At 43.8% G+C, this 72089-nt stretch overlaps 1 protein-coding gene across 1 annotated transcript; it reads left to right on the top strand.

The window, feature by feature from the left end:
* Nucleotides 1–34359: 34359 nt before the first annotated feature.
* LOC123449022 (telomere repeat-binding protein 5-like) lies at nt 34360–39629 on the top strand. Its single transcript, XM_045126085.1, has 10 exons — nt 34360–34644; nt 35571–35748; nt 35850–36693; nt 36801–36992; nt 37082–37141; nt 37213–37292; nt 37413–37657; nt 37760–38083; nt 38164–38227; nt 38868–39629. Exons 2-10 carry the CDS (start codon nt 35659–35661, stop codon nt 39042–39044), a joined length of 2076 nt encoding a protein of 691 aa, XP_044982020.1. The 5' UTR covers nt 34360–34644; nt 35571–35658; the 3' UTR covers nt 39045–39629.
* Nucleotides 39630–72089: the final 32460 nt, after the last annotated feature.

Here is a 72089-nt window from a genome sequence, read left to right as displayed (position 1 = left end):
ACATAATTCTAACAGACTTTTAGCATCGCTACGAGTGAGAAAGTCTCACCACAGTCAACTGTTTGATCATGTCGGAAACATCTTTGTGACAAGTTGAGCTTTTCTTAATAGTGACTTATCACCATCGTCGTCTGTCTTCCTTTTAAAGATCCATCTTTACTCAATAGTCCTACGACCATCAAGTAGTTCTTCCAAAGTCTACACTTTGTTTTCATACATGGATCCTCTCTCGGATTTCATGGCATCCAGCCATTTGTCGGAATCCGGGCCCACCATCGCTTCTCCACAGCTCGTAGGTTCATTATTGTTCAAGAACATGACCTCCAAGACAGGGTTACCATACCACTCTGTAGTAGTATGCAACCTTGTCGACCTATGAGGTTTGTAGTAACTTGATCCAAAGCTCAATGATCACCATCATCAGCTTCCACTTCAATCGGTGTAGGCGCCACAGGAACAACTTCCTATGCCCTGCTACACACTAGTCGAAATGATGGTTCAATAACCTCATCAAGTTCTATCACCCTCCCACTCAATTCTTTCGAGAGAAACCTTTCCTCAAGAAAGAACCCGTTTCTAGAAACAAACACTTTGCTTCCGGATCTGAGATAGGAGATGTATCCAACTGTTTTGGATATCTTATGAAGATGCATTTATCCTCTTTGGGTTCGAGCTTATCAGACTGAAACTTTTTCACATAAGCATCGCAGCTCCAAACTTTCAAGAAACGACAGCTTAGATTTCTCTAAACCTTAGTCTATACTGTGTCATCTCAACGGAAATACGCGGTGCCCTATTTTAAAGTGAATGTGGTTGTCTCTAATGCATAACCCATAAACGGTAGTGGTAATTCGATAAGAGACATCATAGCATGCACCATACCAAATAGTGTGTGGCTATGACGTTCAGACACATCATCACACTATGATGTTCCAGGTGGCATGAACTGCGAAACAATTTCCACATTGTCTTAACTGCGTACCGAGACTCGTAACTCAGATATTCATTTCTATGATCATATCGTAGACAATTTATCCTCTTGTTACGACGAACTTCACTCTGAAACAGAATTGAACTTTTCAATATTTCAGACTTGTGATTCATTAAGTAAATACTCTTGTATCTACTCAAATCGTCATTGATGTAAGAACATAATGATATCCACTACGTGCCTCAGCACCCATTGGATTGCATACATCAAAATGTATCACTTCCAACAAGTTACTATCTTGTTTCATCTCAATGAAAACAAGGCCTTGCTCATGTGGTATGATTTGCATGTCACTAGTGATTCAAAATCAAGTGAGTATAAAGATCCATCAGCATGGAGCCTCTTCATGCAATTTATACCAACATGACTCAAGCGGGAGTGCCACAAGTAAGTGGTACTATCATCATTACCTCGTATCCTTTTGGCACCAATATCGTGAACATGTGTAACACTACGATCGAGATTCAATAAACCATTGAAGGTGATTATTCAAGCAAATAGAGTAACCATTATTATATTTAAATGAATAATCCTATTGCAATAAACACGATCCAATCATGTTCATGCTTAACGCAAGCACCAAATAACAATTATTTAGGTTTAACACCAATCCCGATGGTAGAGGGGGTGTGCGACGTTTGATCATATCAACCTTGGAAACACTTCCAACACGTATGTCACCTTGCCTTTAGTTAGTCTCCGTTTATGTCGTAGCTTTCATTTCGTGTCACTAATCACTTAGCAACCGAACCGGTATCCAATACCCTCGTGCTACTAGGAGTACTAGTAAAGTACACATCAACATCATGTATATCAAATATACTTCTTTCGACTTTGCCAGCCTACTTATCTACCAAGCATCTAGGGTAGCTCCGCCTCAGTGACCGTTCCCCTCATAACAGAAGCACTTAGTCTCAGGTTTGGGTTTAGACTTGGGTCTCTTCATTAGTGCAGCAACTGTTTTGCTGTTTCACGAAGTATCCCTTCTAGCCCTTGCCTTTCATGAAACTTAGTGGTTTTACTAACCATCAACCATTGATGCTCCTTCTTGATTTCTACTTTCACAGTGTCATACACCACGAATCTCTCAAGGATCATTGTATCTATCCTTGATATGTTATAGTTCATCACGAAGTTCTCACAGCTTGGTGGCAGTGACTTTGGAGAACCATCACTATCTCATCTGGAAGATTAACTCCCACTTGATTCAAGTGATTGTCGTACTCAGACAATCTGAGCACACGCTCAACGATTGAGTTTTTCTCCTTTACTTCATGGACAAAGAATCTTGTCGGAGGTCTCATACCTCTTAACAAGGGCACAAGCATGAAATCACAATTTCATCTCTTTAGAACATCTCTTATGGTCCGTGACGTTTCAAAACGTCTTCGGCGCCTTGCTTCTAAGCCATTAAGTATTTTGTACTGAACTATCGTGTAGTCATCAGAAATGTGTACATCGGATGTTCACAACATCTACAGACGACGCTCGAGGTGCAGCACACCGAGTGGTGCATTAAGGACATAAGCCTTCTGCGCAGCAACGAGGACAATCCTCGGTTTTACAAACTCAGTCTGCAAAGTTTGCTACTATCAACTTTCAACTAAATTTTCTCTAGGAACATGTAAAAATAGTAGAGCTATAGCGCAAGCTACATAGTAATTCGCAAAGACCATTAGACTATGTTCATGACAATTAGTTCAATTAATCATATTACTTAAGAATTCCCACTCAAAAAGTACATCTCTCTAGTCATTTGAGTGGTACATGATCCAAATCCACTATCTCAAGTCCGATCATCACGTGAGTCGAGAATAGTTTCAGTGGTAAGCATCTCTATGCTAATCATATCAACTATATGATTCATGCTCGACCTTTCGGTCTCATGTGTTCCGAGGCCATGTCTACACATGCTAGGCTCGTCAAGCTTAACCCGAGTGTTCCGCGTGTGCAACTTTTTTGCACCCGTTGTATGTGAACGTTGAGTCTATCACACCCGATCATCACGTGGTGTCTCGAAACGAAGAACTGTCGCAACGGTGCACAGTCGGGGAGAACACAATTTTAGTGAGAGATCACCTCATAATGCTACCGTCGTTCTAAGCAAGATAAGGTGCATAAAGGATTAACATCACATGCAATTCATAAGTAACATGATATGGCCATCATCATGTGCTTCTTGATCTCCATCACCAAAGCACCGGCATGATCTTCTTGTCACCAGCGTCACACCATGATCTCCATCATCATGATCTCCATCAACGTGTCGCCATCGGGGTTGTCGTGCTACTCATGCTATTACTACTAAAGCTACGTCCTAGCAATATAGTAAACGCATCTGCAAGCACAAACGTTAGTTTAAAGACAACCCTATGGCTCCTGCCGATTGTCGTACCATCGACGTGCATGTCGATATTAACTATTACAACATGATCATCTCATACATCCAATATATCACATCACATCGTTGGCCATATCACATCACAAGCATACCCTGCAAAAACAAGTTAGACGTCCTCTAATTGTTGTTGCATGTTTTACGCGGTGACCATGGGTATCTAGTAGGATCGCATCTTACTTACGCAAACACCATAATGGAGATATATGAATTGCTATTTAACCTCATCCAAGGACCTCCTCGGTCAAATCCAATTCAACTAAAGTTGGAGAAACCGACACTCGCCGGTCATCTTTGAGCAACGGAGTTACTCGTAGCGATGAAACCAGTCTCTCGTAAGCGTACGAGTAATGTCGGTCCGAGCCGCTTCGATCCAACAATACCGCGGAATCAAGAAAAGACTAAGGAGGGCAGCAAAACGCACATCACCGCCCACAAAAACTTTTGTGTTCTACTCGAGAAGACATCTACGCATGAACCTAGCTCATGATGCCACTGTTGGGGAATGTAGCATGGGAAACAAAAAATTTCCTACGCGCACAAAGACCTATCATGGTGATGCCCATCTACGAGAGGGGATTTCCGATCTACGTACCCTTGTAGATCACACAGCAGAAGCGTTAAGAAACGCGGTTGATGTAGTGGAACGTCCTCACGTCCCTCGATCCGTCCCGCGAATCGTCCCACGAACCGTCCCGCGATCCGTCCCACGATCCGCTCCGATCTAGTGCCGAACGGACGGCACCTCCTCGTTCAGCACACGTACAGCTCGACGATGATCTCGGACTTCTTGATCAATCAAGAGAGACGGAGAGGTAGATTAGTTCTCCAGCAGCGTGACTGCGCTCCGAAGGTTGGTGGTGATCTAATCTCAGCAGGGCTCCGCCCGAGCTCCGCAGAAACGCGATCTAGAGGAAAAACCGTGGAGGTATGTGGTTGGGCTGCCGTGGCAAAAGTTGTCTCAAATCAGCTCTAATAGCTCCATATATATAGGAGGAGGGGAGGGGAGGCTTGCCTTGAGGCTCAAGGAGCCCCAAGGGCTGCGCCACCAAGGGAGGAGGAGCCCTCCTCCAATCCTAGTCCAACTAGGATTGGAAGGTGGAGTCCTTCTCTCCTTTCCCACCTCTTTTTTTTCTTTTCTCTTTGATTTTCTATCTATGGCGCATAGGGCCTTCTTGGGCTGTTCTACCAGCCCACCAAAGGCTGGTGCGCCACCCCCAAGGCCTATGGGCTTCCCCGGGGTGGGCTCCCCCCCCCCCCCCCCGGTGAACACCCGGAACCCATTCGTCATTCCCCGTAACTCCAAAAACCTTCCGGTAATCAAATGAGGTCATCCTATATATCAATCTTCATTTCCGGACCATTCCGGAAACCCTCGTGACGTCTGTGATCTCATCCGGGACTCCGAAGAACATTCGTTAACCAACCATATAACTCAAATATGCATAAAACAACGTCGAACCTTAAGTGTGCAGACCCTGCGGGTTCGAGAACTATGTAGACATGACCCGAGTGACTCGTTGGTCAATATACAATAGCGGGACCTGGATGCCCATATTGGATCCCACATATTCTACGAAGATCTTACCGTTTGAACCTCAGTGTCAAGGATTCATATAATCCCGTATGTCATTCCCTTTGTCCTTCGGTATGTTACTTGCCCGAGATTCGATCGTTAGTATCCGCATACCTATTTCAATCTCGTTTACCGACAAGTCTCTTTACTCCTTCCGTAATACAAAATCCCGCAACTTACACTAAGTCACATTGCTTGCAAGGCTTGTGTGTGATGTTGTATTACCGAGTGGGCCCCGAGATACCTCTCCGTCACACGGAGTGACAAATCCCAGTCTCGATCCATACTAACTCAACGAACACCTTCGGAGATACCTGTAGAGCATCTTTATAGTCACCCAGTTACGTTGCGACGTTTGATACACACAATGCATTCCTCCGGTGTCAGTGAGTTATATTCTCTCATGGTCATAGGAACAAATACTTGACACGCAGAAAACAGTAGCAACAAAATGACACGATCAACATGCTACATCTATTAGTTTGGGTCTAGTCCATCACATGATTCTCCAAATGATGTGATCCCGTTATCAAGTGAAAACACTTGCCTATGGTCAGGAAACCTTGACCATCTTTGATCAACGAGCTAGTAAACTAGAGGCTTACTAGGGACAGTGTTTTGTGTATGTATCCACACATGCACTGTGTTTCCAATCAATACAATTATAGCATGGATAATAAACGATTATCATGAACAAAGAAATATAATAATAACTAATTTATTATTGCCTCTAGGGCATATTTACAACAGTGGTTCCGGAATAGTCCAAGCATTATCGTTGATCAAGAGGTTATTCACTAGGGTCTCAGCTTGTTCTATAGTTCGTTCCCTAAAAACACAACCAGCACAACTATCTAGGTGGTCTCTAGAGGCATCGGTAAGTCCGTTATAGAGGATATCAAGTATCTCGTTCTTCTTAAGAGGTTGATCAGGCAAAGCATTCTGTAGCTGGACGAGCCTCCCCCAAGCTTGTGGAAGACTCTCTTCTTGGAGTTGAGCAAAGTTGTATATTTCCTGCAAGGCAGCTTGCTTCTTATGGGTAGGGAAATATTTCTCAGAGAAGTAATAGACCATCTCCTGGGGACTACGCACACATCCAGGAGCAAGAGAGGTGAACCAGGCTTTAGCGTCATCCTTTAGAGAGAAATGAAACAGCTTAAGGATATAGTAGTGGCGGATCTTCTCCTCATTAGTGAAAAGGTTGGCTATTTCGGATAGTTTGGCAAGATGGGCTATGACCGTCTTAGACTCATAACCGTGAAAAGGATCAGATTCGACTAAAGAGATTATCTCAGGATCGACAGAGAATTCATAATCCTTATCAGTGACAAAGATAGGCGAAGTGGCAAACTTCGGGTCATTTTTCATCCTAGCTTCCCGAGATTTTTCCTTCCACTTGAGAAGTAATTTCTCAGCGTCATAGGCATCCTTACAGGCAAGAAAATCCTCAGCTATCTCTCCCTCCATAACGTAACCCTCAGGTATATCAGGCAATTCATATCTAGGAGAGCTAGATCTAGTAGGAGCAAAAGCAGGTTCTATCTCAATAGTACCGGCAGTTTGAGAAGCATCACGAGCATTGGCAGTAACTCTAGCAATATGAGCATCAAGGAACACTCCTAGTGGAACATCAGGCAAAGGAGTATCTCTAGCAGTATCAAGCATAGCAACATCAGGCAAAATAGCATCTCTAGCATCATCAGGCAAAGCAGTATCAAGCATAGCATCTCTAGCAGTATCAAGCATAGCATCTCTAGCAGTATCAGGCATAGTATCAAGCATAGTATCATCAGGCATAGTATTAAGCATAGCATCTCTAGCATCATCAGGCATAGTATCAAGCATAGGCGACATATCAAGATTTCTAGCAGGAGGTGATGTCGCAAACTTACTTATAACTGAAGGTGAATCAAGTGCATAGCTAGATGGCAATTCCTTACCTCCCCTCGTAGTTGAGGGCAAGACTTTGGTCTTCGGATCCTTCAGATTCTTCATAGTGATCAGCAGATATAAATCCCAAGTGACTCAGAGAATATAGCAATACCTCCCCGGCAACGGTGCCAGAAAAATGTTGATTGCACTCTCTAGCGATGGCTAGACGAATGCTGATGACAACAAACCTTCCCCTGCAACGGCACCAGAAGAATGCTGCTAGCATTCCCCGGCAACGGAACTAGAAGAATTTTGTTGATGGCCCACGAGCGCGTGGGTTCGCAGCAGTTTTCGAGGGTAGAGTATTCGACCCAATTTGTTGGTTTACCATACAGGAGGTGAGGGAATACTCTCGAATATTAGCAGCTCAATTTGTAAGATTCAACCACACCTGAAAGATTAGTATCTGCAAGCAAAGTAGTAACAACAAATTAGCGAGTAACGGCAGTGTAACGAGCAGTAGCAGCGGCAAGGAAAAGCAGTAGTGACAGCAGTAGCAAGTAGCAACAGTAGCAAGCGACAGTAGTAGCAATAGTAGCAGCAGAGCAAGACAAGTAACAGTAGTAGCAACAGTAGTAGCAGCAGCAGAGCAAGACAAGTAACAGCAGTAGGACAAACTCATAGGCAATGGGTCGGTGATTTGTTTGGATGATATTCATCATGCAACAGCTATAACACGGAGAGATATGTGGCTAGCTCCCATTCGTCAATGTGATGTAGGCATGCATTCCGTGTGTCGTCATACGTGCTTAGGGAAAAGAACTTGCATGACATCTATTGTCCATCCACCCGTGGCAGCGGGGTCCAAAAGGAAACTACGGGATATTAAGGTTCTCCTTTTAATAAAGAACCGGACCAACGCATTAGCACTTGGTGAACACATGAACTCCTCAAACTATGGTCAGCATCGGGAGTGGTTCCGGTTATTGTCACTCCAGGGTTGCCGGATCATAACACATAGTAGGTAACTACAACTTGCAAGATCGGATCTAAAACACACATATATTGGTGACAACATAATAATTTCAGATCTGAAATCATGGCACTCGGGCCCTAGTGACAAACATTAAGAATGGCAAAGTAGTAGCAACATCAATCTCAGAACATAGTGGATACTAGGGATCAATCCCCATCAAAACTAACTCGATTACATGATAGATCTCATCCTACTCATCACCGCCCAGCGATCCTACGAATAGATTACTTACGAACGACGAAGAGCTTTATGGAATTGGAGAGGGAAGAAGGTTGATGATGACGATGGTGATGATTTCCCCTCTCCGGAGCCCAAGACGGACTCCAGATCTGCCCTCCAGATGAAGAACAGGTGGTGGCGGCGCCTTCGTATCGAAAACGCGACGAAAACTTCTCCTTTTATTTTTCTTATAGAGATGGAGTTGGGGGCGGCTGAGCCATGTGGGCCCCACAAGCCTGCCCACCGCCACCAGGGGGGTGTTGGCGGAGCCGGGGCTTGTGGCCCACTAGCCCACCCCCTGAGGTGGAACTTGGCGCAGATATTTTTCTTATTTTCCAAAACTGCTCCCCGTAAATTTTCAGGACGTTTGGAGAACTTTGATTTCTGCACAAAAATAACACCAAGGCAATTCTGCTGAAGACAACGTCAGTCCAGGTTAGTTCCATTCAAATCATGCAAATTAGAGTCCAAAACACGGGCAAAAGAGTTTGGAAAAGTAGATGCGATGGAGACGTATCAGGTACCTTAGAACCTTTTGCCATGAAGCAATAGGTGGGAGCAAAGTCGTCATCACAGTCATCAGTGTTGTTGACGTTGTCAATTTCTTCGAGGCTGAAGATGGACATCCTGACGAATGTGGTAGCAAGAGCTAAGATTGCCACACCAGACTCTGACTCCTTGTCAGAGCCTTCCTCCTCATCACATCCTTCAGATTCTTCCTCAGAATCCATTTCCTTGCCAATAAGTGTCTGAGCCTTTCTGAAGCTATTCTTCTTGTGCGATGAGGACTTTGAATATTTCTTCTTTTTCTTCGAGTCATCAAAACTGTCATCCTTGTATTTCTTCTTATTTGATTCCTTCACCTAGTGAGGACAGTCAGCAATATACTGACCAGATTTCTTGTGTTTATGGCAGGTTCTCTTCTTGTAGTCCTCATATGAAGATTCTAATTTTTTTCATATCTGTTCTTGAAGACTTTCCGAACTGGCCTCATCTTGAGAACTTCTGGAATTTCCTCACGATCATAGAAAGTTCCTAACCAAGTTCTTCAGGATACCAAATCTGCAATCAGAGTCTTCTTCTTGAGATGAGGACACTGCTTTTGCCTTCAGCGCACGAGGTATTCCACTGCTTGATCCATAAAGGTCTCTTTTCTCACCTTGTTGGAATTCATGAGTACTGAGTCTCTCAAGAATATCAGCAGGATCTAGTGACTTATGGTCTCTTCGATCTTGAATCATCACAATCAGTGTATCGAATGAAGAATTAAGAGATCTCAACAGTTTCTTCACCACCTCATGGTCAGTGATGTCTCTGGATCCAAGAGCTTATAGCTCATTGGAAATGTGAGTGAGGTGATTGAAGGTTTCTTAGTAGCTTCCATTATCAAGTCTCTTCAAGCGGTTGAAGAGATTATGAAGAACATCAACTCGAGAGTCATGTTGAGTGGAAACTCCTTCATTGACATTGGACAGCCTTCTCGAGATTTGCTTTGTACAGCCCAAAGCACTCACTCTGCCATACTGATCTTTGCTCAGATGGCCACAAATGATATTCTTCGCTTCAGAGTCGAGTAGCTTGAATCTCTTCACATCAGCAGCATTGATAGTTTCAGACACAGTGGGTACACCTCTTTCCACAATATACCAGAGATCGTTGTCAATTTCTTCAAGATGCATGCACATCTTGTTTTTCAAATAGGGGAAGTCCTTTCCTTCGAAGGTAGGACAACCCGCAGTAACCTTGAACATGCGGTCGACATAACAAAAATCCAAGTGGTTAAACCAAAATCACATAGAACAAGGGAGTACCTTGCTCTGATACCAATTGAAAGTGTGTTATATAGACTAGAGGGGGTGAATAGGCGATTTTTATAAATTCGTCACTAAGGAAATTCCATTTTAGGAAAGTCCTCACTCACGAAATGTGTACATCGAAATAAGTACTCAGGCAGGTGTACAAAACACCAATAGCATAGTCGTCATTGTGAAATGAAACATTCAGATTCCACAAGTAGCGTGATCAGGACATGCAGGTGAAGAATAAGTTAAGTGAAGAATTTGGGGTGAGGAAATTGAGAAAGTCTTCAGTCAAATTCTTCAAGCAGTAACGTCAAAGTCATCAACATGCAATTGAGGAAATGAAAGTGTTGAGGAATTGGAACCAGGTGCTCGATGAAGACAATGGTTTGATGATCTAATTCCAACTACTGTGATAGCCGTACGTCTCGATTGGAGCGGCTTGGTATTTAAACCAAAGGACACACTGTCCCAGGACACACAGTCCTTATCGTATTCTCCTTGAGATAAGGACACACAGTCCTCGTCCAACACTCGTGGTAAGTCATCATGGCAGACTTCCAAACCCTCACAAACTTGGTCACTCGACGATCCACAATTCTGTGTTGGATGCTCTAGATCATGACGTCTAACCGTCTAGAGGATGCACAATCCTCAAAGGTAACAAGCATCGGTTCCACACAGGAACAATCTCTTCAGTGATGCTCAATCACTTTGGGGGTTTGGGGTTTTGGTTTGGTGTTTGGGGTTTTTCCTCACTGATGATTTTCTCTCAAAGTATCCGAGGAATGGGTTGCTCTCAAATGACAAGTGGCAGTTTCTCTCGTGGCGAAGCCAACCAACTAGTCATTATGGGGGCAGCTATTTCTAGTCGGGGAGCAATCCCGACATGAATTGGCATAAATGCCCCAATGATATGACTATTATGTGGATAAGGTTAGGGACAGCTGGCACGCGGCGCAGCAACGGTTAGAATGCTTCAACTTTGAAAGCCGTCATGTCACTCATGTTCCTCACAGGTAGGTGATTCGCACTCGCGAAAACCTAACTCCTTAGCTAGAGAAAATTCCTCAGAGACTAGAAGATCTTCGTCTCTATCACTGAAGAACTTGACTAGACTATTGAAGATTTCCAAAGGCTTCACTCCAAGGGTTTGTATGTGTACGCTTTGAGATGAGCATCACTAGGAAACTTTTCCTTAGTTTTACCTCGACCCCCTTTAACAGTATGGTTGTCCTATGACACAGAACAGAAAATGAAACTATGAAATGAAAGTATTCATGCTTCAAAGTCCTCGTATCAATTTCTTTAAGGACACACCAATTTCCTCACTTTGAAAGTCTTCGAGGAAATACCAAAGTCTTCAGCCGAAGACATACATTTTTAGGGGTCGATATTCTTCGAATAACTCAAACTCCTCAGCGACCTATAGATCTTGTGTACACTCAAAAACACATCAATGTCTTAACCTATAAGTCTTCAATACGCCAATATCACTAAGGGGCACTAGATGCACTTAGAGTTATGATCATCACTATTACTTGGAAAAGCTTCTACCAACCAAGTAATGTAATCAACAATAACTAGAATATGAGTATAACTATTAGAGGAAGGAAAAGGTCTCATATAATAAAAACCCCAAGCATAAATGGTTTAATAACAAGTGAATAATTCATATGCATTTCCTAACATCTGCGAATATTACCAATTTTTTGACATTCGTCACAAGAAAGGACAAACTTACGTGCATCTTTGAAAATGGTAGGCCAATAAGAACCAAACTATGGTACCTTATGTGCAATTCTATGTCTAGCATAGTGCCCTCCCTATGCTCCGGAATGACACTTCCATAGTATGTGTTCATGTTCATGCTTAGGTACACAACATCTAATAACACCATCTAATCCTTGTTTATATAGATGTGGGTCATCCCATAAGTAATGTTTGAAATCAAAGAAGAACTTTTTATTTTGTTGGTACATGTAATTAATTGGTATATATTTAGCAACAATGTAATTAGCATAGTGTGCATACCAAGGAGTATTACGAGAAGCATTTATAACACCTAATTGCTCACCAGGAAAACTATCATCAATAGGAAGTGGGTCATCAAGAACATTTTCCATCCTAGACAAATTATCTGCTACGGGATTCTCACCTCCCTTTCTATCAATAATGCGCAAGTCAAAATTTTAAAGTAAGATAACCCACCTAATTAGTCTAGGTTTAGCATCTTTCTTTGCCATAAGGTATTTAATAACACCATGATTAGTGTTAATAGACTTTAGAATCAACAATGTAAGGTCTAAACTTATCACATGCAAACACAAATGCTAAAAATTCGTTTTGAGTAGTAGCATAATTCTTTTGAGCGTTGTCTAGAGTTTTACTAGCATAATGGATAACATTCAATTTCTTATCAACTCTTTGTCCTAGAATAACACCAACAACATTACGAATACCGGTTATACCTCCTTTCTTGGGAACACAATAAAACATGACTTACCCTTCAACTATTAGCAATCGATAAATTATACCTTCCTCCAAAAGCTTTAATATTTCAGTTCTTTCCTCTTCCTTCATTTTATGATTCAGTCGGCGTAGGTGATCAATGACGGGTTTAGCATCCGGTTCCATATTAATCTTGTGCTCATGTAGAGTGCGACTAATGCCCTTAAGATCATCAAGAGTATATCCAATAGCAGTTCAATGCTTCCTCGGAGTTTTAAGTAATCTCTTTTCTTCATGCTCGGAAAGGTTAGCACTAATAATAACATGATATATCTTTTTCTCATCAAGATAACCATATTTCAAAGTATCACGTAGTTTCCTTAATTCAAACACGATATCTCCCTTAGCTAGGGAAGGATCTCCTAACATATCAACATGCAAATTGTGTTTTAGGATACGTGCTTGCTTCAAGAATATCTCATCCATTTCATTTTTGTCATTCATATGGATATCATTTTTATGGTCTAGAAAATAATGTTCTAATGGATCATTAGGAGGCACGGCAATAGGAGCAAGACATATAATTACATCTTTGCTCGACAATTCTTTCTCATGTGATTATCTACCAAACTTAGAGAAATTAAACTCATGAGACGGATCGTCAGCACTCATTTTAACCTTTTCCTTAACGCAACCAATTTCAGCATTAACGGGGTTCAAGAAAGGTCTACCAAATATAATGGGACAAAATTATCTTGTAGTGAAACCAAGTACTAAGAAATTAGTAGCGTATTTGATTTTTTCACACAAGATTTCAACATCTCTAACAACCCAAATGGTGAAATAGTATCTCTATTTGCAAGTTTAATGGTGACATCAATGTCCTCAATCTCACAAGGTACTATATCATTCATAATTTCTTGATATAAAGTAAAAGGTATAACACTCACACTAGCACCCATATCACATAATCCATGATAGCAATGATCTCCAATTTTAACACAAACAACAAGCATACCAACCACAGTCTTATTCTTATCCAACTCATCATGCTTGTTTCTCGCAGGTTTTGTAATTCAAGCAACCTCACCACAGAAGTAAATAACATGCCCATCAAAATTCCCAACCAAGAGATACTTAACCACAACAATATTAGGTTCTACCTTTATTTGTTCAGAAGGTTTGGGTGCTCTGACATTACTTTATTAACCACAGTTGTAGCTTTAGAGTGCTCCTTAATCCTAATAGGGAAAGGTGGTTTCTTAGTGTAAGGAGTAGGCACGACTGGATCAACATTATAAATAATTGTTTCATCTTTAACTATATCAGATTCCTCTAACAATTCTTAAATAGGTGTATGAAATTTAAACCACTTCTCCTTAGGAAGATCAACAAGAGTAGCAAATGATTCACGGAAAGAAGCTACTATCTCACAGTCAAGTCCATATTTAGTATTAAACTTATGAAAACATAGGCTTCCATAAACGATTTAACACAATCAAAATCAAGCTTTATACCTGACTATTTACCTTTATCGAGTTCCCAATCTTCAGAGTTGCATTTAATTCTTTTCAAAAGATCCCATTTGAATTCAATAGTTTTCTTCAAAAGGAACCATAAGAAGAAGAATCAAGCATCAATTGATCATCATAAGAAAGGTGGGACTAAAAGTTTTGTATAATTATTTTTATTGAGAGCTCATGGTTGGGGAATGTGTGCATCATAATCTTAAGCCTTACCCAAGATTGAGCAATATTTTCTCCTTCATGAGGCCAAAAATTATATATATAATTCCGATCATGGTGAACCAAATGCATAGGATAAAATTTCTAGTGAAATTCCAGATTCAATCGGTTCCAGTCCCCATGTTCTAGCATCATCAAATAGCTTGTACTAAATCAATGCATTTCCCTCCAAAGATAAATAGAATACCTTGTCCTTTACTCCATCTTCGGATAAACCCACAAGCTTAAATAATCCACAAATATCATTTATATATATCAAGTGCAAATCAGGATGACTTGTTCCAGCTCCTCCATAAGGATTAGCTAGCAGTTTGTCTAACATACACGAAGAAATTTCATAATAAATATTTATAGTAGATTTGGTAGCTTGAGGAGAGGCGTTTTCCACTTCTGGTTTGGGTGAAGATACCCCAAACAGGCCCCTCAAAGGGTTATCTTCCATAGTAGCAAGCAATAGTAAATTTCAGCACATAACGAAAATGTTTCCTTACCAAATTCCACTTACCAAAGATGCTTCACTCCCCGAAAATGGCACAAAAAAAGAGTCTTGATGATCCACAAGTATAGGGGGTCAATTGCAGTCCTTCGTCAAGTAAGAGTGTCGAACCCAACGAGGAGCAAAAGGAAATGACAAATGATTTTCAACAAGGTATATTTTGCAAGTGCTGTAAGTAGCAACAAAAGGTAGTTTTGTAGGAAGATAATTTGTAACAAGTAACAAGTACCATTAGTAACAAAGGTTCAGCAAGTTGTCCCATTCCTTTTTATAGCAAAGTACAAGCCAAAAAGTTCTCTTATATAAAGCAAGGTGCTCTCGAGGACACACGGGAATTGTCATCTAGTCACATTCATCATGTTTAGTTGATTCACGTTCGTTACTTTGATAATTAGATATGTGGGTGGGTCAGTACTTGGGTGTTGTTATTACTTGAAAAAGCAACCAACTTATGATTTATTCCTGTTGCAAGCATCCGCAACTATGAATTAAGATAAATCTAACTGTAGCATGAAACATGTGGATCCAAATCACCCCCTTACGGAATAACGCATATACTGAGGTTAAGCTTCTGTCACTATAGCAACCCATCATCTAATTATTACTCCACAATGCCTTCCCTTAGTCACAAATATGGTGAAGTGTCATGTAGTCAACATTCACATGACACCTCTAAAGGAAGCAACAACATACATATTGTCAAAATATCAAACCAATAACAAGTTCACATGGATGCTTATAACTAGACTTCTCCCATGTCCTAATGAACAAAAGTAAATCTCAAAAATCATCACTGTGTTAAAGATCAGATGTATAAAGAATATTAATGAGGATATGATCGTATTATCCTCCACCAAGTAAACCAACTAGCATCAACTACAAGATGTAATCAACACTACTAGCAACCCACATGTACCAATCTGAGGTTTTGATAAAGATTGAATACAAGAGATGAACTAGGGCTGATATGAGATGTTTCCGGTGAATATGTTGATGAATATTGCTCCTCCCATGAAGGAGAAATCATTGGTGATGATCATGGCTTCGATTTGCCCCTCACGGAGGGAAGTTTCCCTAGCAGAATCGCTCTACACAAGAGGAAAAGTGCTTCTACCCAGGTTCCCGCCTCGAGACAGCATCACTTCATCCCGAAAGCATCCTATAGATTCTTTTTCTAGGTCAAAACCCTTCATATAGCAGAAGATGGGCATCAGAGGCCGCCCGTGGGACCCACAAGGCATCAGGGCTTGTCCTAGGGGGTGGGCACGCCCTATTGCCTTGTGGGCAACTCGTGGGCATCCTCCAGTGGTTCTTTGCTCCAATATTCACTATATATTCCACAAAAAATCTCTGTGAAGTTTTAGGTAATTTGGAGTCCAGAAATCAAGCCTTTTCCATAGCCTTTCTGGTCTAGAATTCCAGTTTCCTGTGATTTCCCTCTTTGTGTAAACCTTGTAAAATAAGAGAGAAAAGATATAAGGGTTGCATCAAAAAGTTAAATAATGCTTGAAAACATTATAAATATCAATAGGAAACATGATGCAAAACAGACATATCACACACCCTCACGGTAAATACGCGTCGCACCCTCAACAACATAACTAATTAATCTTTAGTTCATATTACCTTTTGGATCTTTAACGCCGCACACATGTCTTCAGAGGCTGACTCCACTCCGTTCACCCTACTCTACCACAAGAACAACAGGTTGGTGTATGTGGGGAAAGTACTATAATGAAGCCCATGGATCGCTTGTTCCACCGCCGACAAATGCCAAATAATGCCTTAAGGTTCTCTATGGAGAGTTTGAAAGCGAGCTACGATGGTTTTCCTTCTCCCATAGAAACAGGGTGAGAGGACAAGGACACCCCATGCAGCTTGGCCAATGTAAAAATTGTGCGATCCTGTGGACGAAGAATCTTCTTCTTGTGGGGGTGGCCAGGAGCACAACAACACGACCTCGGCAAGCTATGACCACAACCCCACCTACAAAATTACAAGAGCCTTCTGTTGTGCTGGGTGAGAGCCGACGCGAGTAAGGGGGTCCAACCGTTCCGGCGGCTGATGGCGTCGCCCTCATGGCAGAAGATATGAATCATGACATGTAGGATGATGAACCTCTCTAGTATCTTAATACCGGCTTTTACAATGAAGTAGCGATGCGTTAGCCATATGAATATGAGCATCAAGAGGAGATGCATGATGTACCGGAGCCAGAACATCCTCGGGAGTGCAAGAAGTCTTTGTTCATGCAATCCCCACAGGACACACCTCCGCATGCTGCCTCAACCCAAGCTCAACTAAGCGAGGGTCATGGAATGTCGAGCCCAACAACACTGGGGGTAGGGGTCGGGCAGGGTCTGATAGACCCACAAGCACCTGACCGCATCAAGAAGAAGCATAGGAAGAGACTGACAAAGAAAGGCTCTACTACCACCAAAGCTGCAAAAGTTGCTTCTAGCAGCCAGCCTCCTCCACACACCAGGGTTGCGGATAGTGTACCGATGAAAGATGCGTTGTTTCTCCATGCCGCGGGAAATCCAATGGTATAGGCGGATGCGCTAGCCACCATAACAAGGGATCTCATGAGACTTCATGACCATGTGTTATCGATAGAGAGAAGCCTTCTCGCCTTGAATGATCCAGGATACCCGCTTTATATGGTTCATGTGTCGAGCAATGGCAAGATGTATGTCCACAAATGCCTAGTGGACATATTCTTCCTGCTATTTGATTACATCTTCAAGATGTTTCAAATGAGGCGACTCAATTTTATATTCGTCTACCTTTATATGATGCATATGAACTACATCATCAAGAGAGAGTATATTACTGATCTTGAGATCGTGGATTTGTACAACATGCATGAGGGCTTCTTGCCAATCAACGAAGTCAACCGTCAATATGTGAGGGAGTAAACCAAAGAATTCTTGGTCATCAATGAGGACAAGGAAACAATTCTCCTACTTTATCATCCCGGGTAAATCATCCGGGGATAGCCATTATAACACATACATCCTTCTGTACATTTAAATCATTACTTTGCATGCACGTAGGCTAACTTGATCGTGTATTTATTTTGCACAATGACGAGTCTGTCGTTCTCATCGTTCTTTACCACGTTTCTCCCTCTCTCTGTATATGGCCCCAGCCAAGACCTCTAGTTGGCTAGCTAGTTGATCAAGGATAGTCTAGGTTTTCTGACTATGTGCAAGTGTTGTCACTTGATAACTAGATCACATCATTAGGATAATCATGTGATGGACTAGACCCAAACTATGAATGTAGCATATTGATCGTGTCGTTTTATTACTATTGTTTTCTGCGTGTCAAGTATTTGTTCCTATGACCATGAGATCACATAACTCACTGGCACCGGAGGAATACCTTGTGTGCATCAAACGTCGCAACGTAACTGGGTGACTATAAAGGTGCTCTACAGGTATCTCTGGAGGTGTCCGTTGAGTTAGTATGGATCAAGACTGGGATTTGTCACTCCGTGTAACGGAGAGGTATCTCGGGGCCCACTCGGTAATACAACATCACACACAAGCCTTGCAAGCAATGTGACTAAGTGTAAGTCACGGGATCTTGTATTACGGAACGAGTAAAGAGACTTGCAGGTAACGAGATTGAAATAGGTATGCGGATACCGGTGATCGAATCTCGGGCAAGTAACATACTGAAGGACAAAGGGAATGACATACGGGATTATATGAATCCTTGACACTAAGGTTCAACCGATAAGATCTTCGGAGAATATGTAGAATCCAATATGGGCATCCAGGTCCCGCTGTTGGATCTTGACCGAGGAGTGCCTCGGGGCATGTCTACATAGTTCTCGAACCCGCAGGGTCTGCACACTTAAGGTTCGATGATGTTTTAGTATAGTTGAGTTATATGTGTGGTTACTGAATGTTGTTCGGAGTCCTGGATGAGATCACGGACGTCACGAGGGTTTCCGGAATGGTCCGGAAACGAATATTGATATATAGGATGTTTTCATTTGGTCACCGAAAAGTTTCGGTCAATTCCGGCAGTGTACCGGGAGTGACGAATGGGTTCCCGATGTTCAACGGAGGGGCCCACCCACCCGGGAGTGAGCCCAAGGCCCTAGGGTAGCGCTACAAGTCCTTACTGGGCTTGTGGAGTCATCCCAAGGAATCCATGGCGCCACATAAGAAAATACCAAAAGAAAAGAAAAAGGAAAAGGAAAGAGGGAGGTGGGAAGGAAGAGGACTCCTCCTTCCCAAACCGAATTGGAGGAGGGGTCCTCCTCCTCCTGGCGGCCGGCGCATCTTGAGGTCCTTGTCCCTCAAGGCTAGCCCCTCCCCCTCCCTCCTATATATGGTGGTGGTTTAGGGCTTTTTGAGACACAACTTTGCCACGTGCAACTCTAGCCTATACCACAGAGTTTCACCTCTAGATCGGATTTCTGCGGAGCTTGGGCGAAGCCGTGCATGAGTAGATCATCACCACTACCGGAGCGTCGTCACGCTGCCGGAGAACTCATCTACTTCTCCGTCTTGCTTCGTGGATCAAGAAGGCCGAGATCATTGTCGAGTTGTACGTGTGCTGAACACGGAGGTGTCGTCCGTTCGTTGCTAGATCGGAACGGATCATGGGACGGATCGCGTGACGGTTCGTGGGACGGTTCGAGGGACGTGAAAACGTTCCGCTACATCAACTGCGTTTCTTAACGCTTCCTGCTGTGCGATCTACAAGGGTACGTAGATCCAATCTCCACTCGTAGATGGACATCACCGTGATAGGTCTTCGTGTGCGTAGGGAAATTTTTGTTTCCCATGCAACGTTCCCCAACAGTGGCAGCATGAGCTAGGTTCATGCATAGATGTTATCTCGAGTAGAACACAAAAGATTTTGTGGACGGTGATGTTCGATTTTCTTCCCTCCTTAGTCTTTTCTCGATTCGGCGATATTGTTGGATTGAAGTGGCCCGGACCGACATAACTCGTACGCTTATGAGAGACTGGTTTCATCGATTGACATGCAACCTCGTTGCATAAAGATGACTAGCGGGTGTCGGTTTCTTCAACTTTAGTTGAATTGGTTTTGACTGAGGTGGTCCTTGGAGAGGTTAAATAGCAATTTGCACATCTCCATTGAGGTTTTTGCGTAACTAAGATGCGATCATACTAGATACCCATAGCAGCCACGTAAAACATGCAACAACAAATTAGAGGACGTCTAACTTGTTTTTGCAGGGTATGCTTGCGATATGATATGGCCAATGATGTGATGTGATATATTGGATGTATGAGATGATCATGTTGTAATAGTTAATATCGACTTGCACATCGATGCTACGGCAACCGGCAGGAGCCATAGGGTTGTCTTTAAACTAACGTTTGTGTTTGTAGATGTGTTTACTATATTGCTAGGTCATAGCTTTAGTAGTAATAGTATAGGTAGCACGACAACCTCGATGGCGGCACGTTGATGGAGATCATGGTGTGGCGCCGTTGACAATAAGATCATGTCGGTGCTTTGGTGATGGAGATCAAGAAGCACAAGATGATGGCCATATCATGTCACTTATGAATTGCATGTGATGTTAATCCTTTTATGCACCTTATTTTGCTTAGAACGACAGTAGAATTATAAGGTGATCTCTCACTAAAATTTCAAGATGAAATTGTGTTCTCCCCGACTATGCACCGTTGCTACAGTTCATCGTGTCGAGACACCACGTGATGACCGGGTGTGATAGACTCAACGTTCACATACAACGGGTGCAAAACAGTTGCACGTGTGGAACACTCGGGGTTAAACTTGACGAGCCTAGCATGTGCAGACATGGCCTGGAACACATGAGACCGAAAGGTCGAGCATGAATCGTATAGTTGATATGATTAGCATAGAGATGCTTACCACTGAAACTATTCTCAACTAACGTGATGATCGGACTTGAGTTAGTGAATTTGGATCATGTACCACTCAAATGACTAGAGAGATGTACTTTTTGAGTGGGAGTTTAGCAAGTAATTTGATTAGTTAAACTCTAATTATCATGAACATAGTCTAAGTCCACTTTGAAATATTTGTGTTGTAGATCAATGGCTCACACGACAGTCACCCTGAATTTTAAAACGTTCCTAGAGAAAGCTAAGTTGAAAGATGATGGAAGCAACTTTGTAGACTGGGCTCGTAATCTTAAGTTGCTCCTGCAAGCTGGGAAGAAGGATTATGTCCTTAATGCTGCGCTAGGAGATGAACCACCCGCTATGGCTGACCAAGATGTTAAGAACGCTTGGTTAACACGTAAGGAGGACTACTCAGTAGTTCAATGTGTAGTATTGTATGGCCTAGAGCCGGGACTTCAATGTCGCTTTGAGCGTCATGAAGCATATGAGATGTTCCAGGAGTTGAAGTTTATCTTTCAGAAGAACGCCCGGATCAAGAGGTATGAGACCTCCGATAAATTCTATGCTTGCAAGATGGAGGAGAATTCTTTTGTCAGTGAACATGTGCTCAAAATTTCTGGGTACTCAAACCGTCTAGCTGAGCTGGGGATTGAACTCCCGCAAGAGGCTATCACTAACAGAATTCTTCAATCACTGCCACCAAGCTACAAGAGCTTTGTGTTGAACTATAACATGCAAGGGAAGAACAAGTCACCCGGCGAGTTATTCGCGATGCTGAAAGTCGCAGAGTCAGAACTCCGGAAAGAGCATCAAGTGTTGATGGTCAATAAGACCACTAGTTTCAAGAGAAATGGCAAAGGCAAGAAGGGAAACTCCAAGAAGAGCGGCAAACCTGTTGCCAATCGGACGAAGAAACCCAAGGCTGGACCCAAGCCTGAAACAGAGTGTTATTATTGCAAGGGACTGGGACACTTGAAGCGCAACTGCCCCAGGTATCTGGCTGATAAGAAGGCGACCAAGGAAAAATCAGGTATATTTGATATACATGTTATTGATGTGTACTTAACCAACTCTCGTAGTAGTGCCTAGGTATTCGATACCGATTCTATTGCACATATTTGCAACTCGAAACAGGAACTGCGGAATAAACGAAGGCTGGCGAAAGATGAAGTGACGATGCGCGTGGGAAATGGTTCCAAGGTTGATGCAATCGTCGTTGGCACATTTTCACTTCAGTTACCATCAGGATTAGTTATGAACTTAAATAATTTTTATTTAGTGCCTACGTTAAGCATGAACATTATATCTGGATCTTATTTAATGCGAGACGGTTACTCGTTTAAGTCGGAGAATAATGGTTGTTCTATTCCTACGAGTGATATCTTTTATGGTCATGCACCCAATGTGAGAGGATTGTTCACATTGAATCTTGATAGCGATGATACACATATACATAACATTGAGACCAAAATAGTTAGAGTTAACAATGATAGCGCCATGTTTTTGTGGCACTGCCGCTTAGGTCATATTGGTGTAAAGCGCATGAAGAAACTCCATTCCGATGGACTTTTGGAGTCACTTGACTTTGATTCACTTGACACGTGCGAACCATGCCTCATGGGCAAGATGACTAAAACTCCGTTCTCCGGAACAATGGAGCGTGAAAGTGACTTGTTCGAAATCATACATACCGATGTGTGCGGTCCGATGAGTGTGGAGGCGCGCGGCGGATATCGTTATTTTCTCACCTTCACTGACGATTTGAGTAGATATGGTTATGTATACTTGATAAAGCACAAGTCTGAAACGTTTGAGAAGTTCAAGCAATTTCAGAGTGAAGATGAAAATCATCGTATCAAGAAGATCAAGTTCCTACGTTCTGATCATGGGGGTGAATATCTGAGTTTCAAGTTTGGTGCTCACTTAAGACAATGTGGAATTGTTTCACAGTTGACACCGCCCGGAACACCACAGTGTAATGGTGTGTCCGAACATCATAATCATACTTTTTTAGAAATGGTGCGATCTATGATGTCTCTTACCGATTTGCCGTTATCGTTTTGGGGTTATGCATTGGAGATAGTTGCATTCACTTTAAATAGGGCACCGTCAAAATCCGTTGAGACGACACATACGAACTGTGGTATGGCAAAATACCAAAGCTGTCGTTTCTTAAAGTTTGGGATGTGATGCTTATGTCAAAAAGCTTCAGCCTGAAAAGCTGGAACCCAAAGAGGAAAATTGCGTCTTCATAGGTTACCCAAAAGAGACAGTTGGGTATACCTTCTATCTCAAATCCGAGGGCAAAGTGTATGTTGCTAAAAACGGAGCTTTTCTTGAGAAGGAGTTTCTCTCGAAAGAATTGAGTGGGAGGAAGATAGAACTTGATGAGGTTGTCGAACCTCTAATCCCTCTGGATGGTGGCGCAGGACAAGGGGAAACCCCTGTCGTTGCGACGCCGGTTGAGGAGGAAGTTGATGATGATGACCATGAAACTTTGGATCAAGTTCCTATCGGACCTCGCACATCGACAAGATCACGTACTGCTCCTGAGTGGTACTGTAATCCTGTCTTATCAATTATGTCGTTAGACAACAATGAACCTGCGAGTTATGAAGCAGCAATGGTGGGCCCGGATTCCAACAAATGGTTGGAGGCCATGAAGTCCGAGATAGGATCCATGTACGAGAAGAAAGTGTGGACTTTGGAAGTACTACCTGAAGGCCGCAAGGCTATTCAGAACAAATGGATCTTTAAGAAGAAGACGGACGCAGACGGTAATGTGACCGTTTATAAAGCTCGACTTGTGGCAAAGGGTTTTTCACAAGTTCAAGGAGTTGACTACGATGAGACGTTATCACCGGTAGCGATGCTTAAGTCCGTCCGAATCATTACCTGCATTTTTCGATTATGAAATCTGACGGATGGATGTCAAAACGGCGTTCCTTAACGGTTTTCTTAAGGAAGAGTTGTATATGATGCAACCTGAAGGTTTTGTCGATCCAAAGAATGCTAACAAAGTGTGCAAGCTCCAGCGATCCATTTATGGACTGGTGATGAGGTGACAAAGCATTTGGGTTTATACAAGTGGTTGGAGAATCTTGTATTTACAAGAAAGTGAGTGGGAGCTCTGTGGCGTTTCTAATATTATATGTGGATGACATATTGCTGATTGGAAACAACGTGGAGTTATTGGAGAGCATAAAGGATTACTTGAATAAAAGTTTCTCTATGAAGGACCTAGGAGAAGTTGCTTACATTCTAGCCATTAAGATCTATAGGGATATATCGAGACGCCTGATAGGACTTTCACAAAGCACATACCTTGATAAAGTTTTGAAGAAGTGCAAAATGGATCAGTCCAAGAAAGGGTTCTTGGCAATATTACAAGGTATAAAATTGAGTAAGACTCAGTGCCCTGCAACTGCGGAAGATAAAGAACAGATGAGTTCCGTCCCCTATGCTTCAGCCATAGGATCTATCATGTATGCAATGTTGTGCACTAGACCATACGTCAGCTTGGCCATAAGTATGGCAGGCAGGTTTCAGAGTAATCCAGGAGTGGATCACTGGACGGCGGTCAAGAATATTCTGAAGTACGTGAAAAAGGACTAAGGAAATGTTTCTCGTTTATGGAGGTGACGAAGAGCTCGTCGTAAAGGGTTACGTCGACGCAAGCTTTGACACCGATCCGGATGACTCTAAGTCGCAAACCGGATACGTATTTATTCTTAATGGGGGTGCGGTAAGCTGGTGCAGTTCCAACCAAAGCGTCATAGCAGATTCTACATGTGAAGCGGAGTACATGGCTGCCTCGGAGGCAGCAAAGGAGGGTGTGTGGATGAAGCAGTTCATGACGGATCTTGGAGTTGTGCCGAGCGCACTAAATCCAATAACTATATTCTGTGACAACACTGGTGCCATTGCTATAGCAAAGGAACCAAGGTTTCACAAGAAGACCGGACACATCAAACAACGCTTCAACCTCATCTGCGACTACGTTGAAGGAGAGGACGTGAATATTTGCAAAGTGCACATGGATCTGAATGTAGCAGACCCGCTGACTAAACCTCTTCCACAGGCAAAACATGATCAACACTAGAACTATATGGGTGTTAGATATATTACAATGTAAATTGCATGGCGATGTGAGGAATAGATTATTGACTCTAGTGCAAGTGGGAGACTGTTGGAAATATGCCCTAGAGGCAATGATAAATAGTTATTATTATATTTCATGTTGAAAGATAATCGGTTATTATCCATGCTATAATTGTATTGAATGAAAACATAGATACATGTGTGGATACATAGACACAACAATTTCCCTAGAAAGCCTCTAGTTGGCTAGCCAGTTGATCAATGATAGTCAAGGTTTTCTGACTATATGCAAGTGTTGTCACTTGCTAACTGGATCACATCATTAGGAGAATCATGTGATGGACTAGACCCAAACTATGAACGTAGCGTATTAATCGTGTCATTATATTGCTATTGTTTTCTGCGTGTCAAGTATTTGTTCCTATGACCATGAGATCATATAACTCACTAGCACCGGAGGAATACCTTGTGTGCATCAAACGTCGCAACGTAACTGGGTGATTATAAAGGTGCTCTACAGGTATCTCCGAAGGTGTCCATTGAGTTAGTATGGATCAAGACTGGGATTTGTCACTCCGTGTGACGGAGAGGTGTCTCGGGGCCCACTCGGTAATACAACATCACACACAAGCCTTGCAAGCAATGTGACTAAGTGTAAGTCACGGGATCTTGTTTGAAGGAACGAGTAAAGAGACTTGCCGGTAACGAGATTGAAATAGGTATGCGGATACCGACGATCGAATCTCGGGCAAGTAACATACCGAAGGACAAAGGGAATGACATACGGGATTATATGAATCCTTGACACTAAGGTTCAACCGATAAGATCTTCGGAGAATATGTAGGATCCAATATGGGCATCCAGGTCCCGCTATTGGATATTGACCGAGGAGTGCCTCGGGGCATGTCTACATAGTTCTCCAACCCGCATGGTCTGCACACTTAAGGTTCGGCGATGTTTTAGTATAGTTGAGTTATATGTGTGGTTACCGAATGTTGTTTGGAGTCCCAGATGAGATCACGGACGTCACGAGGGTTTCCGAAATGTTCCGGAAACGAAGATTGATATATAGGATGGTTTCATTTGGTCACTGGAATGTTTCGGGCAATTCCGGCAGTGTACCGGGAGTGACGAATGGGTTCCGGTAGTTCACCGGGAGGGGCCCACGCACCAGGGAATGAGCCCAAGGCCCTAGGGTGGCGCCACAAGTCCTTAGTATGCTGGTGGAGTCAGCCCAAGGATCCCATGGTGCCACATAAGAAAATACCAAAAGGAAAAGAAAAAGAAAAGGGAAAGAGGAAGGTGGGAAGGAACGGGAGGACTCCTCCTTCCCAAACCAAATTGGAGGAGGAGTCATCCTCCTCCTAGCGCCGGCACACTCTTGAGGGCCTTGTCCCTCAAGGTTAGCCCCTCCCCCTCCCTCCTATATATAGTGGAGTTTTAGGGCTTTTTGAGACACAACTTTGCCTCGTGCAACTCAATCCTATACCACGTAGTTTTACCTCTAGATCTGATTTCTGCGGAGCTCGGGCGGAGCCCTGCAGGAGTAGATCATCACCACCACCGGAGCGCCGTCATGCTACCGGAGAACTCATCTACTTCTCTGTCTTTCTTGCTAGATCAAGAAGGCCGAGATCATCGTCAAGATGTACGTGTGCTGAACGCGGAGCTACCGTCCGTTCGGCGCTAGATCGGAACGGATCGTGGGATAGATCGCGGGACGGTTCGTGGGACGGTTCGAGGGATGTGAAGACGTTCCACAACATCAACCGCGTTTCTTATCGCTTCCTGCTGTGCAATCTATAAGGGTATGTAGATCCAAATCTCCTCTCATATATGGACATCACCATGATAGGTCTTTGTGTGCGTAGGAAATTTTTTGTTTCCCATGCAACGTTCCCCAACAACTTGATGAGATTGTCGAACCTCTAATCCCTCTGGATGGTGGCACAGGGCAAGGGGAAACCCGTGTCGTTGCGACGCCGGTTGAGGAGGAAGTTGATGATGATGATAATGAAACTTTAGATCAAGTTCCTATTGGACCTCGCAGGTCGACAAGAACACATACTGCTCCCGAGTGGTACGGCAATCATGTCTTATCAATTATGTTGTTAGACAACAATTAACCTGCGAATTATGAAGAAGCAATGGTGGGCCCGGATTATAACAAATTGCTGGACGCCATGAAGTCCGAGATAGGATCCATGTACGAGAACAAAGTGTGGACTTTGGAAGTACTACCTGAAGGCCGCAAGGTTATTCAGAACAAATGGATCTTTAAGAGGAAGACGGACGCAGACGGTAATGTGACCGTCTATAAAGCTTGACTTGTGGCAAAGGGTTTTTCACAAGTTCAAGGAGTTGACTACGATGAGACGTAATCACCGGTAGCGATGCTTAAGTCCGTCCGAATCATGTTAGCAATAGCTGCATTTTTCTATTATGAAATCTCGCAGATGCATGTCAAAACGGCATTCCTTAACGGTTTTCTTCAGGAAGAGTTGTATATGATGCAACCCGAAGGTTTTGTCGATCCAAAGAATACTAACAAAGTGTGAATGCTCCAGGGATCCATTTATGGACTGGTGCAAGCATCTCAGAGTTGGAATAAGCTCTTTGATGAGGTGATCAAAGCATTTGGATTTATACAAGTGGTTGGAGAATCTTGTATTTACAAGAAAGTGAGTGGGAGCTCTGTGGCATTTCTAATATTATATGTGGATGACATATTGCTGATTGGAAGCAACGTGGGTTTTTTGGAGAGCGTACAGGATTACTTGAATAAAAGTTTCTCTATGAAGGACCTAGGAGAACCTGCTTACATTTTAGGCATTAAGATCTATAGGGATAGATTGAGACGCCTGATAGGACTTTCTCAAAGCACATACCTTGATAAAGTTTTGAAGAAGTTCAAAATGGATCAGTCCAAGAAAGGGTTCTTGCCAGTGTTACAAGGTATAATATTGAGAAAGATTCAGTGCCCAGCAAATGCGGAAGATAGAGAACAAATAAGTTCCGTCCCCTATGCTTCAGCCATAGGTTCTATCATGTATGCAATGCTGTGCACTAGACCAGATGTCAGCTTGGCCATAAGTATGGCAGGCAGGTTTCAGAGTAATCCAGGAGTGGATCACTGGACGATGGTCAAGAATATTCTAAAGTACGTGAAAAGGACTAAGGAAATGTTTCTCATTTATGGAGGTGACGAAGAGCTCGTCGTAAAAGGTTACATCGACGCAAGCTTTGACACCGATCCGGATGACTCTAAGTCACAAACCGGATACGTATTTATTCTTAATGGGGTGCGCTAAGCTGGTGCAGTTCCAAGCAAAGCGTCGTAGCAGATTCTACATGTGAAGCGGGGTACATGGCTTCCTCGGAGGCAGCAAAGGAGGGTGTCTGGATGAAGCAGTTCATGACGGATCTTGGAGTTGTGCCGAGCGCACTAAATCCAATAACTCTGTTCTTTGACAACACTAGTGCCATTGCTCTAGCAAAGGAACCAAGTTTCAGAAGAAGACCACACACATCAAACGACGCTTCAACCTCATCCGCGACTACGTTGAAGGAGAGGACGTGAATATTGGCAAAGTGCACACGAATTTGAATGTAGCAGACCCGCTGACTAAACCTCTTCCACGGGCAAAACATGATCAACACAAGAAGTGTATGGGTGTTAGATTTATTACAATGTAAATCGCATGGCGATGTGAGGACTAGATTATTGACTCTAGTGCAAGTGGGAGACTATTGGAAATATGCCCTAGAGGCAATGATAAATAGTTATTATTATATTTCCTGTTTAAAGATAATCGTTTATTATCCATGCTATAATTGTATTGAATGAAAACATAAATACATGTGTGGATACATAGACAAAACAATGTCCCTAGCAAGCCTCTAGTTGGCTAGCCAGTTGATCAATGATAGTCAAGGTTTTCTGACTATATGCAAGTGTTGTCACTTGATAACTGGATCACGTCATTAGGAGAATCATGTGATGGACTAGACCCAAACTATGAACGTAGCATATTGATCGTGTCATTATATTGCTATTGTTTTCTGCGTGTCAAGTATTTGTTCCTATGACCATGAGATCATATAACTCACTGGCACCGGAGGAATACCTTGTGTGCATCAAACGTTGCAACGTAACTGGTTGACTATAAGGTGCTCTACAGGTATCTCCGAAGGTGTCCATTTAGTTAGTATGGATCAAGACTGGGATTTGTCACTCCGTGTGACGGAGACGTATCTCGGGGCCCACTCGGTAATACAACATCACACACAAGCCTTGCAAGCAATGTGACTAAGTGTAAGTCACGGGATCTCGTATTACGGAACGAGTAAAGAGACTTGCCGGTAACGAGATTGAAATAGGTATGCGGATACCGATGATGGAATCTCGGGCAAGTAACATACCGAAGGACAAAGGGAATGACATACGGGATTATATGAATCCTTGACACTGAGGTTTCAACCGATAAGATCTTCGGAGAATATGTAGGATCCAATATGGGCATCCAAGTCCCGCTATTGGATATTGATCGAGGAGTGCCTCGGGGCATGTCTACATAGTTCTCGAACCCGCAGGGTCTGCACACTTAAGGTTCGATGATGTTTTAGTATAGTTGAGTTATATGTGTGGTTACTGAATGTTGTTCGGTGTCCTGGATGAGATCACGGACGTCACAAGGGTTTCCGGAATGGTCCGGAAATGAAGATTGATATATAGGATGGTTTCATTTGGTCACCGGAAAGTTTCGGGCAATTCCGGCATTGTACCGGGAGTGACAAATGGGTTTCGGGTGTTCACCGGGAGGGTCCCACCCACCCGGGAGTGAGCCCAAGGCCCTAGGGTGGCGCCACAAGTCCTTAGTGGGCTGGTGGAGTCAGCCCAAGGAGTCCATGGCGCCACATAAGAAAATTCCAAAAGAAAAGAAAAAGGAAAGAGGGAGGTGGGAAGGAAAAGGAGGACTCCTCCTTCCCAAACTGAATTGGAGGACGAGTCCTCCTCCTCCTGGCGGACGGCGCACCTTGAGGGAGTTGTCCCTCAAGGCTAGCCCCTCCCCCTCTCTCCTATATATAGTGGTGGTTTAGGGCTTTTTGAGACACAACTTTGCCACGTGCAACTCTAGCCTATACCACACAGTTTCACCTCTAGATCGGATTTCTGTGGAGCTCGGGCGGAGCCGTGCAGGAGTAGATCATCACCACCACCGGAGCGCCGTCATGCTGCCGGAGAACTCATCTACTTCTTCGTATTGCTTGCTGGATCAAGAAGGCCGAGATCATCGTCGAGCTGTACGTGTGGTGAACGCGGAGGTGTCGTCCGTTCGGCGCTAGATCGGAACGGATCGTGGGACGGATCGCGGGACGGTTCGTGGGACGGTTCGAGGGACGTGAAGACGTTCCGCTACATCAACCGCGTTTCTTAACACTTCCTGTTGTGCGATATACAAGGGTACGTAGATCCAATCTCCACTCGTAGATGGACATCACCATGATAGGTCTTCGTGTGCATAGGATTTTTTTGTTTCCCATGCAACATTCCCCAACATCTAGGTGGGGGAATTTTAAGCCATTGATGTACACCAACACTCCGTTCATCATGCGATCATCATCATTAGCTTCATCTTCACCATCACCATGTTTCGTTAACATCTCCAACCCTAATTTTCAATCTATAAACTATTACCTCAAATTTGTTGTTGGGAGCATTTCCTTGTGTTAAATATTGCTTGTAGTAGTTGGTTCTTATAGGTTTGATTGATGAAATATTTGTATGTATAGATTGTTTATCATATCATCACCGCCATCATGATCAATATGATGTCTTGCGAGTAGTCCGCTACGTTCCTGAGGACTTGGAAGAAACCTTGTTTCAAGTAAGCATGTAAAATTGAGTAAAGTTCATTGTTTTGATACTATGTCGTGTTGTAATTCTCTAGTGATGATGTACGAACATCGACGAGGTATCACTTTATTTTTAAGGGCCCATAGGAGAGTATTATGTGATAAGTTTGCCTTGGATGGATGGCCGAAGTGGCAACCATGCCGTGAGTTTATGAACTAGTGCATAATGAGTAATTAGAACCCAAAGTCAGTTCTAGTGTTAGAACTTATCTTAGTTATTCTCTTGTATTTGCACATGATTACATGTAAGGTATAATCATAAGTATGTATTTTTCAAGTAAGAATAATGCATATGTTTAGGCCGCACCACACAACACTTATGGAGGCAAAACTAAAGTCAATGAAAGTAGGTGAAATTTCCCATCGTTCTCGAGAACGATTTTATCCTTATAAGCAATATAACTCACATGTACCTAGCATAGTTAAGATTGAGACACTTATTGCACCATTATACTTTTGTTACAGTTTACATTCTTGTAACTCTTCACCTGCAGTATAACAGTAGCCTTAGAAATCCTTTTAAAAGCTGCAAAGAATGTTAGGTTTTTGAGGTCACTTTTAAAATGATTTCTTGCTACTTTCCATCAAGCAGTTTCTAGTGCTCCTTCTTGGGTTCGACACTATATTTATCAAAAACAATCTACAATTGGTCACTGACACTTGTGGCTTATCAGTCGACACCACTCAACTCGCCGACAAGGCGCCATAGCTGGACATACCTAGGCTACTATTGGTAGATTGCTAAACCATGATCACCTCTCATCATCGCCATAATGCTCCACTTACCTTGTTTTTCATTGTCACCCTTGAATTTGCATCACCCGCTAATGCCACAACTATTGGGAGTACACAAAGCCACCCATGGATCCTTGTCGTCCTCGGCCGAACGGGCTTTACCCGATAACCTCATTTAACAAAGGCGAGAGGATTGAGGTCACTTGGTAGCAAGAAAAATAGGACGTCGGTTGGCCACACGAGTTACCCAACCAACAAGTCGGGATTTTCATTAGACTTTAATTTACCATCAAGTAGATCTTTTTTGGATTATTAAAGGGTCCATTATCATTTTTCCAAAAGAGAACATCTCCGAGCACACTTGATGGCTTTAGTACCAATTAATTACTACATAGATTTCCGTTCGGGCAATCCGAGTCCTTCGTCCTAGACTAAATCTTATCATGAAACCTAAGCAAAACCTAATGCGGCGCCATATTTAATAAGAGAAGAGTGAGTTATCATATTTTAAGCTAGATATAACTCTTAGTACCAAAACCAAGACAAATCATACATTTACACTCACAAAACTCATTAAACTAGAGGTTTTTTAGATACGACAATATGATACAATCAATTAGAGGAGCGATATGTGGCTACATATTCAATGCATATCATATAGGATATGATCCTTTGGAACTGCCCATTTAGGAACATATCGATGTCTTCTTACATATTTTTATTCTTCTTATCCATCTAGCCATATTGTTTTTTCAGTGTTTTGGCTTGCATTTATACAGTTGAGTATTTGCCATCTTTGTAGCATGAAATATGCTAAATGTAACATTTATAGTTGATTTACTTATATAAGGGTTACAAATAAAAAAGTATTGGGATTGGTCTAGCTTTAGGAAATAAGAGTTCATATTTATTCTGAGAGAGACAATACATTTGAAGCGTCATTAAGTATTAACAAGTTATTCTCTCTAATTAGTAGTAATTAATTTAAATTTAATAGTAGAAGTTTTTGTAGTACTAACAAGCTATTTTTCTAACATATTTAACACCTGCCTTCAGGCAAAATGGGCAACCGCCACCGACCCATGTACTAAACCCAACTTCAATGGCTGATTTTTTAGTCGTATTTTTTGATGCAACAATTTGATATAATATATTAGAAGAGATATATCTAAATGCATATGATATAGCTTAAGATATGATGCATCGGGAATGCCTCTTTAGAGATTAGATAAGACCCCGAATATTTTACAATATATATTAATGAGATTTGATTGTATGGAACATGAATATTTAAAATAATATGAGAACCAAAATTGAAAATACAAATGATTTAGTACGTAAAATTACTATATAGTTATAAATATTTATTAAATATGAAATGAAAATTCGCATGCATGTTGGCATGTTGGGGTAGCTTTTATTTGTGCATGGGTGCATGTTAAGATCGGCCTTTTTGCATCCATGCTAAATGATGAGGTGGCATGCCTGCATGTTGAGAGAAATAGATTAGTGAAGACTAACTATTTAGATGTGGAAGATGTGTCTTCTTACAGTTTCTTCTTCCTTTTCTTAGTACATTAGCCAGATTTAAAACATAAGGGTTTAGCTCGGATTTATACAATTGAATAGTCTTATAGGGTGAAACATATGCTAAATGTAACATTTATACCTGATTTACTTCTATAAGGGTTACCGGTTTTTTTTGGACTTGGTCTAGTTTTAGGAAATACGAGTACATAATTATTTTGAAACAAACTATACATTTGGAAAGCCATTAGGATTAACAAGCTATTTTCTCTAACTGGCGTAGTAATTAAATTGGCTTTAATTGTACAAGTTAATTTGAATTAACTAGTTTTTTTTTATTATTATGCTAGTTCAATGAATTTTGGTCCCATCAGACATGGTAAAAGAAGAAAATATTTACTCATCTTCTGATCTTGGGCCACTATACATAGCATAATCTAACGTATTTCTTCATGAACAATGTATGTAAAAATACTTTAATTACAGAAACGACATGTATGGTGAATAAAAGACATTAAGCACTTCTATATAATATATTTTTATCCGATACTTCCTCCGTTTTTAAATATGAGTTTTTTTTGGATATTTCAGTACGTACTACATCCAATACAAAATGAATGAATCTATACTTTAAAACATGTTTATATACATCTGTATATAGTTCGTAGCGAAATCTTTAAAAAGATCTATATTTAGGAACGATGAAAATATATTTAAAAACTAAGCCAACGTTCTCGAGATTATTAATCCCTCCGTTTCTAAATATTCGGCTTTTTAATTACAACCGCGGACTACATGCGAAGAAAAATGAATAAATTTATATTTTAAATTATGCTTATATATACGTATGTAGTTCGTAATGAAATCTTTAAAAAGACAAATATTTAGGGACGGAGGGAGTATTATTTAGTGCACCGTTCTAAAACTTGGGATGGCATGCGTGATTTTCTTGAGCATTGCGCGCCCTCCAAAACCACAAAGGCCACCAACTTGTTATCTAAAAATTATCCGGCCCTGCTGCCCTGCCCCGAAGAAGCTCCGGAATCTTGGCACCTTTTCGAGCATCACCCCTGAACATTCTCCTCCACCAGCACCACACGCGCAGCCTCTCAAAAACCCCAAGAGGGAAAAAAGAGAAAAATCCGAGGCCTCCCAAATTAATCCCCCAACCTAATTATTTCGCCCACGTTTCCATTTCGGCATTGCTAAAAACGTCCCGCTAATCTCCTCCCTAAACCCCCAGCGATTAACAGGGATCACTCCTCGCGTTCGTGGCCACGAGAGACTCAAGGACCGCCCGGGATCCAACGGCGGCGGACGCTCAGAAGCAACCGACGGCCCGGATCGAAGCCACGTGGCGCCGGGCAGCGGGGTCGCGGAAACCACTCGCGCCTGTAGGGAAAAGGAACCGCACCCGCTCCCTCGCGTGGGAGGGCGCCGGCTCTCGTTGGATGAGAGATAGGCAACAGGTGGACGGTGGCGGGTGGAGGAAGCGGTCGTTGGCGTGTGGGCGACCGGGTGCAGGCGGTGGGCGCGTGGGGGTTTAACAGGGAGCAGCAGGTGGCGGGGGGTTGGGGGGGTTTAAGAAGGGGGGTTGGTTTTGAGGGGTTTTGGCCAAACCACACCACACATCCGAGAACCGGAGGAGGAGGAGGAGGGGAGAGGGAAAATAAATAAAAAGGGACAAGCCACAAGAGAGAAGCCAAGGCCAGGGACGGGAAGGGAAGGGAAGGGAAGCGAGGGAGGAGGAATAATCCAGCGCGCGGTTGCCTGCCTGCCTGCCTGCCTGTTGGGTGCGGGATCTCGCCGGAGGGTTCCGCCGCGGAGCCCCGCACGGTGATCCGGGGCCGGTTGGTGGGGGGCGATCGGAGGCCGGCGTGGATCTCTGCCTGTGAGGTGAGTCCGGCGCCGGGATTCCGTCGAATTGTGCTGAATTGCGAGCCTCTGCCGCCGGGGCTCGCGTTCGTTGCTTCGGTTTGGGGAATTCGGGGAACTGGGGTTTTCTTCCGGCCTCCGGGGAGGTCTCGGGTCCATTCCTGCCTGGAACTCCGTTGCTCTGGCGTGATCGGCGGGTTCTGACGCCGCCCATGGGGGGAATTCAGCCAATTTCGAGCGGGAGGTCGCGCATTTCCAGCCGTTGGTCTCAGCCCGCCCCATTTCGGACGAATTGCGCGTCGAATTGCGGGAATTATGCGCCAAGATCCGATCTGGCGCCCGGCGATTTGAGAATTCTTGCTTGGTTTCCAGCCAGTGGGCTTGCTCTTCTTTCCCTCTTTATTTTTTTAACCGACGAGCCCGCTTTCCTTTTGGCAGTTGCTTAATCTTCACGGATTCCGATGCATGTGAGTTTTTTAAAGGCTTTTCTCTTTGATCGCTTGGCGTGCTGGTTTGGTTTGCCCGGCCCGGCGAATTTATTTTCCTGGGTGCATTTAATACGGCGGCGAAACCATTTCAACCGAAAAATTGTTCTCTCCGCTTAGTAATTTGGATCACGAGAGCAAGTACGAATTCTCTCCATTTCATGTGTTCTTTTGATGAAATCAATTTGGGTTTTACGCGCTCTTGGAGCGCAGTCGGTTTAAAAAATTCTCATCATTCCGGGCGCTCCACGCCCGGCCTGGGGTTTTGGGATTCCAATTTTTTTCTAGTTAATTGCACTGCTAACTATGATCGTCCCCTGTTTAATTAATCAGGGGTTTATCCGAGATTTATCCTGACTTGTTGCGGAGATCCCAACGAATGATCTTTCCTTTTTGTACTATAGCAGCCACGTATCTTTTGTTGTTATAATTGCTAATGGGATTTTAATAATTTATTTGCAGATCTGTGTTCTGTGACAAGCCATGAACAGCGCAACCACCGGTTGTTAACTCTGTAAATTACAAGCAACCGGAACGAGGCGCAAGAAGAATGGTGTTCCAGAAGAGGACGTCGTCGGAGATGGAGTCGTGCGGCGGAAGCCACGTCGCGGAGATGCCGCGCGTCCCGAAATCCGCGAGGGTAATGCCGCACGCGCCTTTCAGCGTCTAAATTTGGTCTTGCTGCTCCGGTTGGCGAGTCTGACAGCGATGGCGTCTCTTCTTGTTTCTTGAAATGTGCAGGGCAAGAGATCAGTTAGGAAGAAGGAGAGCCAGGGCCAGGCGATGTGCGCGTTTGACCTTCTCGCGACGGTGGCCGGCAAGCTGCTCGATGAGGGCGAGGGCTCGCTGGGGAACATGAGCGCCGGCTCCCCTGTCCTCGCTGCCTCTGCCAAGGATGTCTGCGTGAAGCAAGAGCAGTGCGATGAGGAGGGGAAGCACCTCAAGAATGATGTGATGGACCAGGACAGCTGCAATGAGAGCGCGTTGATCTCCCACATTGCGTCTCAGAGACTGGCGGATCACCACGCTCGGAAGGGGGAGGATCTGAATGAGGTTCCAAAGGCAAAGTCTGAGGCTGTGGACAAGGAGCCCTCGATGATAAGCTGTACCAAGGCTGACTTGGGTAGTAATTTCGGGGCGATCGCGGATAGGTGGTCGCCTGAATCCGTGGAGTCAGGGGCCTTCACTGGGGATGCAGCGGCAAATGTGATGGCATTGGCCGCAGCAGCCTTCAACAAGAACGCCCCTGACATGTACAATCTTCTCGACCCCATGGATGTTGATGTGAAGCCGCCTCCTTTGGTCAGCTCTGACAGCACCGGCGAGATGCCGTTATACGGTGGCAAAATTCACAGGTCGGTATCCTTTCCGAGGGGTCCGAAAGGAGGAGCAGAGTGTTCTGTAGATAGAGAGAATGATGATGATGATGATAAATCTTCCGGGTGCACACATTCAAGCACCGCCACTAACAGGGGCTTCAGGCCCAATTGTACAGCTGATCAAAGTAGGGTGAAGAAGTTCCTCGCCTGTAAGTACAGGAAAGTTGCTCCTGCCAGAATGCACAAAGGAGATCTTTCCTATAGTGGTGAGCATTGTGTTATCTCGCTATACTTTGCCTTTCAAGTAGCACTCCGTTGTTGGCATACATGTTTAAACCAGCTTAACCTCACTTGAATTCATTTTTCCTGCCAGATGCTGACCGGAAGCCTTCTTTCCGAAACAAGAAAATGTATTATACGCGGCAAAGGACCCAAAGGAGTACATTTAAGCGAAGGAAGATGTTGGATCGTCATTCAACTCTAATGCCTGAAGAATTTGCAAAATCAAATGCAAAGAGAACCACAAAGGTTAATGCAAGAGAACCACATGCTGCTTCTTTGGAAGGTTTGTTTTGCTTGCACCTGTCTGCTCCTCTTCAATGCCGTTTCTCTCTGTCTTGTAGCTTATTTCGGTGCAACATTTTTCTTCTGCAGCAAACAAGGGCAGCAACTCAACGCCATTCCATGGATCCTGTAAATCGAACGATTGCCATGGTAAGTACAGTAACTTCAATTTTTATTTTGTTATCCTGAATTATTAGTTAAATATCCTTATTTTTTTCCAGTGAAACTTAAGATCAAATCTTTCAAGGTGCCTGAACTTCTAATTGAGATCCCAGAAACTGCTTCTGTTGGTTCACTGAAGGTATTTTCAGACATTCTGATCTTGTTTTTTTATTTGTTCATACCCATGAAAAGACGCTGGAAGGATTTCCTTTTCCCCTCGACGGTTATTCCTGTGGTTTAATATGTATTTTCGATGCAGAAAACTGTTCTGGAGGCAGTAAATGCCATGCTTGGAGGTGGTCTGCGTGTGGGTGTTCTTCACCATGGAAAGAAAATCAGGGATGATAGCAAAACCCTAATACAAGCTGGGATTGGTCATGATGATATGCTGGACAACATAGGCTTTTCACTTGAACCCAACTGTACACGGCATTCATCACAAGTTGCAGCTCCTGAAGATATTGAATTCCTAGAAACTGTTGAAACTACTGAACCCCTAGCAAGGTATCAAGTTATGCTCTAAAATAATGGTTGATTTTCTGTAATTTGATATAAACCTTCAACTTTGGTAACCTGAGTCTGATTGGTGCACTTTATTGAATGCAGGATCGCACCTGCGGACTCGTCTTCCAAGCACGGCGAAGTCGATGCCTCACAGGAGCTTGCATTGACACCCTTGACAGCTAATTACCAGGGGAATGATCATGATTCAGTGCACTCTCCTGGGGGCATCTCCTCACCTGAGAAAGCTTCAGCAAACTCGCGAGCTATTGTTCCAGTTACACCCGTAGATTCCAGCGCAGGGGCGATAGTTCCAGCAAACAAGGCGAAGAGATCAGCGGAACAGGGGCAGCGTCGAATCAGACGTCCGTTCTCTGTTGCTGAAGTGGAAGCACTTGTGCTTGCAGTCGAAAAGCTTGGAACTGGAAGGTACACATCTTATTTCCCTGTTCAACCTGGCATTGAAAAAACTCTGTTTTGTTTCTGACTAACTGTGGGACTTCATGTAGATGGCGAGATGTTAAACTTCGTGCTTTTGATAATGCCAAGCATCGGACCTATGTTGATCTTAAGGTAATTACTGTCAAATACTTTACTTTGACTTAATAAGTCTTTTTATGTCAAATTAGATCAAATAAGCACATAGCTGTCAAACATTATTAAATTTGTATGATGTTTGGCTAGACTATTTTAACTCCTGTGGCAAAAGCTAATTTCGGGGTTTGGGCAACTTGGCTGACTCACAAAGGAAACAGTTTGGTGCTTGTGGGTTTTAGGCTCCTTACCATGAAGGCCAGTGTGACCATACTGCTTTTGTGTTAATAGACACTAGAAGATTGTAGTTAGGCTCTTTCTTTCTGGAAAACCAACCTTGTGTCCGTTCTTATGATTCGGTTAGTGCTGTCCTCACGCATCAACTTTGTTGTTTGGAAGGGTCAAGTGGGCAGCAGTAGTACCAGAATGGTTCACCTAGAAATAAAAGCAACCCACTCTTGCACGTCAACTAACCAACGGTGGGACTTTAGAAAAAGTCTCATCAAAGGATGAGATAGCCTTTCGTTCGTTTACTAAAGCAGAAGCTTCTTGGCTGCTCAGCATTGCGCCTGTAGGCAACTTGACTAGAATCCATTCTTTGGTCAAATTTGATGAATGAAGATGGTAAAGTTTGAACTGGCATGTTCTAACCGTGTCAAAATTCTCATCATGTCAACAGGACAAATGGAAGACGCTGGTGCACACGGCGAGCATCTCGCCCCAGCAGCGGCGCGGTGAGCCGGTGCCGCAGGATCTGCTCGACCGGGTCCTTGCGGCCCAGTCCTATTGGTCCCAGCAGCAGGCCAAGCTCCAGCCTAAGACGCCCCCACTGGCTGAGGCTCGCCTGCTCACCTAATAACTCCCATCTCAGCAAATGGTCTCTTAAGAAACCATCCCAGCTTTTGTATAAAGTCAGTAAGTCAGCCAGTCAGCCCATTGAAAGGAGGTTAAGGAAGATAGTAGAAAAAAATATATATACTACATAAAAAAAAAAGGTACAAGAAGTATTGACCGACCGAAAATTGTTGTAATATCTACTCACCAACTATTCTTTTAAGCCAGGGTTCTCTCTCCTTGTGAATTTAACCAAAGGAAAGGGTATTTCTTTGGCAAATTGTACATGATGATGATGATGATGGAAGAAGAAGATGATTCATTCCATGAACTGAGATCTGCAGTGACCACCACTAACTCACAATTCTCTGCAATTGTGCTAAAAAAGAAGAGCTTCAGATTCTTTTGTTCAGTTCAATTCATTCTTTGTTAAGAGGATGAGAAAGGTGGAAGGATAAGGAGGGAGGATCTGTGCTCCCCTTTTTCCTGTTTTTTCTTCTTCTGTTACTTAGTTGTACTATTTTCCCTTCACCAATCTTGTAGTTATTTTGATCCCCTCAACATTGTACTTGATCAACTAACAATATTAAAGGATTTTTTTTATGCATACCCATTGTCGTTCCCCCCTTAAATTATGCCTCTTGCATGTGATTTTGTTATTGTGATCATAAAATTATTGTACTTGTGAAAGTGAATCCTGCTTGGGATCAGACAGCAGAGTTTATTTATTGTTGTCCTGCGTAAGTACTGCCGCCACAGGGTTTGATTATTGTACATTCTTATCCATTGCCCTCAATCATAACACTCATGTGCGAAAAGTTTACCGCTGGCATTGCTGATTGTACTACATGAGCAACTAACTACTGACCGGTTGTTAGATCTTAACTCGCCATAATTCCTAGAAATAGTTAGTGTTCTAAAGTTTTTCCTGACATACATCATATCTTATACCGTACTTTTTGAGTACGTAGTAGTAGTGATAGTAGTATTATGACAAGTTATCTGAGCTTATTTCTCGCTACCTACGAAAACTTGAGAGTTGTTAATAAGTTTTTCACCCTAAAAGAACCTCTAACATTTCCTCATGTAAGAGCATCTCTAGCACACCCCGTATAATGCCCAATCCATAAAATAACCGTTAAAATACGGGTCGGAGCGGAAAATGTTGTCAGACCAGATCCCGCAACCGCGTCTGATTCGTAATTTTTTTTGCGGGGCGCGGCAAAATGCGCACCTCGACCCCCGAAAACGCAGGTTCTCCCCTCCATCCCGTCGATGCCGTGTATATATCTAGAGCGGTTGGTTGATGGGACATTTCAGCCCGCGCTTTTCCGCCACCCATCGCCGCAGGACGCCGCCTTCGATTCCGGCCATACCAGCCATCGGGATCATGCCGGCGGGCCGCCGGAGGCCCTAGATCGACTTCCCCCACGCCCCTCGTGCCTCGGCTAGCCGGAAATTTGCAGATCGGCGGCTGTTTTCTCACGGCCATCGGATTTGGCTTTTCCGACCATCGGCGGTTGCGCCAAAGCCATGGATTGGTTGGGGAGCATCCAGCACAGCCCCGACAAAGCGCCAGTGCCGCATGCAGGCACTGGTTCATCCTCTAGTCGCCGACGTCGGTTCGCCGTCAAGGACTCTTCCGGCCGTCGCCCGGGCTCGGTGGTCGAGCAGCGGCTCGCCGGCTTGCCGATGCCGCTCGTACAATGCGACGATTGCCTACAAACAGTGTTGCGGCTCACATCCAGCACACGGCAACACCTCGGATGGGTATTCTTCAAATGCAAAAACGACGGGGTATGCACTTCTTCCTCTTTGGCTTTGTCATTTATTTGGTTAAATTTCGGTAGCTTATTGAGGTGTTCATCTGTGTAGGAAGGTGGATGCTCATTTTGGTACTGGGAAGAAGAATACATCGATTTATTGATAGAAAGAAACTTAATAGATGTTCGTGCACTCCTTAGTATAACTGAGGCTAACGATGCAGCTGCATGTGCAATTAGAAAAGAAATTAGAGGAAAAGCAACGTCTAATTCTTTAGAATCAAAACCGAAGAATGAAGAATGCAAGATGAAGAATCCCCAGATCAACAATGAATGCATGGAGAAGATATTGATCCAACTAGTGGGAGGAGTTATGAAAGTTGGATATCTTCTAAAATGCCTAGTTGTGGCTCTTTTTTCTTTAGTCTTGCTGTTTTAGCAAAGATTTGATGAACTATGATGTATCCAATGCCTTTGAAGAAAATAAAGAAGCAACTAAATATGTTTTCATGCTTGAAAATGTAATGGAAATAACATATTTTGTGGGCCGGCGTGGGCGGCGGGCGAGCAGACCACGCAAAACGGAATCGTATAAAAGGATATTCTGTCGGTGTGGGCGGCGGGCGAGCAGACCCCGCAAAATGGACCCGTATACGTGTCCGTTTTGCGGGATCTGCTCGCCCGCCGCTCACGCCGGCCCACAAAATCGTTTTTTCGCGAACTGCAAAAAAATTTACGGGTCAACTATATACAGGGTCTGCTAGAGATGCTCTAAGTCATGAACCCGTAAAATAACCGTCATTTTACAGTTTCGTGTCAAAAAAAATTATCCCGAACAGACCTCGTATTGGTCGTGGAACTGTAAAAAAAATTGCGAGGAGCGATAAAAGTTTGTCCTCAACCTCTAGATTCACGGACTGGGAGTGCGACCCGAGCTCGACCATGTCGCCCGAGATTTTTGGCGGAAGGGACATTTCCGTGGAGTAGTTCCCGCTTCCATTTGAAGTGGGCCACTTCGGTCCGCCTCCGTTGATCCTGCTCCGGCCGCTCCAGACCACCATCCACGTACACCCCTCGCCGCCATGGAAGCCTTCGTCCTTCACCGTCAAGGTCAGCCATGTGCCAAACCCTCTGCCAGATCTCGTCGCTGGCCATGTCACGTCTGTGGTCATTCAACCCTCGTCCGCGCCACCCTGCAAGCGGCAAGGCAGCGTCATCGTCCAGTGTGCCCGCCGTCGTTGCTGTGATTCTAAGGAGGCCCGCGCCGGCCCGGAAAGGTAAGGTCTCGGTTGTGAAGCGCAAGAAGGCGGGCGCAAGAGCAACCCCGCGAACGCCTCCTTTGGTTTCACCGACGAGAGCAACCCTGAGGATACCCGCGGACGGCAATGCTATCGCCATGGCCAATGTGTTCGGCGAAATGGGCGCAAGGTATGCAATTTTTGTATTCGTTTGCCATTTACCTTTGTTCGTGAATTATTGATCGTAAATGTAGGGACGGTTTGCATAGTGGGACTGCTGAGTTCGTGCACTTGTTGGCCAACTTGTTCGACGAAATGGTCGTAAGGTATGATGGCTTCGGTGCCGGTGGTGGAATGGGTGGCGATAGTGGAGAGTGATGATGCTGACGATGATGGTCACGAAGAGGATGGTGGCTTTTGCATAAGGTTCTTTTACGTTTGTCAAGAGCAAAAACAAAGACCAAGACGGCGGTGAAGATGGTGGTTGCTTTTGCATGACGTTGTTAACATCTTGATCGAAATTATTGTTTAATTTGTACGTAAACTATGTTTGATTGTTTAAATTTGATGTAAAATTGAAAGTTTGAGTTTTTACAGTTTACGATAAACGTGTGGTAGCTTATACGGGGTCTGATAGAGTTGTTCTTAGTTGTGACTCTTCTTTTAAGACTAGGAAAAATCTACCGTCCAGCCATGCGGTAGATCCCTTCAACTTGAAGAACAAACATGGATCGTCTGGCTAAGCGAGCTAGCTGTTCCGTATATCCTAAGTATACCGTGTGTGTGTGTTCCGTGTGAGGATTGAGCGATGAAAACCTGGAATAATTCCATGTGTACATGGCGTGTATGGAGGCTTAGAAAAAGGGACAAGCTAGGCAGGGGGAAGGATGCAAGCCAAGCCACCAATGGATCCATGCACGCACGCATGAGATGGAGATGGAGATGGAGGAGAGAAGAAACCCCAAACAGGCTGGATGTTGCTTGTAAGGATCAACTTAAATTAGGTGGGCGATCCAACACCGACACCTAGGCCAGCAAAGCAAGCACCTGCCTGCGCCATTGGCCACAGGCTACGTGATGAGTATACTTAAACTAAACCCAACGACACCCTCTCCGGCCAGATGGATCGCAATTAGAGTAGTAGCTCTTCTTCCTCAGATCTGATCTGATCGAATCGGATCGGATCATTTGTCATGTCAAAGTGTTCCTCCTCTTCTGCACAGCCTGGGCCCAGCACGGCAAAGGCCACAACAAGTAGAGTAGTAGTACTACATGGAGAAGGTGATAGATACGTAAGAGTATTTCATATGTGAGGTGAGGTCGATGGTGTCTGTCTTCGTTGATTGGTACGCCCAGATTATTATTATGCATTACACTCGGCATTATCCTCGGAAGATGAATGATGATACAAAAATACGTACTCCACTATATTTAAGCGGGGAGGTGGAGTATCTGAGGAGAGAAACAATCTGTTATGCTAGTGGCGAGGCCAGACGGCACTGTCACGTTCCCTCCCATGTGGCTCTCGCGCGCCAGTTTTAATAGGCTGACCGTGATTTGGTCGCGACGCCTCGCGTGCTGCTGTTTTCCGGGCTAACGCGCCCGGACCGACGGGGTGGGGGCTGTTACGCTAGAAACGGCACCCCTCACATGAGTTCGGCTGCTGGACGGTAAGTCTGTTAGGCCGGTCTGCTCTGCTGCGTGTGATATCAGCTGCTTCCATGTGGCGTTTCTATAGTGCGGTGGCTTTGGTCCGTTTCTCTGAACCCACCCCCCATCTCAGGATGGGTTTTTCTGATGATGTACTGTGCTTTGCCGAACAAAACGGCTTTGTTTCGAGCAACGTCCTGTTTATTCTTTTATAAGGGAAAAGAGGAAAAAATGCTTGACACATTTAATTTAATTGATTGAGAAGAATAACAAAAAGTATATTGAAACAACCCTATGATTGCATGGTATTTCCATTAACTAAGAAATACTTCCGCCGTAAAGAAATATAAAAGCGTTTAGATCACTAAAGTAAAGAAATATAAGAGTGTTTAGGTCACTAAAGCAACGATGAGAGACTATTTAATTTAGTACTCCCTCCGTCCGGAAATATTTTTTTTAAAAATGAATATAATGGATGTATCTATAACTAAAATAAGTCTAGATACATTCATCTCTAGGACAAGTATTTCCGAATGAAGGGAGTATTAGGTACTAATTACTGTCCGTAGAGTAGCCTGCCCGCATAACAAACACCAACGGGAGCTCGACCCCTGGGTCGCCTCCTGCTAGGGCGACTCAGGCGGAGATCTACCCCGCTCCCGGTCCGCCTCCACCCCGTCTTCCCCTCCGTCGCCGCTGGATGAAGCCGTCGGGTCCTTGCTCTTCAAGAGTCAAACGAAGTCCTTGCTCTTCTTCAAGAGTAATAGAAAGATCGGCAATCTCATCGGCATAGTCACGACCATGTCCTTGTAATGTAGAGATAATTCCTTCATGAGATTCAATGAGGTCATTGGCCTCTCCTAGTTGTTCCAAGAGAGCAAGAAACTACTTCTTGGATTTAACCTTGATTTTTCTCATAAATTTATCAAAGGAGTTTTCCTGATCCTCCACCTCTTCCTTTTCATCACCACTAATGGAGGTAGTGGAAATGGTAGCATTGAGGTTGAAAGTTTTAATGTTGGATGTTCTTGTTGGATGCCTTGTCCATAAGGCACTTGGCAATGTGGTTCTCGTTGGGGGCGTTGAAGAGGGACACCTTGCTTGGAGAAGAGGAGGCAATGGCCACAGTGGCCATCCCCATCACTTCATCGTCCTCATCCTCATCGAAGAGGTACTCTTCTTGATCCACCAACACCTTTTGAGGCACTTCCTTGGGGAAGTTGTTCTTTTTGGGGAATGACTTGGCTTTGTCCTTTCGGATGAGCTTGCCACCACTGTCTTCACACTTCTCATATGGACAATCCACCACAAAGTGATTCACATTGCCATAATTATAGCACGTCCTCACATGTTGCTTGCCCTTGAACCCACTTGAGTCGTTCTTGGAGAAATTTGGCTTTGAGTTTCTCTTGTTGCCCCAAAACTGTCTTGATGCAAGAGCCATATCCTCATGATAAGCATACTTGGTGTCTTCGGGGCACAATTCCTCTTCTTCTTCTTCATATCCCTCTAATACAGCCTTGGCCTTCAAAGCAAGGTTGGGAGTCTTTTCTTGACAGTTGAAAACTAGCTAGAGCATTATCAACGGTCTTGTTCAATATGTTCATGGCAATAAACTCATCCAACACATCACTTCAGGACATGGAGTGAAAATCTGGCCTTGGACGGATGACAGAGGACATGGATTTGTTGAAGGGCATAATAGCCTTGAGAAACTTACACTTGATCCAATTGTCATCCACATCCTTGCTTCCATGATCTTGAAGAGGGGCAGCAAGAGTCGTCACCCTCCGTAATAGCTCACGAGGATCTTCATCGTCAATCATAACAAATTCATCGGTCTCATCAAGTATGACTTCATAGTTTGACCGTTGAATACTAGAACTTCCCTTGTACATGGAAATGATGTGCTCCCAGCAATCTTTGGCACGAGTGAAGGGACGTAAATGAGCAATATCTTCAATAGGAACAACTGCTTGAAGGACGAACAAGGCTGAATGGATGGTTGAGCTGATTGTCAATCTCTTCTCTTGGGGTGAGGTTTCTTGGATCTTGAGGGTAGTAACCTTGCTCAATGATTCTCCACAATTGTGTTGAGTTGTGATTCAAATGAGCCTTTATACGAAAAATACATTTAGTAAAATCATTCTTAACAAGCTTAGGTGGAGGACCGAGGTTAATAATATGCAGTAGGTGAACCGGTCCTCCATAGACCATGGGAGGAGGAACCCGAGGCAAAGGTATTTGCCCCACTCGTTCCTTGAGGCAATTTATCTCTTTCACTACTTGCATTTTCCTTTTCATAATTGACCTTATCCGAAGTTGTGGGATTGACCACATGCAACAAGTCGCTAAACGATTTGTAATTATCAAGGAAATCTTTAAGCATGTTCTTGACCTTGACAGTTGTTGGAAATATGCCCTAGGGGCAATAATAAAATGGTTATTATCATATTTCCTTGTTCATGATAATCGTCTATTGTTCATGCTATAATTGTATTAACACGAAACAATAATACATGTGTGAATAAATAGATCACAATGTGTCCCTAGCAAGCCTCTAGTTGGCTAGCTCGTTGATCAATAGATGATCATGGTTTCCTGATCATGGACATTAGATGTCATTGATAACGGGATCACATCATTGGAAGAATGATGTGATGGACAAGACCCATTCCTAAGCATAGCACTAGATCGTATTATTCGTATGCTAAAGCTTTTCTAATGTCAAGTGTCTTTTCCTTCGACCGTGAGATTGTGCAACTCCCGGATACCGTAGGAGTGCTTTGGGTGTATCAAACGTCACAACGTAACTGGGTGACTATAAAGGTGCACTACGGGTACCTCTGAAAGTGTCTGTTGGGTTGGTACGAATCGAGATCGGGATTTGTCACTACATGTGACGGAGAGGTATCTCTGGGTCCAGTAGGTAGAACATCATCATGAGCTCAATGTGACTAAGGAGTTAGTCATATGATGACATGCTATGGAATGAGTAAAGAGACTTACCGGTAACGAGATTGAACAAGGTATAGGTATACCGACGATCGAATCTCCGGCAAGTTCTATACCGACAGACAAAGGGAATTGTATACGGGATTGATTGAATCCTTGATATCGTGGTTCATCCGATGAGATCATCGTGGAACATGTGGGATCCACCATGGTTATCCAGATCCCGTTGATGGTTATTGGTCGGAGAGTGTCTCGGTCATGTCTGCATGATTCCCGAATCCGTAGGGTCTACACACTTAAGGTTCGATGACACTAGGGTTATAGGGAATTGTTATACGAGGTTACCGAAGGATGTTCGGAGTCCTGGATGAGATCCCGGATGTCACGAGGAGCTCCGGAATGGTCCAGAGGTAAAGACTGATATATAGGATGGATGGGTTTGGACGCCGGAAATGTTTCGGGCACCACCGGCAAAGTGCTGGGACCACCGGAAGGGTTCCGGAGGCCCACCGGGAGGGGCCACAAGCCCCGGAAGGCTACATGGGCCAAGTGCGGGAGGGAACCAGCCCCTAGGTGGGCCGGTGCGCCTCCCACACTCAGCCTAGGCGCACCAGAGAGGGAGGGAGGGGAAACCCTAGGCGCTGGTGGGCCTAAGGCCCACCTAGGGGTGCGCCACCCCCTCTCCTCCCTGGCCGCCGCCCCCCTCTCCCATCTAGGGTTGCCGCCCCCCTCTCCCATCTAGGGCTCCCCCCCCTCAAGGGGGAAAGCCTAAAGGGGGCGCCACCCCTCCCTTTCCCCTATATATAGTGGGGGGTTTTGGCCTTTGGAGATACGGTTTTCCATCTCTCTCTCTCGGCGCAGCCCTGCTCTTCTTCTTCCTCCTCTCCCATGGTGCTTGGCGTAGCCCTGCCGGGAGACCTCGTCTCTCCATCGACACCACGCCTTCGTGCTGCCGGAGGTCTTCCCCAACCTCTCCCTCCTCCTTGCTGGATCAAGGTGCGGGAGACGTCACCGGGTTGCATGTGTGTTGAACGTGGAGTGCCGTGGTTCGGCACTAGATCGGAATCACGCCGCGATCTGAATCGCCGCGAGTACGACTCCATCAACCGCGTTCTAGCAACGCTTCCTCTTAGCGATCTTCAAAGTTATGAAGATGCACTCACCCCTCTCTCGTTGCTGGTCTCTCCATAGGAAGATCTGAATACGGCGTAGGAAAATTTTGAATTTATGCTACGTTACCCAACAGTGGCATCCGAGCCAGGTTTTCTATGCGTAGATTCTATGCACGAGTAGAACACAAAAGGTTGTGGGCGCTGATTTTTCAATTGCTTGCCGCTACTAGTCTTATTCTTTTCTGGCGGTATTGTGGGATGAAGCGGCCCGGACCGACATTACACGTACGCTTACATGAGACAGGTTCCATCGGCCGACATGCACACCGTGCATAAGAGGTGGCTAGTGGGTGTTTGTCTCTCCCACTCTAGTCGGATTGGATTTGATGAAAAGGGTCCTTATGAAGGGTAAATAGCTTTGGCATATCATCGTTGTGGCTGTCACGTAGGTAAGAAGGCGTTCTTGATAGAAACCCAAATCAGCCACGTAAAACTTGCAACAACAATTAGAGGACGTCTAACTTGTTTTTGCAGGGTTTGACATGTGATGTGATATGTCCAAAGTTGTGATGTTACATGTGTGATGTATGAGATGATCATGTTATTGTAATAGGATTCACGACTTGCATATCGATGAGTGTGACAACCGACAGGAGCCATAGGAGTTGTCTTAATTTATTGTATGAGATGCAACACCATGTGTTTACTACTTTTACTTCACCGCTAACGGTTAGCTATAGTAGTAGTGGTAGTAGTAGTTGGCGTGATGACTTCACGGAGACACGATGATGGAGATCATGGTGTCACGTCGGTGACAATGGTGATCATACGATGCCTGAAGATGGAGATTGAAGGAGCAAGAATGATAATGGCCATATCATGTCACTATATGATTGCATGTGATGTTTATCATATTTTTCATCTTATTGCTTAGAACGACGATAGCATAATAAGATGATCCCTCTTAAAAATATCTGAGAACGTATTGTTGGAAATATGCCCTAGAGGCAATAATAAAATGGTTATTATCATATTTCCTTGTTCATGATAATCGTCTATTGTTCATGCTATAATTGTATTAACAGGAAACAGTAATACATGTGTGAATAAATAGATCACAATGTGTCCCTAGCAAGCCTCTAGTTGGCTAGCTCGTTAGTCAATAGATGATCATGGTTTCCTGATCATGGGCATTAGATGTCACTGATAACGGGATCACATCATTGGGAGAATGATGTGATGGACAAGACCCAATCCTAAGCCTAGCACTAGATCGTATTGTTCGTATGCTAATGCTTTTCTAATGTCAAGTATATTTTCCTTCGACCGTGAGATTGTGCAACTCCCGGATACCGTAGGAGTGCTTTGGGTGTATCAAACGTCACAACGTAACTGGGTGACTATAAAGGTGCACTACGGGTACCTCCGAAAGTGTCTGTTGGGTTGGTACGAATCGAGATCGGGATTTGTCACTCCGTGTGACGGAGAGGTATCTCTGGGCCCACTCGGTAGAACATCATCATGAGCTCAATGTGACTAAGGAGTTAGTCACACGATGACATGCTACGGAATGAGTAAAGAGACTTACCGGTAGCGAGATTGAACAAGGTATAGGTATACCGACGATCGAATCTCGGGCAAGTTCTATACCGACAGACAAAGGGAATCGTATACGGGATTGATTGAATCCTTGACATCGTGGTTCATCCGATGAGATCATCGTGGAGCTAGTGGGAGCCACCATGGGTATCCAGACCCCGCTGATGGTTATTGGCCAGAGAGGTGTCTCGGTCATGTCTGCCTGTCTCCCGAACCCGTAGGGTCTACACACTTAAGGTTCGATGACGCTAGGGTTATAGGGAATTGTTGTACGAGGTTACTGAAAGTTGTTCGGAGTCCCGGATGGGATCCCGGACATCACGAGGAGCTCCGGAATGGTCCGGAGGTAAAGATTGATATATAGGACGGATGGTTTTGGACACCGGAAGTGTTTCGGGCGTCACCGGTAATGTACCGGGACCACCGGGACCGCCGGAGGTGGTCCCAGGGGACCACCGAAGGGGGACAACGACCCTGGGAGGCTAGATGGGCTAAGTGGGGAAGGGAACCAGCCCCTATGTGGGCTGGTGCGTCCCCACCCAGCCCATGCGCACCAGAGAAAAGGGGGAAGGGGGAACCCTAGCATAGTTGGGCCTAAGGCCCACCAGAGGGGTGCGCCACCCCTCCTCCCTGCCCTGCCCGCCGCCCCCTCTCCCATCTGGGGCTGCCGCACCCCTTGGGGGTGGGAACCCTAAGGGCTGCGCCCCCTCCCTCTCCCCCTATATATAGATGAGGGTTCGGGGCTGTTTGACACACGGTTTCATCTCTCTCTCGGCGCAGCCCTGCTCCTCTCCTTCCTCCTCTCTGCCGGCGCTTGGCGAAGCCCTGCCGGGAGACCTCGTCTCTCCACCGACACCATGCCGTCGTGTTGCTGGACTTCTTCCCCAACCTCTCCCTCCTCCTTGCTGGATCAAGGTGCGGGAGACGTCACCGGGCTGCACGTGTGTTGAACGCGGAGGTGCCGTTGTTCGGCACTAGATCGGAATCGCCGCGAGTACGACTCCATCAACCGCGTTCTAGCAACGCTTCCGCTTAGCGATCTTCAAAGGTACGAAGATGCTCTTACCCCTATCTTGTTGCTGGTCTCTCCATAGGAAGATCTGAACATGCGTAGGAAAATTTTGAATTTATGCTACGTTACCCAACAGTGGCATCAGAGCCAGGTTTTCTATGCGTAGATTCTATGCACGAGTAGAACACAAAAGTTGTGGGCGATGGTTTGTCAATTTGCTTGCCGTTACTAGTCTTATTTTTTTCCGGCGGTATTGTGGGATGAAACGGCCCGGACCGACCTTACACGTACGCTTATGTGAGACTGGTTCCACCGACAGACATGCACATCGTGCATAAAGGTGGCTAGCGGGTGTCTGTCTCTCCTACTCTAGTCGGATTGGATTTGATGAAAAGGGTCCTTATGAAGGGTAAATAGCTTTGGCATATCATCGTTGTGGCTGTCACGTAGGTAAGAAGGCGTTCTTGCTAGAAACCCAAATCAGCCACGTAAAACTTGCAACAACAATTAGAGGACGTCTAACTTGTTTTTGCAGGGTTTGACATGTGATGTGATATGGCCAAAGTTGTGATGTTGCATGTATGATGTATGAGATGATCATGTTATTGTAATAGGTTTCACGACTTGCATGTCGATGAGTATGACAACCGGCAGGAGCCATAGGAGTTGTCTTAATTTATTGTATGAGATGCAACGCCATGTGCTTACTACTTTTACTTCATTGCTAACGGTTAGCTATAGTAGTAGTGATAGTAGTAGTTGGCGTGACGACTTCACGGAGACACGATGATGGAGATCATGGTGTCATGCCGGTGACGATGATGATCATGCGATGCCTGAAGATGGAGATCGAAAGAGCAAAGATGATAATGGCCATATCATGTCACTATATGATTGCATTGTGATGTTTATCATGTTTTACATCTTATTGCTTAAAACGGCGGTAGCATAATAAGATGATCCCTCTTAAAATTTCGAGAACGTATTCCCCTAAATGTGCACCGTTGCGAAGGTTCGTTGTCTCGAAGCACCACGTGATGATCGGGTGTGATAGATTCTAACGTTCGCATACAACGGGTGTAAGCCAAATTTACACACGCGAAACACCTAGGTTGACTCGACGAGCTTAGCATGTACATACATGACCTCGAATACAAGAGACTGAAAGGTCGAACATGAGTCGTATGGTTGAATACGATCAGCATGAAGTTGCTCACCATGGTGACTAGTCCGTCTCACGTGATGATCGGACACGGGTTAGTCAACATGGATCATGTAACACTTAGATGACTAGAGGGATGTCGATTTAAGTGGGAGTTCATACTTAATTTGATTAAATGAACTTAATTGTCATGAACTTAGTCTAAAAGTTGTCTTTATAAATATTGTAGATGTCCAACGTCAACCTCAACTTCAACGCATTCCTAGAGAAAAACAAGCTGAAAGATGATGGTAGCAACTATGCGGACTGGGTTCGCAACCTGAAGCTCATCCTTGAAGCAACTAAAAAGGCTTATGTCCTTAATGCGCCGCTAGGTGACCCTCCCGCTCCCGCAGCAGCGCAGGACATTCTGAACGTCTGGCAAGTGCGGAGTGATGACTACTCTCTGGTCAGGTGTGGCATGTTATACAGTTTAGAAAGGGGCTCCAAAGGCGTTTTGAGCAACACGGGGCATATGAGATGTTCCAGGAGCTGAAGCTAGTTTTTCAAGCTCATGCCCGTGTCGAGAGATATGAAGTCTCCGACAAGTTCTTCAGCTGTAAGATGGAGGAGAACAGTTCTGTCAGTGAGCACATACTCAAAATGTCTGGGTTACACGGTCGTCTGACTTCACTTGGAGTCGAACTTCTGGATGATGCTATCATTGAAAGAATCCTCCAGTCTCTCCCACCAAGCTACAAAAGCTTTGTGCTTAACTACAACATGCAAGGGATGGAGAAGAGCATTCCCGAGTTGTACTCGATGCTCAAGTCTGCAGAAGTAGAAATCAAGAAAGAGCATCAAGTGTTGATGGTCAACAAGACCACTAGTTTCAAGAAAGGCAAGGGTAAGAAGAACTTCAAGAAAGACGGCAAAGCTGTTGCCGCGCCCGGTAAGCCAGATGCCGGGAAGAAGAAAAAGAACGGACCCAAGCCTGAGACTGAGTGCTTCTATTGCAAGGGAAAGGGTCACTGGAAGCGGAACTGCCCCAAATACTTAGAGGACAAGAAGGCCGGCAACGTTAAAGGTATATGTGATATACATGTTATTGATGTGTACCTTACCAGCGCTCGTAGTAGCTCCTGGGTATTTGATACCGGTGCTGTTGCTCACATTTGCAACTCAAAGCAGGAACTGCGGAATAAGCGGAGACTGGCCAAGGACGAGGTGACGATGCGCGTCGGGAATGGTTCAAAGGTCGATGTGATCGCCGTCGGCACGCTACCTCTACATCTACCGTCGGGATTAGTTTTAAACCTTAATAATTGTTATTTAGTACCAGCTTTAAGCATGAACATTGTATCAGGGTCTTGCTTAATGCGAGACGGCTACTCATTTAAGTCAGAGAGTAATGGTTGTTCTATTTATATGAGTGATATGTTTTATGGTCATGCTCCGCTGGTGAATGGTTTATTCTTGATGAATCTCGATCGTGATGTTACACATATTCATAGTGTGAGTACCAAAATATGCAAAGTTGATAATGATAGTCCCACATACTTGTGGCACTGCCGCCTTGGTCATATCGGCGTTAAGCGCATGAAGAAGCTCCATACTGATGGACTATTAGAGTCTCTTGACTTTGAATCATTTGACACATGCGAACCGTGCCTCATGGGCAAGATGACTAAGACTCCATTCTCAGGAATAATGGAGAGAGCAACCGACTTATTGGAAATAATACATACTGATGTGTGTGGTCCAATGAACGTTGAAGCTCGCAGTGGTTATCGTTATGTTCTCACTCTCACCGATGATTTGAATAGGTATGGGTATATCTACTTGATGAAGCACAAATCTGAGACGTTTGAAAAGTTCAAGGAATTTTAGAGTGAGGTTGAGAATCAACGTGACAGAAAAATTAAATGTCTACGATCTGATCGTGGAGGAGAATATTTGAGTCACGAGTTTGGCACACACCTAAGGAAGTGTGGAATCGTTTCACAACTGACGCCGCCTGGCACACCACAGCGCAACGGAGTGTCTGAACGTCGTAATCGCACTTTATTAGATATGGTGCGATCTATGATGTCTCTCACCAACTTACCGCTATCATTTTGGGGATACGCATTAGAAACTGCACCATTCACTTTAAATAGGGCACCGTCTAAATCCGTTGAGACGACACTGTATGAACTATGGTTTGGCAAGAAACCTAAGTTGTCGTTTCTTAAAGTTTGGGGCTGCGATGCTTATGTGAAGAAACTTCAACCAGAAAAGCTCGAACCCAAAGCGGAGAAATGCGTATTCATAGGATACCCTAAGGAAACTATTGGGTATACCTTCTATCTTAGATCCGAAGGTAAAACCTTTGTTGCCAAGAACGGATCCTTTCTAGAGAAAGAGTTTCTCTCGAAAGAAGTAAGTGGGAGGAAGGTAGAACTTGATGAGGTAATTACACCCCCTCTCGAACAGGAAAGTAGCGCAGCGCAGGAAGTTGTTCCTGTGGCGCCTACACCGACTGAAGAGGAAGTTAATGATGATGATCATGAAGCTTCAGATCAAGTTACTACTGAACCGCGAAGGTCCACAAGGGTACGCTCCGCACCAGAGTGGTACGACAACCCTGTGATGGAAATCATGTTGTTAGACAACGGTGAACCTTTGAACTATGAAGAAGCGATGGCGGGCCCGGATTCCAACAAATGGCTTGAGGCCATGAAATCCGAGATAGGATCCATGTATGAGAACAAAGTATGGACTTTGGTGGACTTGCCTGATGACCGGCGAGCCATAGAAAATAAATGGATCTTCAAGAAGAAGACTGATGCAAACGGTAATGTAACCGTTTACAAAGCTCGACTTGTCGCAAAGGGTTTTCGACAAATTCAAGGAGTTGACTACGAAGAGACTTTCTCTCCCGTAGCGAAGCTGAAACCAGTCTGAATCATGTTAGCAATTGCCGCCTTTTATGATTATGAAATTTGGCAAATGGACGTCAAAACGGCGTTCCTTAACGGGAACCTTAAGGAAGAGTTGTATATGATGCAACCAGAAGGTTTTGTCGACCCTAAGGGTGCTAACAAAGTGTGCAAGCTCCAGCACTCCATCTATGGGCTGGTGCAAGCATCTCAGAGTTGGAACATTCGCTTTAATGAGGTGATTAAAGCGTTTGGGTTCATACAGGTTTACGGAGAAGCCTGTCTGTACAAGAAAGTGAGTGGGAGATCTGTAGCTTTCCTCGTACTATATGTAGATGACATATTATTGATGGGGAATAATATAGAGATGTTGGAGAGCATAAAGGCCTATTTGAACAAGAGTTTTTCAATGAAGGACCTTGGAGAAGCTGCATACATATTAGGCATCAAGATCTATAGAGATAGATCGAGACGCCTCATAGGTCTTTCGCAAAGTACATACCTTGACAAGATATTGAAGAAGTTCAATATGGAAAACTCAAAGAAAGGGTTCTTGCTAGTTTTGCAAGGTATGAGATTGAGTAAGACTCAGTCGCCGACCACGGCAGCAGATAGAGAGAAGAAGAGTTCTGTCCCCTACGCTTCAGCCGTGGGCTCTCTAATGTATGCCATGCTGTGTACCAGACCTGATATAAACCTTGCCATAAGTTTGGTAGGGAGGTACCAAAGTAATCCCGGTGCGGAACACTGGACAGCGGTCAAGAATATCCTTAAGTACCTAAAAAAAGGACTAAGGAAATGTTTCTCGTTTATGGAGGTGACGAAGAGCTCGTCGTAAAGGGTTACGTCGACGCTAGCTTCGACACAGATCCGGATGACTCTAAGTCACAGACCGGATACGTATATGTGTTGAATGGTGGGGCAGTGAGCTGGTGCAGCAGCAAGCAAGAAGTCGTGGCAGCATCTACATGTGAAGCGGAGTACATAGCTGCTTCAGAAGCGTCTCATGAAGGAATTTGGATGAAGGAGCTCATCACCGACCTTGGAGTGGTCCCAAGCGCGTCGGGTCCTATGACACTCTTCTGTGATAACACTGGAGCCATTGCCATAGCCAAGGAGCCCAGGTTTCACCGGAAGACGAAGCACATGAAGCGCCGCTACAACTCCATCCAGGACCATGTCCAGAGTGGAGTGATAGGTATTTGTAAAGTACACACGGATCTGAATATTGCAGACCCATTGACTAAACCTCTTCCACGAGCAAAACATGATCAACACCATTATGCTATGGGTGTTCGATACATCACAATGTAACTAGATTATTAACTCTAGTGCACGTGGGAGACTGTTGGAAATATGCCCTAGAGGCAATAATAAAATGGTTATTATCATATTTCCTTGTTCATGATAATCGTCTATTGTTCATGCTATAATTGTATTAACAGGAAACAGTAATACATGTGTGAATAAATAGATCACAATGTGTCCCTAGCAAGCCTCTAGTTGGCTAGCTCGTTAGTCAATAGATGATCATGGTTTCCTGATCATGGGCATTAGATGTCATTGATAACGGGATCACATCATTGGGAGAATGATGTGATGGACAAGACCCAATCCTAAGCCTAGCACTAGATCGTATTGTTCGTATGCTAATGCTTTTCTAATGTCAAGTATCTTTTCCTTCGACCGTGAGATTGTGCAACTCCCGGATACCGTAGGAGTGCTTTGGGTGTATCAAACGTCACAACGTAACTGGGTGACTATAAAGGTGCACTACGGGTACCTCCGAAAGTGTCTGTTGGGTTGGTACGAATCGAGATCGGGATTTGTCACTCCGTGTGACGGAGAGGTATCTCTGGGCCCACTCGGTAGAACATCATCATGAGCTCAATGTGACTAAGCAGTTAGTCACACGATGACATGCTATGGAACGAGTAAAGAGACTTACCGGTAACGAGATTGAACAAGGTATAGGTATACCGACGATCGAATCTCCGGCAAGTTCTATACCGACAGACAAAGGGAATTGTATACGGGATTGATTGAATCCTTGATATCGTGGTTCATCCGATGAGATCATCGTGGAACATGTGGGAGCCACCATGGGTATCCATATCCCGCTGATGGTTATTGGCCAGAGAGGTGTCTCGGTCATGTCTGCCTGTCTCCCGAACCCGTAGGGTCTACACACTTAAGGTTCGATGACGCTAGGGTTATAGGGAATTGTTGTACGAGGTTACCGAAAGTTGTTCGGAGTCCCGGATGGGATCCCGGACATCACGAGGAGCTCCAGAATGGTCCAGAGGTAAAGATTGATATATAGGATGGATGGGTTTGGACGCCGGAAATGTTTCGGGCACCACCGGCAAAGTGGTGGGACCACCGGAAGGGTTCCGGAGGCCCACCGGGAGGGGCCACAAGCCCCGGAAGGCTACATGGGCCAAGTGCGGGAGGGAACCAGCCCCTAGGTGGGCTGGTGCGCCGCCCACACTCAGCCCAGGCGCACCAGAGAGGGAGGGAGGGGAAGCCCTAGGGGTGCGCCACCCCTTGTCCTCCGTGGCCGCCGGCCCCTCTCCCATCTAGGACTGCCGCCCCCCTCAAGGGGGAAACCCTAAAGGGGGCGCCACCCCTCCCTTTCCCCTATATATAGTGGGGGTTTTGGCCTTTGGAGATACGGTTTTCCATCTCTCTCTCGGTGCAGCCCTGCTCTTCTTCTTCCTCCTCTCCCACGGTGCTTGGCGAAGCCCTATCGGGAGACCTCGTCTCTCCATCGACACGACGCCGTTGGCTGTCGGAGATCTTCCCCAACCTCTCCCTCCTCCTTCCTGGATCAAGGTGCGGTAGACGTCACCGGGCTGCACGTGTGTTGAACGCGGAGGTGTCGTGGTTCGGCACTAGATCGGAATCACACCGCGATCTGAATCGCCGCGAGTACGACTCCATCAACCGCGTTCTAGCAATGCTTCCGCTTAGCGATCTTCAAAGGTATGAAGATGCACTCATCCCTCTCTTTTCTGGTCTCTCTATAGGAAGATCTGAATATGGCGTAGGAATATTTTGAATGTATGCTAGGTTACCCAACAATAGTCACTAAGGATCTAAATTTGGATATTGACACGTCTCCAACGTATCTATAATTTTTTATTATGCCCAGTGCTAGTTGATGTTTTTTGCATGTTTTTTACATCGCAGCAAATCAATACCAAACGGATTCCAAACGCAACGAAACTTTTTATGGATTTTTTGGGCTAGAATACATCCAGTGGGCCAAGAACGCACCTCAGGGGAGCTCCGATGGGAGCACAACCCACCAGGGCGCGCCTGGGGGCCCAGGCGCGCCCCGGTGGGTTGTGCCCTCCTCGTTGGCCTCCCGCACCGCCTCTTTTCTCTATAAATACCCCAATATTCTAGAAACCCTAGGAGGGGGGACGAAAATCAATTCCAGCCACCACAGAGTCTAGAAACACCAGGTCCAATCTAGACACCAGCACGGAGGGGTTCATCATGTCCATTGGTGCCTCTCCGATGATGCGTGAGTAGTTCTTTGTAGACCTACAGGTCCGTAGTTAGTAGCTAGATGACTTCCTTCGTCTCTCTCTCTGTTGATTATCAATATAATGGTCTCTTGGAGATCCATATGATGTAAGTCTTTTTGCGGTGTGTTTGTTGGGATCCGATGAACTTTGAGTTTATGATCGGATCTATGTTTTTATCCATGAAAATTATTTGAGTCTTCTTTGATCTCTTATATGCGTGATTGATTATAGCCTGGTATTTTTCTCTGATATTTGGGTTTTGTTTGGCCAACTTGATCTATTTATCTTGCAATGGGAAGAGGTGCTTTGTGATGGGTTTGATCTTACGGTGCTTGATCCCAGTGAGAGAAAGGGAAATGACACGTATGTATCGTTGCTATTAAGGATAACAAGATGGGGTCTATTTCTACATAAATAGATCTTGTCTACATCATGCCATCGTTCTTATTGCATTACTCTGTTTTTCCATGAACTTAATACACTAGATGCATGATGGATATCAGTCGATGTGTGGAGTAATAGTAGTAGATGCAGGCAGGAGTCGGTCTACTAATCATTGACGTGATGCCTATATAATGATCATTACCTGGATATCGTCATGATTATTTGAAGTTCTATGAATTGCCCAACAGTAATTTTTTTCCCATCGTTTGCTATTTTTCTCGAGAGAAGCCACTAGTGAAACCTACGACCCACGGGTCTCTTTTCATCATGTTTGCCTTTGCTATATATTTTCCTTTGTTTTTATTTTCAGATCTATTAAACCAAAAATACAAAAATACCTTGCTGCAATTTATATGTTCCTCGATCTATTTATCTTATCTACCACTTTTACCTCACGTTATTTGCCTATCTTGAGGCGCCGTACTCGAAAGGGATTGACAACCCCTTTAACACGTTGGGTTGCGAGTATTTGTTATTTGTGTGGAGGTGGTGTTTACGTGGTGTGAGGAGGTTCTCCTACTGGTTCGATAACCTTGGTGTCATCACTGAGGGAAATACCTACCGTTGCTATACTGCATCATCCTTTCCTCTTTGGGGAAATACCGACGTAGTTCTAGTAGACATCGGACATGGCCTTATTTAAGTCCTCACGCGAGACCGAGTTTGCAGCAGCTGTCTCCATTAACTCCCTTGGACTAACCTCACCGTCAGTCATACTCTTTGGGTGGTGAAACCCTTAATAAAGAGACGAGTCTCTGATACCAACTGAAAGTATTGATATGGTTGAATAGAGGGGGTGAAGAGGCAACTAACAAATTTTAGTCTTTTCTTTTAATAAATTAAGTTTAGCAACAAATAGGTTGTCTAGATATGCAACTAAGTGATCAACCTATATGATTCTAACAACAACTATAGTAAGCAATAAGCAAATACAAGTAAAGGTAAGAAATAAGCACAAGTGTAACCGATGAAGACGAGGATGTGTTTCCGAAGTTCCTTCCCTTTGAGGGGAAGTACGTCTCCGTTGGAGTAGTGTGGAGGCTCAATGCTCTCCAAGATGCCACTAAGGCCACCATATTCTCGTCACGCCCTTACACAATGCGAGGTGTCGTGATTCCACTAAGTTGTGCCCTTGAAGGCGGCGGCCGAACCTTTACAAACAAGGTTGGGGCACTCTCCACAACTCGACTGGAGGCTCCCAACGAAACCACGAAGCTTCACCACAATGGAATATGGCTTTGAGGTGACCTCTTCCGTCTGGGGTGCTCAGACACTCAAGAGTAACAAAATCCACACAAGAAACTTTGGGGGAATCAATTTTCCCTTGGTGGAAGTGTAGATCTAGATCTCCTCCTTCAATCCCTAGCAAGACAACAAGTTTGGGTGGCTAGAGAGAGAGATCGGGCAAGAAAGCTTGGAGTGCATCAATGGTGAGGGAGAGAGGTAATAGATAAGATGGAGGTGGAAGAACCACCCCTTTATATAGGTCACCCCACTTTCCAACCGTTACAACCATTTTTACATGGCAGCGGTTCAACCGGTGGCTCGGGTGGTACAACCGGGCTGCATAATATAGCGGTACAACCGCCCATCCACCGCCCAACCATCGGACCAAAACAAAACCTTAGCGGGTGGTTCCACTCACCACGATTGCTGGGAACGACTAAGTCCCAAGTGGCACAACCGCCTGGAACACCGGTAGTACCGGGCTATATTAATATAGCGATACAACCGACCACCATCGCCCAACAACCGTAGCACAACAAAACCGTGTCTGGTTGTGGCCCGGTGCTGGGCCGGTTCAACCATCTAGGGCGTGGGAGGTACAACCGCCCGAGGCAGCGGTACAACCGGCTAGCTTGGAGGGAAAGAGGGGCCTCTCTCTTTGATGCGATGGAAAGAGTTGGGTGTAAAAGAATGTGAGAGAGAATTGGTTCACCCGAGAGCTTCCAATGTGGAATCCCTCTTGATAGTACGGGATCCCTACGACTAAAGAGAAAAAACACCTAGAGAACACCGTCTTTGATCTTTTCGTTTGGAGGGAATACCTAACTGTCTTGTGTCTCACACATGATACCTGAACAACTTGACACACGGTTAGATAACATAGTGAGTTGTCATCATCACCAAAACACTTAAGGTAGGAGAATTCCCTTACAGAAGCAAACAAAGGTAAAATCTTCTTTATCATATTTGCAAGGCATAAGAAGTAGACAAAGTGAACAAAAGAGAAATGACTAGAATCTTTTTCGGTTTTCCATTTGAGAGTAAGTGAGAAGCTAATAAACATAAGGTCAAAGAAAAAAGAATTCCTTTTGGTGTTTTCAGTATATGTAAGAGCAAACACAAACATAAGAATGAAAAGAAATAAAAATTAATTTTGTGTTTTGAGGAAAGGAAAAACAAGAAATAAAGGATAGCAAGATAATAATAATAATAAAATGCATACAATACATATGATGTATGTGTATAAAGGACTCAACAACAAAGATAAAGAACACATACTCCCGCAAACTTACGCTTTTGGCAATCACCATTGTGTATGCTCGACCTAGCTACATGGTGGTCTAGCAGCTGCCTCAACCGTAGCGGCCAATCCCAAATGCTCATGCTTTTGCTTGTGCTAGTAATTCAAATTACCATCACTAATGGCCCATCTTTGTCTCAAAAACATTGTGCAAGGAGGTGGAGATCATTGCCTTCCTCTACGGTGTCCCAAATTGTATAGGTAGGGTCCCCCTCCGCCTCCTCTCTCATTTTAGTGGATGGCTGATATAAGTGCTCCAGGAAAGTGTCTTCTAGGATGGGGTTCCCGAGTTGCGTCCATGCGGGCCATAATGTTTGCAACAATATTATTTGAGCTCTTCGTGTGATGCATCTCAATACCATCAAACTTTCCTTTGAATTGACGAATATCCAAGTAATATGTCGTCATCTTTGGACCTTTGGTGTCGAATGTCTTTATCACCATCTGGGTGAAGAGGTCGTAGCCGCCACGAAATGCCCATGGAGCAGTGATACAAAGCCCTTGCACGAGGGCCTCGTATTCTGCTATGTTTTTGGAGTCAAAAAAATGGATCCTGAGTACGTAGATCATCTTGTACCCTCACGGGGAGTTGTGGGTGACTCCGTCTCCCATCCCTTGCACGAACATGGAAACTGTCAAATTACATCAATCGATACTCCGGGTCGATGTTTTTATGGAATTTGTTTTGTATCACTCCACTCCATGAAGTCTTCAAGGTCTTGTAGCTAATCTCGAGTGACATGAGTTCGATTGACCACTTGTCCACTCTCCCTATTGCTTCTGTGTTGTTTATTATATGACAATGGGGCATGGCTCACAATTATGATCAGGTTTGCCTAGAAGTAATGGCATAGCTTCTGGGCTACCATGAAGTGTGGGTATCGAATCTTACAAGGTGACAATACTTCATTGACGTAATAGATTGGGTGTTGAACACTCTGAGTTTTGCCCTGTTCTTCTCTTTATACTGCCAGGACGATGCTAGCCAGCTTTGTGGTGGCAGATATATAGAGTAACATGGGCTTTGCTTCAGCTGGTGACGCCAACATTTGATTGAACATCATCAACCACTCGATGTGTGCAAAAGCGAATTTTGCCTCATCGCTGAAGTGAAACTTCCCACCCATCCCGATGATCCTTTATAGTGGGAAGCCTTTTAGACAAAGTGGTAGATGAAGTGGCTTAAAGTCGCAGCGCAACCCACAAGCTTCCAAACTTCACGAATAGTTTCTAGCGGTTCGAGCTTGAGCAATTGCATTTATTTTCTCTGAATTATCATCTATGCCTCACTGGGAGACAATGAAGTTGAGAAGCTAGCTTGATGGAACATATATATAATTTTTGATTTCTCCATGCTGTTATATTATCATTCTTGGATGTTTTATAACCATTTTCTAACAACTTTATATCATTTTTCGGGACTAATCTATTGACATAGTGCCCAATGCCAGTTGCTGTTTTTGCTTGTTTTTTACTTTGCAGAAAATCAATATCAAATGGAGTCCAAATGTCACGAAACTTTTTGGAGATATGTTTCTGCCCACAAGACATCTAGAGTGTCAAGGAATCATACGAGGGGAGGCTCGTGGGTCCCACTAGGCTCCAGGGCGCGCCTACCCCCCTGGCGCACCCTGGTGTGTAGTCGACACCTCATGGCCCATCTTGGCATGATTCCAATGCCCAAAAATCCTATAAATACAGAACCCCCCAGGAATAATCTTAGATGAGAAGTTCCACCATCGCAAGCCTCTCTAGCCACGAAAAACCAATCGGGAGCCCGTTTTGGCACCCTACTGGAAGGGGAGATCATCACCGGAGGCCATGTTCATCATCCCTGTGGCCACCATGATGACGAGGGAGTAGTCCACTGTCACATCCCTGAAACCCTAATCAAGTATAGCATTGTGCTCATATCTTCTTAGCATTGCATCCAAGAAAATTGCAACAATATCAAAGCAAGTGGTGAAGCAAAACTCAAAAACCCTAGCCACTTCTCAAATTCAAAGAAATTAAAAACTTGTTCAAATCAATGAACCCAAAATGGCCTCAAGAAAAGTTCAACTTTTCTGATAATTCATGGAAGCAAATAAGCAGTGAAGAAAACTTTTTTCATAACACATTTGGCATTTGAAATAAATGCAAAAAGCTACTGGTTTCATGTTTTAAAATTTGAATTCAAAAACTTTAAGTTTTCAAAAATGTTGAAAACTTCAGGAATGGTTTGATATATTCCAACAAATATTCTGGTATGTTCAAAATATTTTTGGTAAACTAATTTTGAGCTGAAATAAATAGCAAACCAAAATAGTTAGTATAAGAGAAAACAAAAGAGAAAAGAAAATGAGGAAGACCTACCTAATGCTCACCTGGCCCAGGCCCAGCTCCTGTGTCGTCTTCCTCCTCGACAGTAGGAGCAGGAGGTGGCCGCCGCGACGCCGGGCGCCTCCACGCAGCTCCCTGCCTGCCTGGCCGCCGCTTCGTGCTAGCACGCGCGGGGATAACCTCCCCGAGCTCTGGTCTGTCCATTCCCGCGCTCCATCTCCCCCCTCTCCTCTCGGTTCTTTCCTCCCCCACTCCCGCCATTGACAAGAGCTCGAGCTGCCCTTGCCTCTAGCCCCTAGTTCTTTCCCCCGAGTGCCCCATTCGCTCCGCCTCGACGAGCTGGTCCTCCCTGTAGAAGCCGAAGGTCCCCCGAGCCCTGCAACACCCACGGCACCGTCGTCTTCAAGCTTCGGCCAGCGAGCTTCGATCGATTCGTCGCCTTCAGCGCCTCCCCGAGCAAGCTAGCGCGACCACTGCACTCCTCGTGAGCTTGCGCAGCTTTCCTCCAAGTTTTCCCCGTCGATCTCTTCCTCTAGGTCTAGTTCCACCGGAGCCCGATGAGGACCGCCGTTGCAGCTCGTCGCCGGTAGCCCTCTGGTGAAGGGTTGGTCCATCTGAGGCCACCAGCAGCTTCAGGCCGTCGCGTAGATGCTTTAGGAGCCCAGCCCCGCGCGATTTGACCTTGTTTCCGATGACCTCGACGATGGCCGAGCCTTGGTCGCCGCCGGTGTCGATTCCGGCCACCCCAGCCCCTGGGTTTGCCCCATTGTGCGCGCCGTCGAGTGGCCGATCTCCCTATGGTCTCCGCCATGTGTTTGGTCATTGGAGACGAGTTTCTGATGCCCTCCGCCGTCTCTGGTGTCGCCGGAGGCTCACCGCCGGCGAGGACGACCTCGCCGCTGGTGGATCTCAGCTGGCCCGAGCCACTGACGCGTGGGGCGAGCCTCTGGATGTTTTGGATTAATAAAAATAAAATCAATTAAACTAATAAGTCACTGACATGTGGGTCCAGTGGTGTTAATTACCTAATTAAGTTTAAAACTAATCTAAAACTGACCAGAGTCACTGACCAGTGGGTCCCACTGGTCAGGTTTGACTTTCAACGGCCAGTTGGACCTGCTGATGCCATGCTGACGCAATAAGTGGATTTTCTGTTTAAAAAGAATTCCAGAAAAATGCCAAAACTTCTAAAAATTATAGAAATTAATCTGTAACTCCAATGAAAATAATTTATATATGAAAAAGTATCAGAAAAATCCAAGGAATCTGAATATGTCATTTTCAAACATGTTTGAAAATGTTAATGGACCTAACATGTAGAATAATGAATAAGTTAAATTTTATAAATGCTATGGAGATGGAATTTGAAAATCATTTGAATTCCACTTCAAATACTATGATCAAACATTGTTCAATCACAACCAGCAACTTAACATGTCATTTCCATGCATGTTAGAAACAAGTTGATCTGAGCATCAGGTCGAATCAATTAAAATGGTATTCGAGAATATTTGTGGTGTTAGTGGACTCGTGTGCGAGAAATCAAGTGTCAAAATTATTTAAAATCGCAAGTTGTCTAGCCACGAGTCAAATGCTGGCTTTCCGCATGAAACCCCACAAATCCTTATTGATACATTGCATGAGTAGATAGTTATCCTAAAGTCTTGCTGAGTACCTACGTACTCATGTTTGCTTAATATTTGTTGCAGAGGTTGTTAATGACCCTAATGGAGGGTTCTTCCTAGACATCGACGACGACGAGTAGCTTGTATCCCAGCTACGATCTGGCCCTAGGGTGGGTCTGTAGTATAGTCAGGCCACGTGCCTTCTAGTTTCATCTGTCTGTACTCAGACAGTTCATTTACTTCCGCTGGCTTGTAACTTGAATGACTGCTATGATGGGTCGTGGGACCCCTATTGTGTAATATTATGTGTGTGGCTCTTCCGAGCCTTTTAAATAAATCTTGTATGTTTATGGTTATGTTGTGATGCCATCGATGTATCTATACATATCGGTATGCCATGCATACGTGTGTCGTACTTGATATGTATGGGGTTCGATTACCTAGCCGTAGACTTTAGTAGCATTCCTTACAGAGAAATGCCCCTTTGTGATCCAACGAGCCATGGTAGCTCGCTACTGCTCCGGACACATTGGTTGACCGGCGTGTGTCCTTCTTAGCTGCTGTGTCTGTCCCCTTTGGGGAAATGTCACGCGATGTAATGGAGTCCTTGTAGCTTGCTACGACTCGTCTACATTCGCTGGTGACCGACACCTGCTTTGCTGGGTCATGTATGCCTGTCCCTGTGCGGAACTGCCACTTTGGTCTATGATAGACATGTCGATCCGGGTTCTTTGTCATTGGATTGCTAGCGACACAATTGCATACGCGAGTCAAAAGGCGCAAACGGTCCCGGCTAAGGTAAGGCTGCAGCCGTGGGGTTAACCGTGCGTGAGACCGCAAAGAGATGCGATGTGTTACATGCTGGATTCCTATGGCTTAGGATCGGGGTCCTGACATCCACCCTCGGGGATGAGGGTTTGTACCAGTAGCTATGTGTTTAATCTCTCTCTCTCTCTCTCCTGTTCTTGAGATGGCACGATCTTGATGTATCGCAACCTTTGTTAATATAGTTGGATCATATGGTGTTTCTCCCTCTCTATCTTGTTGTGATGAATTGAGTTTTCCCTTTGAGATTTCGTTTCATCGGATAGAATATTTTTGTGGATTTGGGAGCACTTGACTAATGTCTTGCTATGAATACCTCTGGTGACAATGGGGTATCATATGAATTCACTTGATATATGTTTTGGCACTCAACTCGCGGATTCCCGAGGTGACATTGGGGTAATCTATGCACAGGGGTTAACACACGTTCTCGTCTTTGTTTCTCCGGTAGAAATCGTGGGGCACTCTTTGATGTTCTTTGTGTTGGATTGAGTATTACGAATCTGAATTTGTTTTGGTGTTATTTTAGTACGAACTCTTAGATAGATCAATCCAAAAGGATAACTTGTGTTATTTTAGTACGAACTCTTAGATAGAACGATCGGAAAGAATAACTTTGAGGTGGTTTCGTACCCTACAATCAATTTCTTCTTATGTTCTCCACTAGATAGGAACTTTGGATTGATTCTTCATCGCACGTTGAGGGATTTTATGTGATCCAATTATATGAGCTTTGTTGAGAGATTGCACTAGCGAAAGTACGGACCCTAGGCTTCATTTTCAAGCATTGCAATGTCGTTTGTGCTACATTTTATGAATTGCTACCTTGCTATTTTTATTTATTCAGATTATAAAAATATGTCCCTACCATCCATATTACACTTGTATTACCATCTCTTCGCTGAACTAGTGCACCTATACAATTTACCGTCGTATCGGGTGTGTTGGGCACATAAGAAAATCTTTGTTATTTGGTTGCAGGGTTGTTTGAGATAGACCATCTTCATCCTATGCCTCCCATGGATTGATAAACCTTAGGTAATCCACTTGAGGGAAATTTGCTACTTTCCTACAAAACTCTACGCTTGGAGGCCCAACACGAGTCTACAAGAACAAGTTGTGTAGTAGACATCAAGCTCTTTTCTCACGTCGTTGGCGGGGGGATGAGTGCTTGAAGGTATATCTTTATATCTTGCAATTAAATCTTTTATTTTCTTATTTTATCACTTGTTTGGTTTATAAAAAGAAAATTACAAAAAATTGGAATTGCGGTGGTTTCATATTGTGCATCTTTATAATGTCTGTCTTGAAAATGATGGAAAGGAAAATTGTGCTCAATTGGTAGAAGAAGAATTCAATAAAATGTTTGGCACAAAATCCTCGAATGATGTGCATGAAAGTAATATTGTTGGTATGAATTCTCTAAATATCCATGATGCTAATGATATGCAAAGCTACAAGCTTGGGGATGCTATGTTTGATGAAGATGGTATTTTTTGTTCCCGAAGTTTTGATGAGCGAATTTATTATGATGAAATCATGCCTCCTATCTATGATGATTATTGTGAAGACGTTTATGCTATGAAGAATAAGGATAACCATGAAACCTGTCATCATGATTTTATTTTTCACATGGATTATATCAATCAAGTATCTCATGATAGTTATTTTGTTGAGTTTACTCCCACTTTTATGAATGAGAAGAAATTTGTTATGTGGAGAGTAACAAAAAAATGCTTGTGGATCACGAAAGGAATCCTTTACGTGATAGTTATATTCTTGAATTCATTCATGATGCTATTGAAAATTATTATGAGAGAGGAATATAAACTTCTACTTATTTCAACAACATGAAGTTTCCTCTATTTATGTTGAATGTTTTCCTGTCATGCTTGTTTTACCTTCCTGTGCTAGTTGATTCTTGCTCCCATAATTTGTTTGCTCACAAAATCCCTATGCATAGGAAGTATGTTAGGCTTAAATGTGCTTGCCATGTGATTCATGATGCTTTCTTTGTGTTTCACTTCCTTACTTTTATGCGAGCATCATTGAAATCATCAGGCCTAGCAAAAAAGTCATCAAAGTAAAGCGCTTGTTGCGAGACAACGCAATAATTATCCTTACTGTTTTTGAGTGTTCACATGATTAAGATACTGTATATATCATGTTTTATAGCTTTCATTTCAATAAAGTGCCAAGTAAAGCCTTTTGGATAGTGTGGATACTTGCTTGTTTGATTCTTTGCAAGAACAAAAACTTTTACGTCCTGTGCATAGTTTCTCTGATTTTAATGGATCCTCACAAAAATCTGAAATTTTTACGAAGTTCTGGTATGCAAATTCTTTGCACTGCCGTAATGTTTCAGAATGTTTCGTGTTAGGGAAGTATGGTTTTCATTTCGATCTTCACATATTGTTTTGTTCTTGATAGATTCTGTTTTGCGTGCATAGTTTGCTTGTTTTAGTGTTTACATAGAGTATATTGAGTGGTATAAATTATGGGAATGATATGCTACAGTAGGAATCATGTGAGAACAATTATTAGTCTTGTTGTGGCATTACCTAAATGAATGATCTATATTTATCATACTAACCCATCTCACGAGGTTCCGTTAAGTTTTGTGTGATTGAAGTTTTTCAAGGTTTGGGTAAGATACCAATATGAGGAGAATAAGGAGTAGCAATAACCTAAGCTTGGGGATGCCCAAGGCACCCCCAAGTTAATTCCCAATGAAGGCTCAAGCGTCTAAGCTTGGTATGCCCCGGAAGGCATCCCCTCTTTCGTCTCCAACATATTCGGTATATCTCACTTGGAGCTATATTTTTATTCGTCACATGATATGTGTTTTGCTTGGAGCATAATTTTATTTTGTTTTCCTATGTTATTTGTTATTATAATCTTGTTTTTCACTAAAAAGTTCCAAGAATTGCCTTTAGAATGCTTGAATTGCATGTGTGACGTGTGATGTACAAAAATAGAAAGTTTTGTTGTAGAATTTGAATTATCTGATTTTACTGGAACGTGGAAAGTTTATTAATTTTTTACAAAGTAATTTCATAAATTTTTTGTATCACTTACTAAATTTTCAGAACTTTTGGAGATACAGAAGTGCACTTTTTATATAGATTTCTATAGACTGTTCTGTTTGGATAGATTGCTATCATAGTTCTGTTATCTACTTATCCTAGAGTTTTCATGGCTTATATTATTAGATAAAAATTGTGGAAATGATAGTATTCAGTACCTAATATTTGAAAATTATTGTGAAACTTGTCTTGAGAGTACCTGAAGTGTTGATTTACTTTTATGTGTACTAACCTACCTCACGAGTTCTTTTCAAGTTTTGCGTGGATGAAGTTTTTGAGACTTAGGTAAAACCGGGATATGAAAGGATTGAAAGAGATAAAAAATCTCAATCTTGGGGATGCCCAAGGCACCACAATTAAATATTTCAAGAAGTGTCAAGCATCTAAGCTTGTGGATGCTACACATCCCACCTTTCTTCATCAACGACTATCGGTTAGCCTATGTTGAGCCTAAATTTTTATTTGTCCACATGATATGTGTTATTCTTGGAGTGACTTTTTTTATTTACTGTTCGAAATAAAATATCAGATCTTAAAATATTTATTGAGAGAGAGAGTCCTCACATAGCTACTTAATTGTTTGGCTACTCATTGATCTTCACTTATATCTTTTGAGAGTAGTTTGATTGAATTGCTCTAGTACTTCACTTATATCTTTTTGAGCCCAACGGTGGTGTCATTTTCAAAAATTATGCTCTCGTGATTCACTTAGATTATTTTGAGATTTAGTAGAAATTTTGAATAAATCCTCTCTTGCTTCACTTATATTATTTTGAGAGTTGAAAATTTTAAAGAAACTTGTGCTCTCGTTCTTCACTTATATTTTTGAGAGCTTGTTATTTGCAATGGCAATTTGATTTAAATGAAATTAGTCCCAAATTGGTAGATACCCAGGGGAGATATGATAAAAACTTTCATGAAGATCATTGGATGTTAAACTTGATTCTTTGCAATAGTTTTGCGATATAAAGATAGTGATATGGGAGTTATGGTGATGAGTAATTATGCTGTAGTAAGAATATTGGTGTTAAGGTTTGTGATTCCCTATGCATGCACACGCAGTCAGTAATTATGCTATTAAATTAGATTATACTTGTTTTTCTTTATTTGGTATTATTTATGTTTAATGATGTTTTTCATTCCTTGGTTGGGCTCTTCTCAATCTATTTGCTAGCCTTCACTTGTACTAAGCGAGAATACTGCTTGTGCATCCAAATCCTAAACCCTAAGTTGTGCCAAAAGGGTCCACCATACATACCTATATGCGGTATTTTAGTGTCGTTCTAAGTAAATCTGCAAGTGCCAACTCTAATGTTCAAAATAAACTTCTGTTTTGTGTGCCCGTACCTCTCATGAAGCAGCGAGGGGTAGCCGGTATCTTCCATGTTAAATATGTTATTATAAAGATGAGTTTATTCACTTGTCATTGCATGGAAGTATGTTGGTAATAGAATTACTCAAGAACATAATATAAAAGAATAACCAAATATATAACTCATCACAATCTGAACATAATCTCAAAATCCATCGGATCCTAGCAAACCAAGCGTAGCAATAGCAGGAAAATTATATAGATGCCTTGATCATGTAGGGCAGCTCATAAGGGCTAAACATTTAAGCACAAGATTGGAGAGAAGACATCACATAGCTACTGGTCATGGACCCATGGTCCAAGGAGGACTACTCACGGCACGTCTGGGAAGCATCCATGATGGTGGAGAAGCTCCCGAAGGTCAATCCTCTCTCCGACAGTGTGCCGGGAAGAGGTATTTTGGCGCTCCCGATCTCAGAAACGCTGTGGTGGCGGAACGATGGAGAAATTTTCGATTCTCGATATTATGCAAGGGTTTTCTATCAGAGAGGTAAATATAGGCCGAAGGAGGGCACCCGAGGAGGTGGCCCCCACCCAGGCGACCTGGTGGCTTGACTAGGAGGGGGGCCGCGCAGGGAGGCCGCCTGGGCAGGCCCTGGCTTCCCTCTAGCCCACCTTTGGTGCTCGTGAAGCTTCCGTCACGCTGATTTTTATATATTTTTCTCGGGATTTTTGGGACTCTGTAAATTGGGGTAAAAGTCCCTATAAAAAAGACATCAGCAGACAGAAACTGGCACTGGGTGCACTGAGTTAATAGGTTAGTCCAAATATGTGTAAAAAGGTATGAAAGTGTAGCAAAACATATAACAATGTCACCCAAAAGATCAAGGAACAAACATAAATTATAGATACGTGTCGGACGTATCAACATCCCCAAGCTTAATTCCTGCTCGTCCTCGAGTAGGTAAATGATAACACAAATAATTTTTGTGGTGACATGCTAACACACATATAAGAACTTCAAAGTAAAGCAAGTAAGATATGGAATTAAAGTCAAGACAATAACAAGCAAGAGTCTATATTTAGTATTGAAAATAGCAAAGTAAGAACATAAAGGTGCAAGAGCTCTCGCTGCCCGTGATTCAAATGTCTCCAAATGGTGTTTGCGGGCAAGAAGTGGGAGATGGGTTTAGAGAATAAAAAATAGTTTATAGTTTAATTGAGAACTCAATCTACTAAAACTTCACACTTGGTCTTCTTCAGAATCTTATTTTGGCTCATCCCCAGACCACTAGTCAGGCACAAGTCAAAATGATCCTCTCCCTTTCAATTTTGAGCACTCATGCAATGGATGAGCGCGAGAAAGATATGTTGGCACTTAGGATTGCAAAGAGAATAATGATGGGGAAGGAAGACAAAAAGGTGTGAAAGGCTCACTTCAATGAGGACAACCATAGGTGAGAGAAAGCCAAATGATAGATATGATGTGAGGAGTAGGGATTGCCATGCAACAGATGCACATATGAGCTAAGGTAAGCTCTCCAATGGAACTAGTGGGGGTGCATCCAACTTGCTTTCTCATGAAGACCTAGAGCTCATTTGAGGATGCTCATGATTGGAATATACAAGCTAAGTTCTATAGTGTAAGGGTCCCCACATAGTTATGCATGAATTATAATCTCTATGGAGTACAAATATAACAATGGAGTACGAGTGTGGATCTTTCAAAAGGAATATTAGTGTTGCCCCTTCTCTCTTTTTATTTATTTTTCTTTTTCTTTTATTTTTATTTTTGTGGCCTCTTTGTCTCTTTCTCTTTATCTCTCATTTGTCCTCTTTGGGATCTTTTCATGTGTCCTCTTTTGGGATCGTTTAATTTGTCCTCTTTGGGGTCTTTTCCTCACTTAAGGGCAACACTCTATATTTTACAAGAATAAAAAGAACATCTTCACACTTTATAAGAAGTACTCAACATAAATACAAATGAAAACTATCATGA

The sequence above is a fragment of the Hordeum vulgare genome, chromosome 4H, assembly GCF_904849725.1.
Source record: "Hordeum vulgare subsp. vulgare chromosome 4H, MorexV3_pseudomolecules_assembly, whole genome shotgun sequence".
Classification (NCBI taxonomy): domain Eukaryota; kingdom Viridiplantae; phylum Streptophyta; class Magnoliopsida; order Poales; family Poaceae; genus Hordeum; species Hordeum vulgare.
The sequence above is the reverse complement of the archived record's forward strand: the minus strand, read 5'-3'. Positions and strand labels throughout refer to the sequence as shown.

Excerpts from the sequence above, each read along its gene's own strand:
- LOC123449022 (XM_045126085.1), top strand. The coding sequence starts at position 35,659 with ATGGTGTTCCAGAAGAGGACGTCGTCGGAGATGGAGTCGTGCGGCGGA. Across the intron at positions 36,694-36,800 it reads AGGAGATCTTTCCTATAGTG|ATGCTGACCGGAAGCCTTCT; the intron begins GTGAGCATTGTG and ends TTTTCCTGCCAG. Across the intron at positions 38,084-38,163 it reads GAAAAGCTTGGAACTGGAAG|ATGGCGAGATGTTAAACTTC; the intron begins GTACACATCTTA and ends GACTTCATGTAG.